The sequence below is a fragment of the Eumetopias jubatus genome, unplaced genomic scaffold, assembly GCF_037043125.1.
Source record: "Eumetopias jubatus isolate StellerSeaLion01/CBP00866 unplaced genomic scaffold, mEumJub1_p1.0 scaffold_1, whole genome shotgun sequence".
NCBI lineage: Eukaryota > Metazoa > Chordata > Mammalia > Carnivora > Otariidae > Eumetopias > Eumetopias jubatus.
Window position 1 is genome coordinate 139,865,955 of NW_028274807.1, and position 72,089 is coordinate 139,938,043.

General features: G+C 40.9%; 1 protein-coding gene and 1 pseudogene across 1 annotated transcript; both read left to right on the top strand.

Annotated features, from left to right (window-relative positions):
• Window positions 1–28,634: 28,634 nt before the first annotated feature.
• Window positions 28,635–28,760, top strand: LOC114205747 (U4 spliceosomal RNA; annotated as a pseudogene).
• Window positions 28,761–54,291: 25,531 nt separating this feature from the next.
• On the top strand, window positions 54,292–55,071 carry LRRC3B (leucine rich repeat containing 3B). The gene has a single exon (XM_028099044.2). It carries the CDS (start codon window positions 54,292–54,294, stop codon window positions 55,069–55,071), a length of 780 nt encoding a protein of 259 aa, XP_027954845.1.
• The last annotated feature ends 17,018 nt before the right edge of the window (window positions 55,072–72,089 follow it).

Consider the following 72,089-nt stretch of genomic DNA (forward strand, 5'->3'; position numbering starts at 1 on the left):
TCACCCCCATGTTTGAAATCCCCACCATTCAGGTATATAGTTGCCACCCAATTGTTGCCTATTGAATTACATTCAATTTTAAAATACATTTTCTGGCCAGAAACAGAGTGACCAGTGGGCTGGTACAATAACAGTGACTGGCTCCCCTGGGATATAACATGGGCTCTTACAATTCCCATTTCTCTCTTTGAGAGTAATTTATCCTGAGTGATCACATTCCAACTTTCTTAGTTGCTAAGTCATTTTTCTGAATTGATGGTATCAATTAAACAGACTCAGACTTCCTTTTCTGCATTGAGTATTGCCACAATTAGAGTGATTCATTAAGTTATTTTCCTTTTCCTCTTTTTTTTCTTTCCATGTTGGAATCTCTTGAAACTTCTTAATTCCGGCCAAGGAGTTCATGACGTTAGAGGTTGCTTTCTGAGCCGAGTTTCACTGATTGGCCTGGGCCTTTCATTCATTCCTGGGCTCACCCAGCTATGAATTGCCGAGCAGCGTGGCTCTTATAACCGTGGAAGTGGGATGACTCACTCTTTTATGGTTCTGAGTTGTGGCAGGTGAGGCCGCATCTGCTTTTTCAAGCTTTAATAAGTAAATAACAAGAGACAGTAGTGCAAATCAGGGAGAGATGGGCTGTCTTTAGTTCTAGAATGGTTGCTGATGTGGATCCTAGTACTGACTATCAAATTCAGTCTAACCTTGACTTTACCTGCAGAGTGTCCATTCCTTAAATGGCCCCTCCAGTAAAAGAGAAAATTGCAAATAAAGGTCCTGCAGAGAGGCCACCCTGGGCTTCTCAAACTTTCATGTGCCTGGGAATTGCCTGGGATCATTTTAAAATGCAGAGTCTGAGGCAGTGGAAATGCAGTGGGGTCTTTGGCATTTCTAACAAGCTCCCCAGGGCTGCTGCTGGTCCTACTACCACACTTTGAGGGGGATGGAGGAGTTGATGAGGCTGAGACTGTTCTTACCAGGCCTTTTTTGGGGGAAGGGGGGCAGGGCAACGAAGGGGAAGGAATAAACATTTATTGCGCCTTTTCACTGACTGGCTGTAAGCTAGGAGCATCACATAGCACCTCATTAATACTTAATGCATGCACAACTATTATTATCTGTATCTTAAACCTCTGTCAAATGAAGTTATGATAATTCCAAAAGCAAACTCTAAGCGTCAGCTTTTTCTAAGTATTTTGTTCATGTAGCACATTTCATTAGTTCATACAGTATGGCTATTTCCTCTGAATGTATTAAAATTTAAAGAGAATAATGGCCATTCATCAGAAATAGCTAGTGACAATGAGCTCTCCAAGGACATTTTTGTTTCCAACACTCAATTTCTGGGAGTTGAAATTCAGGGTGATTAAGTTGGCCAAACTGGTATGTGCTGCAAGGCCTCATTCTTTATACAAATATTTTCAGATGATGTGGTCTCTGCAATAAGGAGTAATAACCAGGTTGCACTTGTGACAGTAGATAAAAAATTGCAACCAGGAGAAAAGTGGGATCTTTTATGTTTTCTTTTAATCGACAGTATTTTACAAAGTGCCTCTTCTGGGTCCGAATGAGTTTGCATAATTCGGGCAGCTCCAGTTCTAAGACTGCGTCTATGCTTGCAGTGAACAGGAAGATAACGGATCCCATTCCGTCTGAGCAGTACTATGAGCGTGACTACAACCAATTCCCCAACAGAAGAGATGGTGAACAGGAGCAGGGCAATGTCAGGATCATAGAGAATTGAGGAGCTGGCTTGCGATCAGATGCTAACTTGCTAATGATGTTGCATAGTAAGTTGGGAGTTTGGAGATATCCAGATATAAATATTAGAGACATAATTTCATAAAAACATTTTTATGTTTAAAAGGGGAGGCGGAACCAAATATCTGTACATAGTTAATGATAGTAGCCACCAGTATGGTGCTTACTGGGCGTCAGGCACTTTGCATGTATTAACTCATTTTATCCTCCCGACAGCCCTGTCCTTGTCTCCACTTTATAGGTAAAGAAACTGAGTCACAGAGAGATTAAGTACCATCTCCAATTGAGCAGAGCTCAGATTTTGAATCTGAGCAGGCTGGCTGCCGAACGAACTCTCTCATCATGCTTGTCCTGGGCTCATATACGGCAAGGACATGGGGGTTCGAGTTCAGATTCTGCCATTTGCACTTGTTCTTTGATAAGTCCTCTGGTCTCTCTGTGTCAGTTCCATCATCTGTGAAATGGGCCTAATGAGGTTCTGCACCTCCCAGGATTGTTGGCAAGTTGAGATAAGATAATGCATCAAAATCGTACAGATCATATACACCTGTACAGGCAGTTCAAAGATTAGATGGACACATTCGAATTACCATTGGTATATTTTAAATACTATTGTGTGAAGACCCAACTTACGTTTCCTGAGTCTCTATTTTTATATTTTTGTTGCTTCCTCAGGAAGAACTAGTTTTGTCTGGGCACTTAAACAGAAAACAACAAAAAAGAAGTCTTTTTGGACCTGCTTTCTTTAGGTTTTCTGAAAACAGAATATTTTGCAGAGGCTAAAAACCAATAGAAACCCCATGAGCTGATTTCATTCATTTCTATTTTGTGAAATATTATTCCCTGTAGGTTCTTCTCTGAAGTGTCAGCCCATCTGGATTGCAGTGATTCTCCAAGGCCTCTAGAATTTAGCTCTTCATTTGGAAAGGTGTTTTGTGATGAAATCCATTTCACCATAGAATTTTGCACTCAGATTTAGTCCATGATTTTTCTTGCTGCCTTGTCTCATGCCAGCATATTTTCTCATTCTGCAAAAGCCGTTGCTTAGAGTTTTAATGCTCCAGCTGCACACATTTTTCTCTCTCTGAATTTTAGTAAGAGCTAATGTAGGGCCCCCCTCATAATTGTATTACTATGTCCTTCCTCCACCCAAGAATTCAGGGGACTTGAGAATCGAGGTCACAGGGTCTTTGCTTGTGTTGCTGGGGCCAGGATTTCCATGTCTCCGGTTCCTGGATGAGTGTGACAGAGGTGCCTCCTGATGATTAAATTATAAAAATTATAATTAGAGATTAATTTTCTTTTCTTTTCTTTTCTTTTCTTTTCCTTTCCTTTCCTTTCCTTTCCTTTTTCCTTTCCTTTCCTTTCTTTTCCTTTCTTTTCTTTTTTCTTTTCTTTTCTTTTCTTTTCTTTTCTTTTCTTTTCTTTTCTTTTCTTTTCTTTTTTCTTTTCTTTTCTTTTTTCTTTTTCTTTTAGGTCAGAAAGCCACAGAAGTCAAGCAAGTGAATTTTAAACCAGAACGTTATTCTGTTTCATTTAGTTTTGCCAGATCAGAATGTGTTTCCTTTTTGGCAGCAGGTCACGATAAGTCTTTCAGAGTAAACGTTAGAGTTAGATACAATTAGCTCTCTTAAATAAATTAGCAAATTCGAGACAGAACAAGGATGGAGTGAATTTTACGTGTGCAAGGAAGTAATATTTTAAAGCTGATTTAATCAAGGGAGAGCCATTACACAATGACATCATCATTTTCCTTTAACTGTAGCTTCTACGATAGGATTCATTTAGATTTCTGAAGTGACCAGTATAAGAAACTTCAGTAGATAACATGTGTCTGCATTCCCAAACATGGCTTGACTTCTCTGGTATTGTTCTGGAGCAAACATTGACAGAGAAAGATGGTCTGTGAGGACTACTGACTTATGCAGACAATATAAGATATGGTCAAAGATACAGATGTGAGAGAGCACTCAGTTCAGATCCTGCATTTTTTCATTTCTTAGCTGCATGGCCCTGAGTGAACTTATCTTATCTTGCCTAAGCCTCTGCCTCATCCTTACGGGGAGTGATAATAGTTTTCACCTCAGCAGTTATGGTGGCGACTATGCCAATGTGTTGTGTGGAATACCATATATATATATTTTTTTTTTTTAAAGATTTTATGTATTTGACAGAGAGAGACACAGCGAGAGAGGGAACACAAGCAGGGGGAGTGGGAGAGGGAGAAGCAGGCTTCACGCCGAGCAGGGAGCCAATGCAGGACTCAATCCCAGGACCCTGGGATCATGACCTGAGCCGAAGGCAGACCCTTAACGACTGAGCCACCCAGGCACCCCAGAATACCATATATTTCTTTAAAAAATAATAAAACTTGTCAAGGTAGAAGTTAATTTTGAGATAATTTTATCTTTGGCTTGCTGTTAATCCATGTGAGACCCTAATAGCTGCCATAATTTGTCTTAGACATTTGAGCAATTTCAAAAACACCCTGAATGAATTATGAGTCCCTTTCAAACCAGTCCATAGAAATGCCGCCCCAGAAATGTGTGCATCTTTAAGAGAAGTCCCCTCACTACACAACACACACACATGCACCACACACACTAACATTGGCCTTTGTTTAGGGGAAGGTCTCCCGAGAAGAGAATACGAAGTGTTAGAACTTCAGTTTGGAGCCAAAGGGTAATTCCTCGCAGAAGACCACATTTACTACCTATAGAATCTGTGTAGGTACGTACAATTCATCCAAAGCATATTATATTTGGGTTAATACATGCTTATTTAAAGTAAATTGGGAAAATACTAACAAATAGGAGGATGAAAAAATGCCACTCAAAACCTCAATCCCCACACCCAAATATTATTAATATTTTGGTGGTTTTTATGACTTTAAGTGTTTTGTTGTTGTTAGTTACTGTCATACTCTATAGGTAATTTTATATCCTCCCTTTTCATTGTGTTTATTAAAAAAACATTATTACAATGTCTTTACAAAGATTATTTTAATGGCTACATATCATCACACTGAATGGATGTGCTGTCGATTGTCCAGCCACCTTATGCTTTCCCAGTTCTTCGCTGTCATACTGACACTGCAGCATTTGTGACAATGGTCATGTGCGTCCTGCATATGCCAGATCTGTCAAGTCGCTAGAGTTGCGCCTCGGTTCATGCAGCTGCTGTCAACGTCCCACGCTGTATTTCCCGATGTTCTTAGATTCCTCCAGCTCAAGATCAAAGTCCAAAGTCAGTCTCTGATGTTTCTGTTTCTTTTAAGGCTAGATGGTCAGGAAAGTGCCGAAAGGTCTGGAATGGAGAGAGGTTACTCCTCTTGCTCAGACAACCGTGTTCTCAAGGTTACAGGTTGCGATCTCTGTGACCCCTCAGAAACTTTTAGTAATTATCTGAGGATCCTGACACTCTTCTGAGAAATGCTGCTATCCTTACCCTGTCACCTCAGCGTTTCGTTACCTGTCCCAGGAAACCAGTTATAGTAGCTTCATTTTTACAGGAATATGAATTTCAGGTCTTCTAGCCAAACCCCTTCTTTTTCCTTCTCTTGAGTTAGATAATTTAAGTAATTTCTTCTAATTAAAGCTAGCCTGCCTTATCTTTTTTCCCCCTTGATCGTTATAGTCAATTTAATTGATTACTGTCCTTAAATTCTCTGTCATGTGTACCTGTGCTCTACATTTTGGGATTTAGAGAGTTTAATACAAGAAAACTGTTCTTGTTTGCTAGGACTGATATTCATCTGATCCACGTGATACCAGCACACCAGTCATTGAAATATTGAATGCATTAGTACTGAGTAATAAATAGGTTCTACCGCTCTGTCCCCTGAAAGGGCCCCCTTTCACTCCTTAACTTTCTCTGACTCCCATTCTACCCTGGCAGCCCCAGCCCCTCCTCTGAAATCTCTGTGCCATGTAGCTTCCCAGCTCTGCTGTAGCTATGGCGTTGTTTCTGCTTATGTTTTCAGACAGACAGACAAACAGACAGATACCTTTGCTTTATTCAAATTAGGATTGGAGTCTTTAACTACGAATTTCCTGGAAAGAATACAGCTACTTTGGTGGTAGGGATAGCACTTGATTCCCACCACTGCCTCTCACTCTCACCGACCCAGACTGCTTCTTAAAGAAAGCCTTTTCTCAGGTTGATGGTAGGATGATGAAGCTGACTGACATCTCCGTATTTCTACGAAAGCCTGAAACTGGTCTTTCCTATTGCTATTTCTCTCATTTTGCATACCACGGAGTTGAAGTCAAAGGGAGCAGAAAGGAAGGACAGGTGTGAATCTATGCATCTGTGTTACCAAGGGGGCCTTTCTAAGAGCCCCAACACTTGGGCAGAAGGGGAGATGCATTCTTGTGCTGGCTTTGCTGTTCTGTCACTTTTGTTCCCAATGCATCATGTGCAAGAGTACTGGGTTACTCTGTAGGCCCTCCCAGGTACAATGGCATCGTAAAAATCTCTTCCAAGTCTATTCTACAAACAGCAAGTTCTGGCTTTGAGAAAAGGGGCACATGTAATGGTAATATTTATGTACCAGAGTTAGGTGTCATGTTTGCTTCTGTCCAAGTAGTAATTTGTGGAATTCATTTTGTACGTTGCCTTGATGACAGCTCACATTGATTATGTTTTTGCTCCCCACAGCCGAACACACACACATACATCTTCATTTTACTGTTGGTTCTCTAGTAAACTTTTGCTCTACGTCTAATTCTCTCCAGACTTAGAATTTTATTAATTACTTAGGAAATCCTGGGTAATTTCATAAACTTTCCATTTAAGTAATCATGCCTAAATTGCATTTAACTGAAAGGGCTTGTGTATTAATTGTGCCTGGTGTTTTTTGTTTTTGTTGATTAGGCAATTCTGTAGCTGTGCTAATCAGAGTTGCCTTGTGTCTGTCGACACTGATGAAGTCTTCCGTCAATTGTGTTGATTTAAAATATTAGTTGTATCTTGCTTTCCCAAGGTAGGGGAGCAGTTCTGAGCATGACTGTTTTAGTCCTCACTCTGAACTGACAAAATGGAAATGAGTATGACTTAAAGTTAATTGCATTACTTAAGCCAGAAACCTGGATTTGTCCTTGCCTAGTTCCTCCCCATCATTCGGTACAACATTTATGCAGTCAAAATCTTGCCAATTTCACTCCCTAAATATTTCTTGGGTTACATATTCTCCTCTAGCTCAGGCCCCTGGTATGTCTTGCTTGGACTATCTCTGCAGTCTTCGACTTGGTCTCCTGATGATGGAATAGCCCCTCTTAACTCAGCCAGAAGGATCTTTCTATGCACTTCTGAACAAATTACTCTCGTGCTTGAAAGCTATCAGCAGATACCCACCATTTACAGAAAAAGGCCATGCTACTTTGCGGGGTGTGGAAGTCTTTCTGTACTTTCCTGTTTTTTTCAGCTTCATCACCTGCCCCTTTCCAATTTGAACTTGACACCACACGAACACCAAATTACGTGCTTTTTTTCTCTGTTGCTCATTTTCATGTTTTGGTTTGGGCTGGAATATTTTGTTCACTTTCCATATCCTGACTCACAAGTCCTCATCCACACTTCAGCAGTGAGCTCGGCCTATTGCCTTTTTCAGGAATTTTGGGGGAAATGTTTTCCTAGCACTGTTGAATTTCAGTATTGATCTATTGACGATATCCATTCATGTGTCTGTTCCCCACTACTACTGCCACTAGGCCTAAGTTCTCTGATGGCAGAAAGGGCCCTACTCATCTTGTTATCCCCAGCCTCTAGGACAGCATCTAGAGTCTAGTAGTAATTGTCAGTGTCATGCTGGGCCACTAGATATAACCAATGAAGTGGAGGGTTTTTGTTTTGTTTTGTTTTGTTTTTCACTACAGGACATATTTTTGTATAGTTCCCTAGAATCAGACTCTGAGCTGAAGGCTCATGTGAAAATGATTTATTAGGAACTGGTCCTGGAAAAAACTAGTAAAGGAGTAGGGCAGTGAGGCAGGGAAGTGAAGGGAAGGAGCCCAAGGATGGGAGTGCTACCAAGACAGTCTCAGTTCTGCAGGGGATTTCTAGAGACAGTTTGGGTCCCACTTTCGATTTGTCCCCACCAGGGTGGGGTTGTTGAATATACTCACATCTATCAACATTGGCCAAAGATCGCCTCTCCCCCAAAATATAAACTCCCAGTCACTTGGCTTTCAATGTATATAGTTAGGTCAGTGGAGCTCAAAACTGCACGTGTCAGAATCACCTAGAAGGCTTATTAAAATACAAATTGTTGAGCGCTCCCCCCAGAGTTGCTGATTCAGTGGATCTGTGGTTGGGCTTAAAAACTTGCAGTTCCAGCACGTTACCAAGTGATGCTGATGCTCCTGATTTGCAGACCATACTTTGAGAAGCACTGATTTATGCAAAGTGAGTTACAGCAGCCTGAGACCTGAGGGTCATCCTACAATAAAGTCATGAGTACAGGCTGCCAGGAATGAAAACACACCAGAATCATCAAGGGATCCAAGGGAATAAGGATAGAACATCAACAGCATCTGCTTCCAAGGATTGGGTCCTGACTAATGCCCAAGACGATTTGAGTTGTCCAGAGCAGAGTGCTGCTGGTCCCATTTCTACTCCAAGGCCAGATCCCAATTTGAAGGACTGGTTAATGTGAGTATTCAACTTCTAAATCAAATTTCACTTTCCTGTAATTGAAGATCACACTTACTAAACTATTTCTTCATATCATCTTTGGTTCTCTTGTCCTCATTAAAATCTGCTAAAAGTACTTTCTGGAAGCACCATTGGACATTGTCTTGTTGACATGTCTTTCTTCCCGGCTGACTTCTTTGTGTGTTCTCTTTTATTATAATTTACCAAAACAAACTTCAAAATGTTATCTAATCAGAAAAAAAGTATAGTAATATAGAAAAGATTTGAGGCAACAAACTAAAAATACAGTGTAAGAAAAAGGTGTAGTGCAAGAAATGAATAACCAGACACTAAAATAGGCTAACTCAGCAAGAAATGACCTAGAATTAAGAAAAAAAAAATAGAAATTAGTTTGTTTGCTTGCAGATGCTCTTTAGAAATAAGTGGAATTTTGGCAATTGTGGGAATTTTGCTCAAACCTTAGGTGTGATTTTATTTTACTGAAAGAAGATTTCCTTCACTGTTTTTTATCCTGGTTGTTTGAAAGAGTTCATGGAGCTCCCAGAGGCATCTGATGTTCACAAGAGTAGCTCATGATGTTCTGGAAAATCTGTCTAACTTGGTGCTTTGAAATAAATATGAGAGAGCTAAACGTTTGGTTTTGTAGTTAAATCTGACATCATGCTGGAATCTTTGCAAGGGTAATAAATCACTCAGGAATCATGGAATGGTTCACTGTACTCTTTGTTTATTAATTTAAATCAATTTAACAGAAACATACTGAGAACCTACTCTGTGTAAAACCTGGGGAGGAAGGAGAGGGGGAGAACCATGGAGAAGGAGGGACTTTGCCCTTACAAAGCTTATTGTCAGATGCCTTTGTGAGAGGACTTAGTATGATTTGGATCCTAAATTTAGTCATATGTGTAAAACTTACAAAGACTACAAAGAAAAAAGACTTCAGGGAAGAAAGAAGTCTAAGAGGAAAAACCTACGACAAATAGGCGATTGCTGGTAAAGAAAATGATAGAAAAACATAGCCATCTTCAAATTTATTTAAGTTTATGATAACAGAATAATTTTTTCAGGTATGCCAAGACAGAAGAAGTGCTTATCAAAGAATTTGTCTGTAATGAAAAGGTTGATGGGATTTTAAGGGTTTCCTTGGAAGGAAAGATATTACTACTTATTGCATTCCTTCTACAACTCCATGGTTTTATACCAGTTATCACAACCAATCCACCACACTATTGAGCAATAGATATTGCCATTTTTTAAGTAAAAATTTTAAAATTTAGAATGATTTTAGATGAACAAAAAAAGTAAAGGTAGAACAGAGAGTTCCTGTATACATACCCTCACTCACTTTCCCCTATTGTTCACATCTTCTGTTACTCTGCTTTATTTGTCACAATGAAAATTCCAGTATTGGCACATCTCTATCAACCAAACTCTGGACTTGTGTTGGATGTCACCACAGTACTTTTCTTTTCCAGGATCCAATCCAAGATCCACACTACCCTTATCAACTCCTCTGGTCCATGACAGTTTCTCAATCCTTCCTTGTTTTTCATGATCCTGACAGTTTTGAAGAGTACTGGTGAGGTATTTTGTAAAATTGAAATTGCTATTTTTTAATAGAAGTTTATCAACTGTAACATTTTCATTAAAGATAGAGATTCAGGCTGAAAAGAAAGGTATCAGTAATAAGTTTTGCCAGCAACAACATTAAAAACTTAAGAATGAATTGTTTTGTAGCAATGCCTGGGCTCCTTGAATTCTAGGAATGCTCCCACTGTGATTTCTTCACTGTTACTAAAGGCCCCCTTTTGAGAAAAAGAAACACACCTTAGTTTAGACCAGTATACCCAATCCCAAGGCCTTTCAGCTCCTGGGAGATTTGATGACGATGCTAACCTTCTAAGTGAATTCTTAAGGATCACTAACACTCGATAATAACTAACTGAATCTAGTGCATTATTAAGTTTATTAAGAGTCTTAACTCTGCATTCTGGTAAAATGTCTGGTTGTCATACAAAGCTTCATATATCCTTTAAGATTAGGTTGGGCTGTAAGGACAGAGATTTGGGGGAAAAAAAAACGGCCAGTAAATATAGAGACTTAAAGAAGGCAAATATTTATTATTTTCTCACCTAGAAACAATTCAGAGTAGACAATCCAAAACTGGAATCAGAGCTATAGAAGTTATTCACTCAGGGACATAGGCCTCCTTCGGCTCACTGTTCTCTTATCCCTAGAGTGGGGTCCCATTCTTCTGGTCCAGAAGGGCTGGTAAAACTCTGTTCATCACATCCACATTGCATGCAATAGGATAGAGCAAGAAAAGAGTGTGCGTTCTCCCTTATAAGAAGATTTCTGGAAGTACCGCACAATGTTTCCTCTTTATAGCTCCTTGACCACATGAATACTCCTAATTACAAAGGAGGTCGGTTATATGATTTTTTATTGTAGGTGGTCATGTACCTAGCAAAAATTGAATATCTCTTCAAAGAAGAAGGTGACATTGGAAATTGGGAAATAAATAATGGCCAACACCACACTTGGCAATGTTGTACAATCCCTCCTGCGTTCGTAGACACAGATCTTGGGTTACTAACAATTTTCAGTATGCCATCAATGGTTGAGTTTTTAGACTCAACATTGGACCTATCATTAATTTTTGCATAAACTGTATTTTGGAACTGTATTTTTCAAATAACTAGATGGTGGGGACGTATCTGGATTGCAGTTAAATCCCAAAGAAAATGGATTTGCTTAATCTATTTTAGGAATGCATAGAATAGTGGAGCTGTCTTTTTCCCTCCATAAATGAATTGGAGCGCCTTCGTTCCAGAGGACGTGCCCTGGGAAATGACTAAACTCTTTCAAGAAGTAGCAAGCAAGATGACTCTGGAAGACCATGACCAAGCCAAAGTTGGTTACTTAACAGAGTGGTTAGGCATTAAGCTAGAGAGGTTAAGGAGGCAGGATCAGAAAGCTCTGAGGACTTTGAAATTTTCCTTCAGGTCAATGGGGCAGCCATTGAAGGATGGAAGCAGAAGCATGACAGGATTATTTTTGTGCTGAAGATGCAGTTGTTCTTGCCAGAAACTCATTTTTTGTGGGGTATGTCATGGTAGTAGAATACACATTTTTTTAAAAAGATTTTATTTGTTTATTTGACAGAGGGAGACACAGCAAGAGAAGGGACACGAGTAGGGGGAGTGGGAGAGGGAGAAGCAGGCTTCCCGCTGAGCAGGGAGCCCGACGGGGCTCTATCCCAGCACCCTGGGATCATGACCTGAACCGAAGGCAGACACTTGACAACTGAGCCACCCAGGCGCCCCAGAATGCACATTTTCATTCTCATAGTTTCCCACATTGCTTTGCATGACTGGGTCCCCAGGAGAAAGTAGGAGCAGCTATTAGGGACGTTTTCCAAGAATCTGGGCTTTTAGGTTTACAGAGGACAGCTAGGGCCTTCCTGATGTCATGGCATGGGGACCTTTTGTTAAGTTTTTTTGTTTTTGTTTTTACAACAAAAGGGATAAATAATTACTGTTGAAAATTTGGAAAATACAGAAAAGCAAATAAACCTCCCTAAACTATTGTAGCCAGCAATGAATACTGTTACCATTTTAGTGTATGATACTCTGGCTCTTTTTCAAAGCAGATAGGCTGCAAATTTTTGCAGGATTTAGAATGCCTTATAAAAGTCTATTTTTAGTCCATGGAGTCTTTAGTAGAAGAGAAAGGGTTTAGTAGTTCCCATCTGGCAGCTGAAGAATCCTGGGGAGCCACGAATTACTCATAAGGATCCTCAAATCTGCATGCTTATCAAACATTGACTGTAGATTGAACAAATTAATATGTCACACACGCACATGTTCAACCATTGGGTAAACATACGAAGATGCTATTCATTGAGATTAAAAAATGCAAATTCATTCAAAAGCACTACTGAATTTAGAGTAGCTTACTGCCATTAGTTATTTTTTCAGTCAATGAATATTAAATAAGTTCAACTATCTTATAGTAGGCCCGCAGATGTACAGAAGTTCCAAAGCGGTCCTTGGGCTCGTGTTGAGGGATGAGTGGTTTGTGGAGCTATGGCTGTTTCCACCATGTCATGCTTCAGTCCATGCCAGTCACATGCTTCCAGAACACTTCCTTTGCCTTTACTTTTCTTACTTTGCTCCTTTCATTAAGAAGAAACAAATTGCTCACATTGTTGGAAGCTCCTTCTTCCTTAGTTGCATTAACAAACCTGTACTGGCTTAGCTAAGCTAAAATTAAAGATTTGATTGTTGAAGCAAAAATACTGTTGAAATGTACCAACATTTGTAAAATAAGGAGACGATTTTTTCTCTTTTACCCCTGATGACCCCAAGAGTCATGAACGCCAACTTTCACTAATTGTTTGATTCTCATTCCTTAAGATTGACTCTCTTAGTGAAATCTGCCCTATTTGAAAAGAGTAAACCAATAATTTGGGAAATAAAGGAAGTTTCTTATTGGCCATTCTGAAGAAAAAACTATTTCACACTTCATTACTTTTCTCTCGCCAAAGTTGAATCTTACTTAAAGTCCTACGGTTGCTGGTGAAAGATGATTTCTTGGATTTTCCATAAGCAGGATGTGTTAACAGATGCCCTTTCCAAGCCAGTTATTTTAGTTTTGTTTTGTTTGTTTGGGTTCAGTTCTGTTCCTTGGGGGTGCACACTGGCTCCCAGGCAAAAGATCAAGTCCTCCTCACCCATTCCAGTGCACTCCAAATGTAATCACATTTCCCAGAGCTTAATAAAATGCTTTTACCCCTCTCCATCCCACTTAACCTTCTCTTGTTAGGTGGTTTAAATTAATGTTCCTGTCCTTTCTGCCCCTGATTGAGTTTGCCATCAGTTTAGCACTTCATTCTAATCATTTCTCTCCTTTGTCCTTTCATTTTTATCTGTAGATGCTGTTAATTGATCTATTTCTTTCATCACAGGAGAAGTGAGGGTGGTTTAGGAAAGGAGCTACATTTCCTGGTGGATGCTCAGCTCTGAAGAGAAATCATTTCATTACTTTGCCTTTCACAAGTGAGAGATGTGGAGCAGTCTTCTAGAATATGGAGAGACACATTAGTGCTGTGTTTCCCAAAACCACCAAAGGGATTTAGTGTGGGGTCTTGTCCCTTCCCTCCCACGCCACTGCTTGATAAAAGGGTCATGGTGGGCGATACATCGGAATGTTCATTGTAGTATTATTCCGGAGGCTTGAATTCTTGTTCAATATGCCACTCAGATCCTTGGGCAAATTATTTCTTCTTTCTGAGCTTTGGGCCTCTTAATCTATCAAATAAAGGTCCTGCTATTCCAGGGTTTTCTGGGAATCCCATGAAATACCACATGTGCTATAAAAATATCAGGAATCAAAGGTTTTATTAACAAGCTGAAGGCAAAAGTCATTTGTTTCTTATTTGTTTCTTTATTGCATCCAAAGAGGTAATAAGCCTGGGTATGAATTTCCAGGCCTACTTATGTGTCACCTTGAGCAAGTTACTTGACCGCTTTGTGTCTCAGTTTCCCCAAGCATAAAATAGAGTTAATCACAACTACTACCTCATTAGAGTAGGCAAGTGGAAAGCAATAATTCACAGAAAGATCTCAGTGTGGTACTGGGCACATCATAAACCTCAGTAACCATTAATGTCTTTATCAGCACATACAGAGAACTAGCAAGGAGAATTCTGATATTTTAGTTCTTTCATCCAGGGTGTGTTCATCACATCCTATGCCAGGGGCATCATAGTGACTCTGCATTGAGAGAGGTGAACAGAGGCCTTTTCTCATGTAACTTACAAAAAGAATATCTCTTTTTAAAGGACCAAAACTAGCTCCATTTTACTGACAAAGGAAACTGAAGCTCAGGGACTTGAAGCAGATTATTTTAACCAGGACCATTGTCTAGGTCTTCAGATTGTGTCCTAGAATTCTTTCTTCTGTATTTGCAAACTTGAGCTTGACATTCTTCCCTAACAGAAAACTCTCCCAGAAAGGCCAAGATAATAAACGTTGTGGATTTTATCTTTTTTTTACTCTAAATTTATTATTGTTATGTTAATCACCATACTTTACATCATTAGTTTTTTTTCATATTTTTTAAATAATTTTTTATTGTTATGTTAATCACCATACATTACATCATTAGTTTTTGATGTAGTGTTCCATGATTCATTGTTTGTGCATAACACCCAGTGCTCCACGCAGAACGTGCCCTCTTTAATACCCATCACCAGGCTAACCCATCCCCCCACCCCCCTCCCCTCTAGAACCCTCAGTTTGTTTCTCAGAGTCCATCGTCTCTCATGGTTCGTCTCCCTCTCCAATTTACTCCCCTTCATTCTTCCCCTCCTGCTATCTTCTTCTTCTTTTGTTTTCTTAACATATATTGCATTATTTGTTTCAGAGGTACAGATCTGTGATTCAACAGTCTTGCATATTTCACAGCGCTCACCATAGCACATACCCTCCCCACTGTCTATCACCCAGCCACCCCATCCCTCCCACCCCCCACCACTCCAGCAACCCTCAGTTTGTTTCCCGAGATTAAGAAGTTCTCATATCAGTGAGGTCATATGATACATGTCTTTCTCTGATTGACTTATTTCACTCAGCGTAACACCCTCCGGTTCCATCCACGTCATTGCAAATGGCAAGATTTCATTCCTTTCGATGGCTGCATGATATTCCATTGTGTATATATACCACATCTTCTAAACATAAGATCTGTTTTGTTGCTAGAAGATTGAAAAGACACTACAGTAACAATGATTCATTGTTAAACTCATTTTATAGACTTCTCAAACACATGGTGTTCTGTGCACACCCCCTCCCCCCCAGCTCTAAGCTTCAACCAGTTGAAAGGAATTGCTGTCCAGTAACTGGGGTGTTTATCCCCCGAAAAAAACCTTTGCTTTCTGGTTGCATAACTGTGTATATATATATTTTTTGGATTTACAGGAAAAATATTGAATATAAAAATATCCAATATATACATACACATTGATATGGCAATGTCAGTCTTTTTAAATGGAATCCTTAAATTTAAAATTGAGTAAGTTTTTTGGAAGACAAAATGCATTTTGAAGAGAGTATTCTTGATTTTTCAAAGGGCAAAGCTGAAGATATATCAAGGAAGAGGGGGCACAGCTTTTAATTGTATGATATCCCGGCAATCACAGTCAGTAATTTTGAGGGAGAAAGGTGGTGATGAGTCAGTTGCAACATGCCATGCAGTTGTCAGCCTGATTTCTTCTTTTCATTGTTCAGTCGCAAGGTGAGTTCTTAGCTTGTTCAATAAAAGTTGTGATACAGCAATGGAAATGTCTTCCCGTAATGTCCAGGTAACTGTAAAGAATCAAAAAAAAAAAGAAGACGTGGGTGACTCAGTTGGTTAAACATCTGCCTTCGGCTCAGGTCATGATCCTAGAGCCCTAGGTCAGGCTCCCTGCTCAGTGGAGAGTCTAATTCTCCCTCGGCCTCTCACCCCACTCGTGCTCTCTCTCTCTCTTGCTCTCTCAAATAAATAAATAAAATCTTAAAAAAGAAGAAGAAGAAGACCCTTCACTTGGGTAATTACATTGGGAAGATGACCTGCCTTTTGAAAAAGAACATTAGATTTACCATGCGTTTCCTGGATGGGCAGCTCATACTGAGTCTCTGCTCCCAGCCTCCAACCTGGTCAGCCTGGTATTAACATTTTTATTATTAGACATAAAATCTCAAATTGATTATCCATTATCTCAAAATCAGATTATCTGATGTATCAGAGGCTAAAACCTTAGCCTTCAAATTACAGTCATGGCACTAGTAGCTACTTAAGATTTTTGTATTCGACATATTTGATATTTTCTCCTTTTTCATGTCTTTGAAATCAATCCATTTTGAATAGAATATATCCAAATCTTTTTTGAACATCTTAATTCAGGAAAAAAACTTCATAGCATACTATTTTTAGGGGCCACTCTTTGGAAAGTTAACAATATTCTTTATCATTTTTCACCACAGTACCTCTACAAGATGACTGTGAGGAACAGCAAGGCTGCACATGAGATAAGAATACTGTGTGGCAGGCTAGGTTTACTCACTGTTCTAACGTTTCACTCCACTTGCCCAGCTTCATAGCATTTGGAATTCCAGTTCTAGCTTCAGCAAATGCAAACTTCGCCACATGAAATGAATCTTAGAGATCGCTCTTGAATAGCCCAAAAGAAGGTCTGTTGCAGTGGTGAGCAGTATTTTTTGTGCAAATGTCAAATCAAGAAAAATTAAAGTGTTCATAGATGGTTTTTTTAAAATAGAAATCATATCCTTAAAAAATCAGAACATGAAGTATCTAAAACTGAGTTTATGCAGTCTTTTATTTCTCTTATGCTAAGGTTTTCATTTCAAGCAGCAACTATAGTGCTGCTTTGTGTGAGATGAAAACCCAATGATATTGAAGGGGTAATTGCAAAATATGTAGGTAAGGAGAGAAAAATGGCACCAGAGTTGAGCTGCAGTACAATGAAAATGTACTTCTATTAAAGTTTTCTCAGCTATGTAGGGAGATTTTGAGGGAGAGTCTTAGAAAATGGGACAGTGCAGTGGGGATAGGGGTTGGATAGAGACACTTACTAGTGAGGGCTTGCCAGTTCCACACCTATTGCATGTAATCCAGACAGAAGAGAATTCCAGTGAAGCTAATCCCCTGGCACAGGATGGGGTAAAACCTATGCCTTCAATCTTGCTTCCTGGCTTGGGTCTCTCTGGCTGCTTTGCCTTCTACTGTGTCTATGACATAGGAGAAGATACCTGCATAGGTAGATAGATACCATACAGGTAGGAAGTTAAGCCATTTTATTAAAATAAAAGAGAAGCATTCAGCTATAGCACATTCCTGAAAATGAACCGTGGATTATGCACCACATTGGAGAGCTGGTAGGCTGCAGGAGACCCAATCTCATCTTCTGGCCTCGTGGAGATTATAAATAACAAGCAAAAATAAGTAACAAAGAAATAAATAGGTTTGCCACTGATGAGATTTTGGACTGAGTTAATCCCGTGACTTAGTAGAAGTCATTTAAACCTCCTGAATTTTTGAAACAGGTATAGTCTGCATTTTACAAGAGAGGTTTGTGTTGGTGTAGTTTGTGGATTCATGATGGAGCACTATTAGAAATGTGGCTATGGGGCGCCTGGGTGGCTCAGTGGGTTAAGCATCTGGCTCTTGATTTCAGCTCTGATCATGATCTCACCGTCACGGGATCGAGCCCTGTGGTGGGCTCCATGCTCAGCACAGAGTCTGTTTGAGATTCTCTCTCTTCCTCTCCCTCTGCCTCTCCCTCTGCTTGATCTCTCTCTAAATAAGTAAATAAATAAAATCCTTAAAAAAATAAATAATATGGCTGTGACTTTCACCATCTCCCAAAGTTAATTCATGGAGGGTATTTTTGAAGCCTGTGGGAGGTTGCACCATCCAATTCAACAGGTTAACTATGAATATTTGGTAAATATATTTTGTCATACTGTCATAGGACAAAAGCAAACACGTTTACTCATGAATGTGAAAAATATTAAGATGAAATTAAATGGACTGAAATAAAATGTAGGCTTTTGACTAATTTAGCCAGATCAAAATAACAAAAGTAAAATGTTGGAGTTATGCAAATGTGACAGTACTTGACTTCTATTCCTGTTTTCTTATTTTAAAAAAAAGAAGAAGATGGGGCACCTGGCTGGCTTAGCCGGTAGTGTATGACTCTTGATCTTGGGATTGTGAGTTCGAGTCCTGCACTGGGTGTAGAGATTACTTAAAAAAAAAAAAAAAGATACTCTTTAAAATTTCCAAGTGAAATATATATTTAAAAACAAGTTTTCTCAAATAGTAAAAGCATTTTATCAGTTACTCCAGAAATTGTTACTATTAAAATGTAGGTTCTCTGTGGAAGCAGAGCCCATGTTCTTGTTTTGGTCCCTAGAACCTAGGGCAGGGTTTGCCAGTCATTAATTGCACAGCTGACCCTTGAACAACATGGATTTGAACTGCACAGGTCCACTTATACGTGGATTTTTTTCGATAAATACCGTACGGTACTGTAAATGTACTTTTTCTTCCTTATGATTTTCTTAGCATTTTTTTCTCTAACTTACTTTATTATAAGAATTCAGTATATAATACATAGAACATACAAAATATGTGTTAATCAACTGTTTATATTCTCAGTGAAGATTTTGGTCAACATCAGGCTATTCGTAAAGTTTTTGAGGAGTCGAAACCTACACACAGATTTTCAACTGTGGGGAGGTTGGTACCCCTAAGCCCTGTGTTGTTCAAGGGTCACCTGTATATAACAAATAGTTTTAGATGATTAAATGGATTATAAGTACCTATGAGATCTCACAACTGAAAGTCCCACAGGTACATCAAACTGAGCATTCCTAGAAAGGAGTTCAAACTTGCCCCTTCCTTATCTGCTCCAACCTACAAACTACTCCTCTCATATTTTCTTTCTCAGTGAAGAGTCACCAGGTTTGACCTGTCAACATGTTTCACACCCTATTCGTCATCCCTCCTGGTTGTCTCTCAAATAGGATGTGCTTAAATATAATCTAAAATGGATTTAACATCATTTTATATTGGGCTATTGTGTTGACATTCCATGACTTGACTTGAAGTAATTGGAAACACCCTGGGGTATCACAAGCAGAAAGCTCAAGAAATCCTTCTCTTGATGTTTTCTAGTCTTTGACGAATGTTTTCTCTATACTCTCATAAAATGTCTTCCTTATGGAGTTTTCCCCCACCTAATTTCTATTGCATATAGGAAGATACCTGTGTAGGTAGATAGATACCATACAGGCAGGAATGTATGTCATTTTCTTAAAATAAAATGGAGACATTCAGGAATAGCATGTAAACACAACCGGTGATTTTTTTTTTAAATTAACATATAATGTATTATTAGTTTCAGGGGTACAGGTCTGTGATTCATCAGTCTTACACAATTCACAGTGCTCACCATAGCACATACTCAACCAGTGATTCTTAAAATCAGATCTGCAATGCAAGTGCCTGTGATACTCCAGTCAGATGATTTGCAACAGGCAGGGTTGTGAGTCAGGCCTTTGTCAGCTCTGGGTCTCAGGAGTGGCTCTAGGTGCCGCAGCCCCCTTCCTGCAGAGCTAGCTACCTTCAGCCAGATGAACGCCCTGCCAACTACCCACTGTCTTCCTGGAGTTCCAGGGGGAGAGAGAGTCAGAAAAGTGGCTAGTGGCATAGAAACAATTAATTCTCAACTTCTTTCAGTTTGCCCAGAATATTCCAAGCTGTGCGAAGAAGCCCTAGTGAGTGTCATTTCCATTTCTACCAAATAGTATGTGAAACTGGGGGTTTGATAACATTGATAGAAATGAAGCTAATTGAAATAACTGGTTTTCCTTGCAGTGTTGAATATATCTAGAAAGAGACATACTCGGATTGACAAACTGTGTCAATTAATCATTACACATAAAGTATAGTAAAAGGAAAATTGTTTTTATTTTTTCTGCATTTTAGATGTGAAAATATAATTAAATTTTTTAAAATAGAGTGGAGTGGTATAAAATGATTGGTATAAAATGATTTAATGGTTGTTTCTTAGGAAAGAATAGCTCTTACTCTAAAATATTTTCCTTTCTGTTTTGGTGGTGAACATGTCACTTCTTTTATGAAATAATGGTGGTAGCTGGCAAGATAAAATGTGGAGGCACTATATCAATCCTTGGTTTATATCATGTTTATATTTTGCACATCCATGAGCACTGGTCTAGAAGCATGGTTTTGGAAGGTGGGAATCTTGGCTTCATTGCAGGCACTGAGTGGTTGGGTGTATAGAATGGAGATGTTTGGGCTTCAGAATCCCAGCCTAAAGTAGAACTTGGGTGGGGTGTCAGGGTGGAATGAAAAGGGCACTAGTCTAGGGATCAGAGAGCAGGCTTCTCAGTCTAGCTCCATCACTGACTAGTCGTGAAAATGAGTCATTAATCTCATCTGCAAATGAAGATAAAAACTATGTCTACTCACAGGGATGTTGAACAATCAAAGAAAATAATGCGCATGAAGCACTTTGAAAATTGTGTAGGACTATGCAATAATAAGGCATCATACAAAGAAGCCATATTTTCCTCTGGGGAAGTGGGAATGTGTATAGGTTGATTTTGAGACTACTTAACCCCCAGTGCTCTGTTCTGCAGAGACTGCACTTCCCATAAGCTTCCACATGAAGGCAAATATGAGGGAGGTTTGGCCGGTGATGGGCAATGGTCACAATGGTGGGGGGTGGTTGGGGTTGATAATGGGCCTGTCATGGAACTAGCACTACTGCCCGGAGACAGGCTCCTCCACCATGGTCCTGGCCCACTCTGGAGGAGCTAGTGGGTTTGTACATGAAGAAGGGATGGTCTGTGTGAGTCAAAGCAGATTGGGTAGTGGGACAGTTGGTTGAGGAACACTGGAAGCATCCCTGTTTCAATGCCATAAAAATGTGGAGGTTATTTAGAGCATGTAAGGACAGTAATGCTATAATTCCAGAGAAACACAGGTACACATGTAACACATTGTTAGCCAAAATTGAGCTACCAAGGTGATAAATGGCCAGATGAGGTTTTTTTAAAAATGTTTTAGGGACATACAAAGGCACCAGAGAGGGCTTCTTGATGAAACTTGTGAAAGTCTGGCAGAAGTAGGGATTGTTGGTCAGTGTTGGTGTCTGAGGAATCAGATTTTGCACCTAAGAGCCAGGAGACCCTCAAAGCTACATGCCAATCATGATGCTGATTCTTGAAGCTTATTCTGGAAGAAAGGTTGGAAAAGCACCACAATCAGAGAACATAAAATCATAGAGTCACAGAACCAGAGATAAAAAAATGACTTTGAAGGTCATCTGATACCCAATTCACATTCTATTGAAGGTTACTATGAAAGTCTTTGAGATAAGGAGGGGAGACGACCTTTCTGGGAGGAATTTCTTTTGTCAGTTCTGCCTCTGGGAGAAATGTGTATTTTTCACGGTCTCCCCTTAGAAACAAAGGGAAATCTGGAATTCTCTAAAAAGCTCAGATCTTCCAGGAATATTTAGTTGGGCTTTCTGCTGACAATATGTCTGTTATCCTACAGCAAATCAAAATAGATATGGTGAGGAAAGATCTTTATGAATATGGCATAGCATAGGATTATTTGCTTCAGGGTAGCCCCAATTGGGGCAATCAGAACCTTTCACTCACTTATTCATTCAGTTTTTGACCCAGTCATCAAATACTTAAACAAGGAGGTACAAAACCCTTAGGGATGGACAGTCTGTGGCGTTGTAGGTGTTTCTGCAGGAGAGGTGATGGCCAGTGGCCTTGGGGTGATCACAACCAGCCGAGTAATCTCTTCAATGTATAAACCAGACAATCTTGCTTCTCTACTCACAATCCTCCAGTGGCTTCTCATCACACTTAAAATAAAATCTAACCCCCCCCCCCATTGTGGTCTTTGAAGATCTCCAGGGTCTGGCCCCTGCTGACCTCTCCAAACCTATTTCTATCACTGTGCCCCTATCCACTTTGCTTCAGCTAAACTAGACTTTTCACTCTTCCTCAAAGAAACTGAGGGTGTCTCAGGGTCTTGGCACATGCTGTTCCTTCTGCCTGGAACACTGTTCCCCCACTCTCTTCAGAGATCTGTTTCCTTACTTCAGTCAGTTCTCTGCTCCAAAGTTACCTCCTTGGAGAGGCTTCTCCCAACCCCTATCTAAAATAGCACCATCCCACCGCAACATGCTTCTCTTATCTTGCTTTATTATTACTCTTAGTCACTCCCTGACTTTGAGAAGAGAAGAGAATCTGCTTCTCATCCCAGGGCAGTTAAGGTTTATTTGTTTGCCTCCTGTCCATCTTACTCTCCTCCACCCTCACTGAAGCTTTATGAAGGCAGGGACCTGGTCAGCTGTGTTCACTGCTGTACCCTCAAGGCAGGCGGGCACAGTGCCTGGCACCTAAGAGGCTCCTAAGAAAATAGGAGCTTTGTTGCTTTGTTGAATGAGCACATGAACAAATGAAAGTCAGCGATGAAAGGCTGGAGGGGGCAAAAAAGCTGCATTCAGGAGAGAAGGGGGTCCCTGCACTTCATTTCTTCCATGGGTCACTACCCGCCCCTATGCAGTGCTCATGTGCTCTTCTCCATCAGCCTGCAGGCGAGGCTGAGGCAGGGCGAGTTACACCTTCAAGGGCAAGAAAATCACCTGGACCTTGTGAAGGGTAGATCCTTATGCAGGAAGTCTGCGGTGGGGTCCAAGATTCTGTGTTTCTAAGAATCTTGCAGGTGCTGCCAGGGCTGCTGGTCCACAGGCCAGGGGAAGCCAAGGGTCATCAAAGCTATCCCCCACACCAGGATGCAGGTCTTTCCCGGCCCTCCTGGCACCACCCACCCCCTTTCCCCACCTTTGGGTTTCCAGTGAGGTGGAGTCTTGCGCAGTAAAAGGCAAAAGGGAGAGCCTGAGGAAGGTGAGAATCTGCTTCTCATCCCAGGGCAGTTAAGGTAAATTCCCTCTGAGTTCTCCTGAGGATCTCATTCCATGCTCTTTTTGATTTTTAAGAAAGTTATTAAAGGTCAAGGAAACTATAAAATAAGAAAAAGGCAGACTAGCCGGAATTCGGGGATTTACATTTTCTTGACTCTATGTATTAAAAAAATAAATAAATAAACCGTGTTTTCCCAGGTATTGTTTTGCATTTCAAGGGGGAAAAAAGCTCTTTTGCTTGTCCTAAGTCCTTCTCCTCCTCCCTTACAAATTGCATAATTTCAATTTCCATGTGTCGCATCTTTGGTGAGGAGTCAAAATAACATAAGAGCTTTTTAGTTCTTTAATGCATTTTGATAACAATTTATAGAGTTATTTATCCTTTTCACTCTGTTTCTACTGCTCGTGGAAATGGTGCCCACTGTGACAGTCTGGTTGTACATTTGGTATTGTGCTAGTATGAGTAGATAATTTCTTGAACAGTTCAGAGTCCTGGGGTAGCCAGTGAAATGTGATGGTGGGTAATCTCCTCTAAGAAATGATGGCTGTGTGCTAGATAGTGTTAAGGATCCTATATCTATAGTGTTAAACATCCTATATTGACAGTCCTCCTGAAGATTTTCTTGCCAGAACAAGAAAGTAGCTTCTCTGTGCATTTCATTTATAATTAACAGGTAGAGACTAAAAAGACTATAATTAACAGGTAGAGACTACAAAAGATACAGTAGTGGCCATATGGTTTTGCTTTCATTTGAAAATAAATTCATGGATGTTAGGAAGGTTAAGTCATCTGCCCAAAATCACACTGCCGACCCTGGACTCAAACACTTTCTTCCTCCCCATGGCGCCTGTTGTCACTAAGACTGAGACATAGGAACTCATGGTTGAATAGGGAGGTGGTGTCCGTCTCACTCACGTGGAGTCTGCAGTCCTTCTTGTGAGGTCAGAGGCTCATTCTGTTGTCTTTATTTCTGCATCCGTGGCTCTTTAATCGGTGCCTGGGACATAGCAGACCCCAGTAAATGGCTGTTGAATGACTGAATGTCATTACCATTTGCTAAGGCAAGCAGTCCATTTTATGGAGACTTATCTGGACTCCCAGAATGCAGTGACATCTGTGCTAATGAGAAAGTGGATGTTTCCCTTGTCACCTTCTTTCCCTCCAGGACAGTTTTACAGCATCCTTGTCCTCTATGGGTTTATTCTCTTCTGCATCCCCAACTCAAGAGGCACAAAGTTGTGCCTGGCATCCTCATCCAGGACCCCTTACTTGAAATCTCCGGCCCTTCCTTGACCACTACCCTTCCCCAGCCAGCTACATGGAAGAGAAACAAGGCATACCTTATGAATGATTTAGAAACTGGAATTTGGAAACCAGACACCAGTCTATCACCTACCCATCACAATCCAGCAGGAAGGTCCATACTTAATAACTTTAAAGGATGTATTATTACACTAGTAAAGGTAATGACCATGTTATTATATTTGTCAGGCTGCAGAAGTGAATAGCTGCCTGAAGATCCATTTCATTGCAAGTTATTTTTTTTAAGATTTTATTTATTTATTTGAGAGAGAGCAAGCGAGAGAGCGCAAGCAGGGGGAGCGACAGAGGGAGAGGGAGAAGCAGGGCCCTGGGATCATGACCTGAGCTGAAGGCAGACGCTTAACTGACTGAGCCACCCAGGCGCCCCTCATTGCAAGTTATTTTTTTCCATTTTAGGAGAAGGGTGTTCTGAGCACTACCTTTGCCAGAGTATCAAAGGTTACTTGGTCAGCATGACATTTTCTTCCGTTTCACCTGCAGGCTTGGATCACTTGTCCTTATTATTCCACCTAAGAGTCCAGTGGAGAATAGTGGAATGAGACTGTGGAAGCAGATAAGCCAATCCTGAGGTAGGGACAGTCAATGTCCCCATTTTATAGATAAGGAAACTGAGTTACAGAGAGGGTAAAGTAATTTGCTGAAAATAACAGTTGATAACTAGCTTTGTTTTTATACAACTATGTATAAAACAACTTTTTAAACAACTTTGTTTTTATAGAAGAAATGTCAAATGTGCTTGATATTTAAACCTGTCTTGTTCTTTTTTTATTGAGAAATGAATGCACAGAGCTTTAGTATTAACTGAAATTGGTGGAAGATCCTTGGGCGAATTTCTATAAAAAGCTGAATCTCCTGCTTCTTGCCATATCAAAGATTTTCCTTCTTATGTTAATCCAAAGTTGTCAATAAATTGTGATGATTATCCCAAAGTTTCAAGAACTTTCCCAGTAAAAATATTCTCTGAGGGAGGAAAACAAATTATATGATAAACTCTCATGAAGTTTCTATGTTTAGGAATCCTGCTAAGTTGCACTTTTGAAATATAGGCCTTGTTAATGTACTTAGGAATCGACCATGTCTTTCTTTCACAAATGAAACAAAAGAAGATTTTGATAGGATTTCCCCTGGGTGAAGTCTAATGCCATGGGCAGAGACTACAAATTTCCCAATGCCTAGGAAATAGGATTTTCTATCTTATCCAGTTGCTGGAAGATTATTCCAGAAATGTCACACATGAGGCACTTCTGTAGTTCGCTGAAGCTTCTGTGTCATCCCAACTCAAAAACATGCAGTTCCCACCCTGCAGCCCAGAACTGCTCCAACAATTGACCTTCTCCCGCCTTCAAACAGAATGTACAGAGCCTGTGGGTAATATGCAAAATTTGTTTGGGCATTGGGATTGGTAGAGGAAACTAGAGCTGTCTTCTCCCTCTTGGGCTCAACATCTTTTGTTTCATTATGGTTAAAAGAATCAAAGTATAGTCCAGCCCAGAGAGGGGACGTAGCTTGGTATATCTTAGAACATAGATTTCTAAAATTTCAGACAAGTATCCTAATCCAGAAAGGGGGCTTTATCTTTCTTATTTCATTATTAATCATAGGATTTTCTTTTGGAAGCTAAAACCTGAAGGCAGCATTGGACAGAGAAAAGAAAAAACTGTTCTTTTTTGTTCCCAAATGTGTATTTTTGTCACCTACATACTACACAAGACAATTTAAATACTGTGGTCTAGGTCAGGCTTTAAAAAAAAAAAAAAGCCTTTGAGGGAGCAAGAAATCAGTAGGGAAAGGTTGGAAAGTGAAATAATTAATATATAGTTTCTGTTCTCATTGGCATTTACTTGTCCTTCTTTTGTTGTTGTTCTTTTGTGTTCATGGAAGTTCTTTTAGCCTTAGGTAATCTAACATCAATCCTTTGGAATCCTACTAAACTGTGTTAACAAACACAGTTATAGGTGTTGATTTTATGGTTAATAAAAGGGTAATATTGAATATGTAGTTGTAATGGGGAACTTACTTAAAAACTAAAGCTGAATTAAATATAAGTATGAGAACATATTGGTAGCACATGAAACTCTTCCTCACAGTGTATAGTAGGAAGGAATAGATATAAACCCCATCAGTTCTGCCCAGCAAGAGATGAGATCCCATAATGTTTATGAGTTCAGACTCTTGAATTGGCAGATCTGGGTCAAAATCCAGACTGTGCACCTGACTCAAGCACACTTCTCAGAGCCTTGATTTCCTCATCTGTAAAAGGGAACCATAGTGGCTCCCACACTTCCGGGTAGCTTTGCATGTGAAATAGGATGATATGATGTGTACAAAGCATATAGTCCAAAGTAAAGGCTAACTAAATGTCAGCTACTACAATTACAATCATCATTCTTATCAGCATATTTTCATTAACATCAATCACTGTCTGGCACTAGAGTAGCAACCAGATGGTTGATGAACTTGGTGTGAGTAAAAGTATTTCTGAAACGGACAAAGGCTCTTGAATTCAAAGCTTATCAACAAAATAATTCATTTAATAAATCACTATGTGCAGTGTGTTTACCAGATTTAGCCATTAACCAGATCCATTTTAGAGTACAGCCAATTCATGCAGTGAGCCCCAAGCTCTTCTCTCTCAAGACTCGCTGAGGGGGGTGTCACCAGCATCTCCACTTTTTCCAACCCATTTATTTCACACTTATCTTGTCCTTCTTGCACATTGCCTAGGATTGAGACCCCTCGACACATAATGTGTATTTCCTTATTGTCACCTTTCCCTTGCAGGCTCACAGTTCACGCTCTCTTTCTCCTCCTTGGCTCCAGACCCGCCAAGCACACACACATTGTCCCCTAAAGAAGAGAACTTATTTGGTTGCTCTCTTGTCATCTGGTTTACTCCTTTTCCATATTTCTTTTGCTTTTGTTCCTGGTGGGCAGAGCTATTTCTTCACCCCCAGGAAGTCCTGTCATTGAGACAGGAAAACATGTTTCTTGGCCGAGTGCCACTGGGCTGTCCCCAGCCTAGAGAAAAATCAAACACTCCTTTTGGTGGTGACATTGTTCACTTCAAAACACCACTGGACCTCTGTGCAGTCACCGCATCGGGGCTCTCACACCAGGGGCATTATTACCCCAGTGGGATGGTGTTTACCCTTCCCCTTGCACAGTGCATGTGACATTCGCCCACAGAACATTAGCATCAAAAGACTGCTGTTTTTCCTTCTTATACATCAATTAGCTCTGTATTTCCTATTTCACGTTTCCATTGTGTTTACCCAAAACAATGCAATATCTGAGATTTCCTAATTTACACCCTGTATTTCTCTGCACAGGCATTCCGCAGCATGTATTAAGAATGACACACAAAAACAATTCTGTCTGCATTCTTTTATGTCAGTAAAACCCAAGCAACTCCATTCTGAGGTCTTTTATATTCTAGTCATGCTTAGTTCCCAGGCCTGCGGGGATTTCAGGAGCACCTTGTGGATATGGGAAGAGGTGAGGAAAGGTTGGGATCCAGGAAAGCGAAGCTAATGCAGCTAAGGGGCTTCCCTCACCCCATCTGGGAAGGGGATAGCAGTGCAAATCACACTTCTAGGGGCATGGTAAAAACTGGCTTGGTATAGGCTGCATCAGCACCCAGCTGGTATCTCCAAACCAGATTCGAGCAGTTGCAGTATTAGAGTTCCTGGGACCCCATTGGTTTGGACTAAGCAGAAGCTCTAGCAAGGTCTAGAGAAATGAAGAAGGGCTTGGCAAGGGTATGCATGGAGTTGGATCCCCCAGGAGCAGAGAGGTTCACGGCAGGGCCCCACCAGGGCTTGTAAAATGCAGATCAGGAATGAAAGCTCAGCAGTTTTCAAAGGCCTCACCCAACGTGGAAGGGCAGTGACAATGTGGGCCCAAAAGTGACTAAGACTCAGCAGTGAAGCTAATCTCAGATTCCATCCCCAAGATACTGCCTCCTGAAAACAGGACAACTTCCACTAGTCTGTCAAGCCCAAAAGTTATCTGTTCTTCTGGCTCAGGAGAGCAGCCTCTCCACATTCCCATGTTGTATCCCTCTGCTTCTTTGTGCAGAGCTGGGTTGCTCACTTTTCCTGAGACGCCTGTAACGGAATTTCTTGTGAACAAACCTCTTCCGAATTCACAGCACTTGGCCAGGCAAACCATGGCGCCAGCTCTTGGGACTCTTTCCTGAGTGTAAGGCATGCTGATGTCTGACAGAGGCTGACCCTTAGTCCTCAGGGCTTGTTCCTCTCAATATTTTCCTCAAGATCCTTCTGGCTGAATTGTCCACTGTGGCCTTTTCCCCTTTCTGCTGGTGAATCAGCCAATTTAGATGGTTTGCTCATTAGCTTTGCGCAGTGGCAGTATCGTAGCCAATGAGGTTTATCCGAGGCGCGATTATTGCTAATAGATGGTTTGCTCATTATTCAGTCAGGATCATGGCTGGATGAACAATTCCCTCGAAAGCTTACGCCCCTTTTCTTAAAAACAAAGTCAGGGAAGTTCCAACCTTCTCTGTGAAGGCTTTGCATTTTCTGATGGCCTTAGAGGAACCAAAGGTGAAAGCCAATTGCATGGAACTGGTCGGTCCAGCTGGTTCCCAGGAAATCAAGTCAGAATCTCAGTCTACGTGGCATTGGAAGGACCATGCAGTGTCAGGAACTGGACAGGTGTAGGAAGATCTTGATTATGTCCTGGTCTGGATAATAGTATTAACTGCATCTGTGCTCACACTTTTCTGTCTCTCCTCTGATAGTTTCCAGTCCTTTGCTTCAGGTCCCTTGCTGACTTCCTGTAAACATGTCTAATAAGTTCAGAATGAACTCATTATTCACGTGATAATTGGAACTCTGATTTTTACTTTTCCTCCAGTCAGAAGCTCTCTCCATTCAAAAATTTAAAAAAATGGAATACTTGCAATTGTTCAAATATACATTTTTACCTTCTTGACTTTGCTAAAGTTGGTCTTCCTTTCTGAAATAATAGTGCCTCTGACTCTCTGATTGTCAAAGCCCTTCCCAACTTACTAGTATATGACTGTGCACAAGGTGTGAGACTTCTCTGAACCTTAGTTTCTTTATCTGTGGAAGGAGGATAAGCAACTGTAATGAACCTGTATCTCAATGGGGTAAAAAGACAGAAGTTGATTTCTCGCTCACACCACGTGTCTAGCATAGGTCAGGGAGGGTGTCTGCTTTGACGCCAGAATGTGGAAGTGGGAGGCAGGGAGGCCTGAAAACTCACCTACATTCTGCTCAGAATTCACTAGTCAAAGGGATCACAGGGCCACAGCTAACCTCAGACAGGGTGGAGAAGTGCATTGCTACCACTTTCCAGAAGAAGGAGCCCTGAAAATTTTGTGAAGCCCTGAAATGGCAGCCACATCCCCACAAAACACATGATAAACCCATATAGATGCTATCGCTATAATTCCTCTTGGCAAGGTCCAGCTTCAGTTTGATGAGAGAGAGAGAGATTTTTCTTTTTAATTAACCCCTATATGCTCTTTCTTTATGCAGGCATGATAAATGAAAGAAAGCCCAACATAGTGGTTAACATAGATTTTGGTTCAAATTCTGGTTTTATCCTTTCCTCACTCTGTGACCTTGGGCAAATTAATTAACTTCACTGTTCTTCAACTTCTTCGCCTGGCAAATGGGGACAATAATTGTACATTCCTCAAAAAGTGTTGTGCATGTTAAGTGAGCTAGTAATTGTGAAATTATCAGATGTATTACCTGATGCCATAGAAGGATTTGCTGATTCAAAGGGAATTATACTACCACACACACTGTTCTATAGTTGACTTTTTTTAATGTTAAGATTTATAGACTTTATGTGTGTGCATGTGTATGTATGTGTGTATCCATCTTGTTTTAAAAGAATAGTTACATGTCATTCTATTTTTTGGCTGTATCTTAATTTTCTCAGGCAGTTCAAGTGACGAAAAATTCCTATAAGACAATTCAGGAAGACCTTGGTTTCATGAATCTCCACTCACTGAGCTATTTCCTGCTTTATTCCTCTCAGATGGAGGGTCCAAAGACTGTGTCTAATGCCATTCAGTGGGGAAGTGTGTTCAGATCTATCAGTCACTTCGTCCAGACTCTCTGTTATAATCTTATCTGGTGGCAAGCATTCTCTGAGACTGTATTGCCAATAATTCTCCCAAATAAAAGGTACCATGTTCTTAGGCTTAGCAAAAAAAAAAAAAAAAAAAAGTTACTTTCCCATCAATGGACTCAGCTATGGTATATGACTCACACAGACTCTGCCTCTTGCCTTGCTCAGGTAAACTCATGCTGTCCCCTTCCCTGTTCTCTTCCCAGGGCTTGGACCTGTCATGGGAGCCATACACATTTCTTAAATTATGTCATTGTGACTTCCTGGTGCCCAATATTTTGTGTGGTTATTTCAAAACTTCTTCTTGAAACATTGACTTTGAAGGCCAGTCTCTTTATTCTACTCCCATTTGGCTCATTCATAGTCTTGTTCTCTCCGACGTCCCCTACCTCTCCAACCTGGGTCTCTTCTTTGATGTGTTTCATAACTTCTCTTCCTGTATATGCCAACCTCATATATAAAAGTAACCCTTTAGCTCAGAGAAACTGGTCAGCTCTAAGTGCCAGGCAGGCTGAAGAAAAAGTAGTGACCATTACATGTTGAGCTTCCAGGGCAGAAGTCTCTGGAAGTAGGATTCTGTATGGGAGAGGTTCCTTAAGAAGTACCCTGAAGATCCACATTTGTGCGTGGGATGGGGTGGGACTAGAGAGAGAGAGAAATTGAACTATAACGCACACCCAACAGCAACCTCAGCCCGCCCCTCAGGCAGCTCTGAGTCTAGAATGGCCCTTTGGAGCTGCCCCAGATAGAGCTGAGAAGGCCAGGCCTTTGTCCTCCTACATTGCTCGGTCATTGGATGTGGGCTGTCCCTGAAGGGCAAAGCGAACCTCTGCCACCGAGACAAGCCCCAAAGGGTCTGACAACGGGGAGTTCTCTATCACCAGCACTGCCAGGAGCTGGGACAAGCCCTTCATTAGAGGGCATCTGGGTGGCACCTCCCAGTGCCCACCACAGAGCAGGACAGGACATTGGTGACCACAGTTCTGCTCCTTCCTCTTCCCAAAGCTTGGAGAGAAGGGCATTGCCTTCTGCAACACAGTTCCTTCCTCTTCCTGCCATCCTGTTGATGCTGGGGATAGTGGGTTTAAAGGTCTTACTGTGGTTTTCTTCCCTTTCAGTATCCATTAAGGTTTTGATACAGTCCTTGCTTGTTTCTGCCTTCGCTGTCCTTGGCATCATCTTTCAAGAATACTTTCTCATTTTCTTTTTGCTGCTATGACAATCAGTGCATCCTCTGCATTATAATTGCTCTAAATATGATCTCAGCATCCCTTTTCCTCTAGTTCTGAGGGGATAAGATGCTTCCAAACATGAGTTTGTTTAATAAAATTTGGGCTACTCTGTGTGGCATGCTGCCACTGAGCACATAATTCCTTTTCCTCTTATTCGAAGAAGCTACCGTTGGAGGCAGTTCCCCCCTCCTTCTTTCATCCCACAGATCATTTCCATACAGCCCACTCGATATTGCCTGGCAGCACGAGGGACCAGAATAGCACAGAGAATTGAAACCCACAGAAGAGCTGCAGCCTCCTCCCCGTTGTATACTTGTGAGCTAAGCTATTAACAAGTGGCAGAATCAATTCATTTGAATTTATCTCCCTTCATTTCTTCTGCCTTCCCTCTGGTGCTCAAGATAATGAGCAGTGAAAATGACCCAGGACCTAGGAGGCAGATGGAAGTGGGGGAGAATCCAGGGGTTGAAATAATCCATAGCTTGAAGACTCAAGAATTAGCTTTGGTTCCTTCTCCTCCCACGGCTTTATCTCATGTGGCCACTGAACAGAGCCACTGAACCGCTCCACAAGCGGCCTCTGGAAAGATTTCTGTCTGATCCTTGTTTTTGTTGACACCACAAAGGCCCCTCATCGAAGCTTTCATCTCGGTCATCTCAGAAAGAGGCTCAGGTACCACAAGTGCACTTGGGAAGACATAACGTGGAAGTTTTAGGACCACAGGTTAATAAAAAAGGGATGACCCTTCAAAAATTTGTCCACAGCCCTTTCCAGACTCCCGGGCATCTGTCCTTCTTTGGTCAGCAGGTAAGGAATAATGCACTCGCCTGCAGAGAATAGGGAGAAAAAATAGTACTCGCTGCTTCTTTGTGGGGAAGTGTGTGTGGGGGGGTGGGGGGGAGTTCAGCTTAGCCGGGGAGTATTTGTCAGCACCGGAAGAGAATAATGACTGTTCCCATGTTCCCATCCCTACCCCACAATCACTTCCTGGATTTTATTTATTTGAGAGAGAGAGAACATGAGAGGGGTAAAGGTCAGAGGGAGAAGCAGACTCCCTGCAGAGCAGGGAGCCCAATGCGGGACTCGATCCGGGACTCGATCCCGGACTCCAGGATCATGTCCTGAGTGGAAGGCAGTCGCTTAACCAACTGAGGCACTCAGGTGCCCCCTGGAGTACACTTTTCAAGGACTCCCTCTTAGTTCTGGCTATGGCAGGGCTATGGCAGGGCAAGCATGGCATTCCTCTGTGATATTGCAGGGTCAATTCCAGACCAGGGCAATAAAGCGAGGCGAATAAATTTTTTGGTGTCCCAGTGCATATAAAAGTTATGTTTACACTGTATTTTAGTCTATTAAGTGTGCAGGAGCCTTATGTCTACAAAACAATGTCCATAAATTAATTAAAAAAGACTTTATTCCTAAAAAAAAATGCTAACCATCATGGGAGCTTTCAGCGAGTTGCAGTCACCGATCACAGTTCACCGTAACAAATATAATGATAATGAAAACGTTTGAAATACGGAGAATTCCCAAAATGTGACACAGTAGCATGAGGTGAGCAAATGCCGTAGGAAAAATGGTACTGATAGATTTTCTTGATTCAGGGTGGCAGCAATTTGTAAAAAAGAAAAAAAAAAAGCAGTATCTGTGAAGTAGGGCAAAATGAACTACGATAAAATAAGGCATGCCAGTATAATTTTGGTTCTCTGGATCCCCCAAATGACGAGAATCTGAAGTGTGGATAGCAGAAGAATCAGCATGTCATGTGACCAAGGCCTCAGTTTCCCCAGCATCGGAGGAGGACCAGCTGTTTCTGCAGCTGTGCAGAGCTCTGTGTCCACAGCTCTACCCTGTTTTCCTGGACTCCAGAGAGTTCTCAGCAGCAGCGCACAAGCAGGCCTTGTAGATGCTCAGATGCTCCATCTCCCTAAGGCTTGATGATGATGGCTTACCTTCCAGAGCTGAGACAAAGTAGAGGCAAAGAGGGAAATGCTGCACATTTCAAATGAAACATTCAGTTAGTACAGAGTAGTCAGTCTCCTTCTGCCACTCACACCCCATAAATATTTTACCTTCCTGTTTTGACTACGTGTTTCTGAAAATCATGGGCCAGGCCAGTGTCACAGGCCCGAAGACAGTGCACCTGGGACACCAGGATCCATCCCTACATGGTCAACAGTGGCGAGCCCTCCCAGGCCCTCGCCTCCTGTGACTGTGGTCATCTCTGGGTGGCTTGTGGGGAGCACATGTGTCACTCACCCTCCTTCGTCTTGTTAGATGTCAGATTTTATGAACTGGATGCTGCCTTCTCCATGTCCCCAGTGTGAGAAGCTCTTTTTTTTATTCTGAACCTGATTGCATAAGAAGCAGCTCATAATTAGTGGCTCTTTCTCTCCCCCTTCCATTTCCAACCTGGACTGCCATGCAGATAAGTGGAAATGTCTGCACTGGTAGGAGGAAGGTGACTCATCCCCGGGACTCCAGTCTCCCCCCCGCCCAACCCAACCCCCTGCGTCAGGGGCTTAGGTTCTTGAGAAGCTTCTGTGTGCTTTCAACCATCCGGCCCTTCATTGAGCAAACATGTCCCGAGCACCTCATCTGTCGTTGGCCCTAAGGCAGCTCTGGAGATGCCCATAGCTGAGACACTCAGAAGGTCCAGAGGCCTGCCACAGAGGGGAGTTTGGCTCTGCTCTACCCAGCCCTTCCATCTGTGACTTGAGGAATTGCTAAAGTGGAAAGAGAGAAAAGGAAAAGAATGCCAGGGGCGGGGGTGAAGGGGCTGTGTGCTCGTGCCTAGACCAAGTGTTACTAAATCAGGGGATCAGGGAGACCAGTCCAGCCTCACCCTCACCGCCCCTCCTGTTATCACATCCTGAGACTCCGTGCAAAGCAAAAAGCAACAGGTTGGGTAAAAATAATACATTCTTTCCTGACCAAACATTTTTTGAGCCGAGCATGTATAAGAATTGGTTAATACAATTGCAATTTAGTCTTGCCTGAAACCATGCTGCAGGCAAGGAAATTTGTGACTGCATGTCACTATTATGATGGCCTATTTTTTTTTTTTTTGATTGTGCAAGCATTTAGAAGAGACAGGATGGGATTTTATATTATCTTTTTCCTGAGAAGGGCTGTCTCTTTTCTGTTTGACTTTCTTAGCTTCTCCTGGACTGATTCTTACCTCTTTTTACTTATCTAAACCTGGCTGGTTGGTTCACCGAGATGGAGTAAATGCTAGGATGGAAAATACCAATTCAGTTTTATTTGAACTGGCATATGATGTCTGAGCAAGGAGATAAGGGAAGCCTTACTGCATCCTGCAGACAATTAAATGAGTTTGGAAAGTTTTATTTGGTTTGTTGTTGACAAGAGCTCAGTCCCTGGGTAGCTGTTAATTTTTCCGGGTCATTCCCAAAAGAAAATCAAGCCAAGTAAGGGCTACACATTTCCCTGTGGAATTTCAGTGAACTACACAGTATGGAAAAGAGAAAACCAGAGATCTCAGTTCTGATTTCCTTTTTTGTTTGTTTTGTTTTGTTTTGTGGAGTTTTTGTTTGTTTGTTTACGTTTGAGAGAAGCCTATATTTAACTAGAAAGATAAAGGGCTCAGGTGGAGAACAGGAAGAAGCAAGAACATTTCTAGACTAGATACAACCCATTGATCTGTAAAGGGCTGCCTCTTTCATCCGTTGGCATAATTAGGTAAATCGGAGGCAGCTTGTCTGAAGATCTTCCTGTTAGAATTATTGCCATATCGACAGTATCCAGGCAAGTTCTTTGTACGACTTTATTGTTCTACAAATACTGGTTTGTTTTTCCATTCTGTCTTCTTCTTTAGGGAGGACTTAAGTTTTTTGTTTGTTTGTTTTTTGAAAAAATACATATCACAAGATAAAATAAATGAGGACATTTGTATCTTCCACTATCCCCAAGTGGTCACTGAGAAAATGAAATTTGCGACTGTACATTAGAGAGCTTCACGGAATGAAGAATCTAAATCTGAAATCAGGGGCAAATTACATGAAGATTGAGATGATTTATGCACCACTTAGTTTCTGCTAACAGATTGGAGGGGCAGCAATTCTACTTGCTTTGATAAAACAGCAGTTCTGGAATGGAAAACCTGAGGTTCTAGAGGGAGGGATAATCTGAGTGTAAATAAATTGTCTATTCACCTTTAATTGGAATCAGGGTCCAGTGTCAGCCTCAGGTCATCAGCCCAGATTATTTGGTGAGAATGTCTATGAGGTCCCCGGTCTGAGCAGGCTCGTTAACGGGTTAATGGCCAAAATGAAATCAGGGGAAGTGGAGCCTCAGGGTTCTGCCCTTCAGGACTGCGTATGGGAGAGGGGGTTCCATTCCATGGGAACCTTTTGCAGACCAAAACAACAGATGAGCACCTCAGAGTGTCTACATGCTGGCTATAGCTCCTGAATTAATAAAATGTTACTTATTTCAATTCTGTTTCATCACAATTGCTAAGACATGACATTTCAATTCTTCACTGAACTAGAAACTTTGCTTTCTTTGTAGTTGTCTCTTTGATGTTTGCCTTTGTGTTTGCAGGATAGATAGCTTCTGAGAGCCTGAGAGATCCAGCAAACACTAGGATGGCTACTCACTAAACGCCCAGAACTGCCACACAGGCTCTGTATCCAGGAATATGTTTAAAACAAAAATCTCAACAAAGAGATATAACTAACATTCATTGTGTACTATGTGCCATGTAGGTACTTCACCTAAATAATATCACTTCTTCCTTCCTGCAAATAGAAGCAGTAAATACTTCTGTTATCCTCATTTGCAGATGGGGAAACGGAGGCAAGGCAGAGTTATTGAAGGAAGGAACTGGGATTCAGACTGAGCCCTGGCTCCCAACCACTGGGCTGCGCTGATAGAGCACTGAGTCTATGCTAGTCGCTGTGCCAGGTACTAGCAACATGTGAGCCAACAATATGAAGATGTCTTATTCACATTTGACCTAAGAATCGGATGTATATCTTCCATCTATGTATCAGTTTTTCTGGGCTACTTGGAGGTTACCATCACAATTTGGAATATGATTGACTATCATAGCCAGCAAATATAATTACATAATTTGGTTTCTATTGATAATGTAACTGCTGATGTTCTTCAGCTTAGAGCAATTATAACATTCTTGAATGATATCCCTAGGATACTTTTATTAAGAAGCATACTCTTCTATTAGTTGTTAGAATATATACATTAAACAAACACCAATCAGTTGTCATGATAAGAAACATAAATATATTAACTTTCTTAATTGTTAAAATAGTCATATGTAGCAGCTGACTTTTAGCTAACAAGCACTCCCAAACTCAGTGTCATTTATGTTGCTCACAAATTCATGGGTAGCTGGATGGTTTTTCTGGTCTTGGCTGGGCTCACTTAGGAGTCTGTGGTCAGCTGCCGGTCAGAAGTTGCCTCTGATGGTCTAGGCGACTTTCTCGCATGCTGGAAGTGTGGCCCGCAGTAGGCTGGAGGGACCCAGCTAGGACGACTGCCCCGCCCCTCCTTTATCTGATTGCTTATCATCCAGCAGGCTAGGCAGGGATTGTTCACAAGGTGACTTGAGGTGGGGGAGGGTTCCAAGAGCAAAAGCAAGAGCATGTGTGGCCTTTTGGAGAGGCATAGGCATGGGATTGGCATAATGTCACTTCTGCCACATCTGTGGTCAAAGGAAACTCCAAGGCCAGCCTAGAAATTATTTTATTTTATCTTATGTTGTCTTATCTTATCCTTAAAGATAGATAGAGGGAGTGTGTGTGAGTCAGGGGAAGGCCAGAGGGAGAGAGAATCTCAAACAGACTCCGCAGACGTGGGGCTTGATCTCACAACCCTGAGATCATGACTTGAGCCAAAATCAAGAGTTGGACGCTTAACCAACTGAGCCACCCAGCTGCTGCTAAACTTCACTTCTTGATGGGAGGAATTTAAGGTTACCTTTCAAAAGGACATGGATAATACAGGATGGGAAATAATAGAAACCGTTTTTGAAAACAATCTACCACAGCACATGAAATTAAGTATTATCATGCTCATTTTATAGATGAAAACAATTGAGGTCCAGTGTTATGTAACCTAAAAAAAACAAAGTGGTAAGTAGTAAGTTACTAGTTCTAATTCGTAACTAGTAAGTGGTTGAATGACAAGATTAGGCAAACTTAGGCCTGTCTAACTCCAAAGCCCTTTCTTTGACCACTCTATAAGGTTTTCAAGGTCTTTAAGGATCATGTTATTCAATGATCTTATCAAAAATGAAGGTGGTGCCTGAGGATAAGGAAATAGAGTATATAATTCAAAGATAATAATAACCCATTCATTTTCATTTACTTAAAGGCAGGAATAGTTTTAAGAAGGGCTACTTCTTTAATTAAATAAAACCATCCTAGTGATAGTTATGGATTATTCATTTTTTCATCTCTGCCTATACTACATTAGCTGTCATTGACTCTTTCCCTATAGTAATATTATACAGCATGAGAGGGATTGAGAGCAAATGGAATTCTCATTTGCAAAACTTGTCACTATATACCCCTCCAAATATTCGGGTAAAGTGATAGTGTATTAGTAGTAGCAATTGAGGTAGAATTAAATATTGTTTAATTAGATCTGAATTTAGCCAATAAATTCTGTGGGTGTTTAACGCTATAAAAATAATGGGGTGTGGGGAGGCCTTTGGCAGGGGGACCAAGTATGTTGGGAAATTCTGAGCTAACAGATTACCTTGCTGTAACTTCTCAAAACCTTTCACAGGCTGATGCCCATTGTGACTCTCGGAGAGGGTATTTCTCAGACTCAGGTGACTGCAGAATACTCATTTGCTGGAACGCTCAGATACCTGGTATTCCACAGAACCCGTGGGAAATCTGAACTTGGATTCTCATCCCTTTGGAAGTGTCTTCAGAATCAATAGTATTTGTCAAGCATCTGCTATGAGATGCGTACTATCAGAACCAGGCATTATTCAGAAACCCATGAAATAGGTGGGTCTTTTCATTTATAGTTGAGGAAACTGAGCAGTTAGTCTGCTTGCCCAAGATTCCCTAGCTGGTATCATAACTGGGAGTTAAACCTGATTTTATCTAACTTCAGGCCTATAAGTTTTCCGGTACACTCTGCTGAGATTCAGAAGGTTTAAATGATTGCCCATGGTAACTAACTGGTCAGAAGAGACACCATGTCTCACATACTTTTGTACTCCCTGTAGCTCCTGACAGAGAAGAGGTTATCTGTTAATGCCTACTGGCCACTCCCTTTATTACCTAGTTATCATTATGATCATGCTCATGGCAAAAAATGGCAATAGTAGAGAAAAGTATAAGATAAAAAGTGAAAATTCTTCTCCATTTTTTCAGCTCTATAACCATTCCCTAGAGGATAAGACTATCATTTTTTATTGTTGTCCTGTAACTTCTTAATTATACATGTTTGTGTGTGCATGTGTAAATCTATCTATTTTGTTTTACACAGATGAGATCATACACGTACCCTTTTCACCTAATATATCTTTGACATCTTTTTTTAATCAGGAAATGTAGATTGCTTCTTTCTTTTGTATTGATATACTATTTCTAATCAATTTTTTTCTGGTGGATTTTTAAAGTATTTCTGGTTACTTTTTTAATTCCTTCTTTTTAAAAAATTTTCTGCTATAGCAAACAGTGCCCCAGTGAAGAAACAGTCTTATCCATACATCTTTGCACAGTTATGTCTTTAATGGGAAACAAAACCCAAAAACCATGCAGGGCATTGTTTCCCCCAGTGACTTCTCTTAGGAAAAACTGGGCTATTGCCAAGAAAATGTTATATGGGCTGTAAATAAATGGTTCTTTAAAATACAAATTTTGGACCAAATATAGTATTCTACTTCTTTGGTTTGCTCTGTTCTCACCAGGGAGCAAATGGCCTGAGCCAGTGGTCCTATCAGATGCCACTATGACTAAGATCCACAGTGACTAAAACCAGGAGAGGGTGACTCAGACTCCTCAAGCTGCTACTTGCCCCGTGGAACAACTCTACATATTTTGGCGTTGATGCTATGTACACATATTCAATACAAAGTGAACAGATGCGACCAACTCTTAGCCATTTAAAGACTTACCCATCATTATGCAATTAGCCCTTTCAGTGATGTAGACAATAAACAGAATTCAGATGAGAAGCTTGACTCTAGCAATTCCACCTCTAGGAATTTATCTTAAGGAAATGATCCAAAAGGGAAAAATGTATCAACTCGAAACATTTATTTCAATTCCACATTATTTATGAGAAATTATTAGCAAAAATGGGAGAGAATCAAAATATCTAGCAATAGAATAATGTTTGGGTAGATCTAATATATAACTCCATTCACTGGGGCATGGAGCTGGTATTTAAATAATGAGGATCACAATTTAGAATCTTAAAAAAGGAACAAAATTGTCACCTATGCTAAAATGGCAATTATAAAATTACCTAGAAGAATAAAATATTTGACTTGTTAGATGTTTGAATTCTAGGCAGTCTTTTTCACTTATAAAACTTACCTATTTTATAATATTATTTGTAAATGTAATAAGTTAATAGTTCACAGAAGATAATTTATGTCGATGTCTAGGAAGAATGTGAAGTTTGAACAAAAAGTCTGTTTTCATCTCAGTCAAGGATTGACATATTCTTTTAAAAAAGGCATACTGTAGATTTGACTAGGGTCTCTCCTAACTTTTAAGGATGTTGCCTATAAGCAAGATAACCGCGTGTCTTATTTGTCTGGGACGGTTCCTGTTTGAGCATTTGTCCCAGGACAAGTGTTATCAGCACTGCTTGTCACGGCCAGAGGTGACTTTGCATGATACACCCTGTGGACCCCCACACTGTAAAGGACATGCTAATCATCCCCATCTTATTATGTATTTCTAGTAAACATCATTCCGATATGGTAATTTAGCCTTCTATGGCTTAGGAAGTCTTTCACAGAGCAATGACTTACATGATGCCTAAAGCCAAAGCAGAATATACATACATCATCAGTGAGTTGTTAAAGATCTTGCCCACTATATCACGTGGTAGCCCTTCCACAGGCTCTTTTAAAAATTCTGAAATTTGAAAAAGTTTCTCTCTGCTTACTAATCATCTTTCACTGTATTAGTTAGTAATCATTTTGGTAATTCGACATTTTTGTCTTCTTTCTTTGCCAGGAAACTCAGAGCTAAACCAGGTCTTTAGCTGAAGCAAAAACCCTTAATCCAGTGTAATGGAGAGTCAGCTAGAACTGACTCTGTGTTCTAGTTTCCACGTATGCTACGGTGTTAGTTTCCTATGGCTACTATAAGAAATTACCACAAACTTTGTGGCTTGAAACAACACACACCTGTTCTATAGTTCTGGAAGCCAGAAGTTTGAAGTCATTTTGCTGGACCCAAATCACTTTATCAGCTGGGCTGATTTCCTCCAGAGGCTCTAAGGGAGCATCTGTCCCTTGCTGTTTCCAGCTTCTGGGGGCTGCCCACATTTCTTGTAGCCACATCCCTCCGATCTCTACCTCGGTAGTCATATTGCCTTCTCTCCCATATCAACTCCACCTCTGGCTCCTTCTGATAAAGACATTTGTAATTACATTTGGCGTTCACCCAGATAATCCAGGATGATCCCTCCATCTCAAGATCCCTAACTTAATCACATCTGCAAACGCTCTTTTTCCATAAAAGGTAATATCCATGGATACCAGGGGTTAGGACCTAGATACTTGCGGGGGGGGCGCGGGGTGGGGCGGGATAGTGGGGAGCATTTTTCAACCTACTACAATCTACCTTCTGGTCCAGAAGATTCACATCCATCCCCCATGCAAAATATATTAATTCATAGCCCAACATCCCCCAAACTCTCAACCCATTATGACATCAAGTCAAAATCCAAAATTTCATCTAAATAGCATCAGCTCAAAAGTCCCAAATCTCATCATCTAGATCATCCAAAGTAGATATGAGGAAACACTGAGCATGATCCATCCTGGGACAAAATTTCTCTCCATCTTCAAAGTACAGTGTTTGGTCCAGTGCTTTGCACACAGTAGATGTCCAAGAAATGTTAGCCACCATCATAGTTATTCCCTTTATTGCATTAAGGATAGGGTCACACTCTGGCCCTATACTCTCCTAGCAGAGAGAAGACAAGGTGTAAGATGATGATGGTGAGGATAGTAACAATAATAGTAGTGGTAGAGGGGAAAGTAATAATAAACTTGCATAGAGACTTTATCGTGTAACAGAAGCTTTTCTAGGTGTTTTATAGCTGCTATCTCAATTCATCCTCATGAAAACCCTTTGAGAGAGAAATTATTACCCCCATGTTTAACTGAAAAGACTATGGGGTAGAGAGGTTATATAATTTGCAAGTGGCTAAGCCATGATCTCCATGCTGCCTAATTAAAACCAGGCCCACGCTACACATGTGTTTCTGTCAGTGTGCTAGTCCTTTCGTAGTCCTGGCATACATGAAATACAATTTCAAAGAATTGCTTCTCATTTCACCTTGGTTTTCTATTCTGTGTCAATATGAGAAGATAAGCCATACTCTAATGAGTATTCCTAAAACTTTCTTGCTTTATCAAGAAGGGATTTTTCTCTTGAAGTCCTTTTGTTGTTGTTTATTTTTTAAGCATAGAATCTCCCATTCAGATTTTCATTTGAGAAACTTGAAACTTTCCATCAAGTTGGAAAATTTGTACAATGAATACTTTTATATTCATCACTTTCCATTTGCCAATTGTTAATCTTTTGCCACTTTTATCTCCCTCTTTCCACATAAAAATATAGTTTTGTTTTTCTATGGTATTTTGAAAGTTGCAGTTGTCATGACATTTTATCCCAAAATACTTCAATATGTATCTCTTAAGAACAAGGAGTCTCGCTGGGTGATAGACATTGGGGAGGGTATGCGCTATGGTGAGTGCTGTGAATTGTGTAAGACTGTTGAATCACAGACCTGTACCTCTGAAACAATTAATACATTATATGTTAAAAGAAGAAGAAGAAGAAGAAGAAGAAGAAGAAGAAGAAGAAGAAGAAGAAGAAGAAGAAGAAGATGATGATAGCAGGAAGGGAAAAATGAAGGGGGGTTAATCGGAGGGGGAGACGAACCATGAGAGACTTTGGACTCTGAGAAACAAACTGAGGGTTCTCGGGCAGGGGGAGGGGTTAGCCTGGTGAGGGGTATTAAAGAGGGCACGTACTGCATGGAGCACTGGGTGTTATATGCAAACAATGAATCATGGAACACTACATCAAAAACTAATGATGTAATGTATTAGTCTCTGCATTTCTGAGTTGGATGATTAACATAACATAATTTTAAAAAATAAAAAAATAAAAAAAAGAACAAGGAGTCTCTACTTCCTACTCAAATCATGAAAAGCCCAAGAAATTTATATTTGATACAATAGTATCTAATATAGAATTTGTATTTAAAATTTTCCCTAAGTGTTCCAAAAATGCTCTTTTCTAGCATTTCTTTTTTTTACATCCAGAAGTCAGTCTTTTGCATTCCTTTAGTTGTCACATGTCTTTTTCCTTTAATCGATGATAGTTCTGCAGGCTGTTTTTGTTTTGTGTGTGTTTTTAGTTGTTGTTCTGTTTTGTTTCCTTTCAGTGACCCTTTGAAGCGTCTTGATCAGTCACCTTGCAGTGTCTCAAGTTCCGGATTGGTCAAATCCTTTCCTCTTGATTAGATTCAGGTTAAATATATTTTGGCATGAATACTATTATAGGTTATGTTAGAATCATATCCTAGTCGGTTATGCTTAAGAAAAAGACATGTTCAGGGCGCCTGGGGTGGTTCAGTCGTTAAGCGTCTGCCTTCGGCTCAGGTCATGATCCCAGGGTCCTGGGACTGAGTCCCACATCGGGCTCCCTGCTGGGCGGGGAAGTCTGCTTCTCCCTCTCCCACTCCCCCTGCTTGTATTCCCTCTCTCACTGTGTGTCTCTCTCTGTCAAATAAATAAATAAAATCTTAAAAAAAAAAAAGAAACAAAGAAAAAGACATGTATGTCTCTGGAAAAGGAATGATCTGATATTTTAGGAAAACAGCCAAATACTGAAACCCACAATAGAGCATAATCTTTAAATGTCCATTGTTGGTTTCTGAAGCACATTTCACATATATTTATTTTATTTTGTCCTCATAACTGTGAGACCAATGAAGTGGATATTATTGATTATAGTGCTAGGACAACAAAGGCTTAGAAGTATGAGTGGTTTGCTAAATTCCTGGAATTCATTCTTAAGAAGCTGGGGTTTGAACTCAGTTTCTAGACCTTGGTTTGGATCTCAATCCTGTACTTTTCCCACCAAGTCAAGGGATAGGGTTAGTCAAAACAAAGGTTTTTTGTTTTTAAATGGTAACAGTCATTCATCCTACTCAGAAATGCAACTGAATTCAACATAAGTTAGTGTTTTCTAAAAGCAGCTTTCAGGTTGCTTCAGGACCGTGGTGAGTTTTAGGGAACGTACATTTATGTGGATTATGTGTTAAGAGCTTGTAAAGATCTCACTGTTAAATGTCATAGGCACTTGCTGAGAAATAATAATAGAGAAGCGGAAAGAAAGGGAGATGGATGTGTTCCCACTCAGTCTCCCTATAAACTTGCAGCATGTTGAATAATAAATACAGATGTTCACAAAGACAGTCTTATCTTTATTCTTTGTTTAGTCCCACAGAGATATAGATACTAGGTCCAAAAAAAAAAAAAAAGTGTTTTTTGTTTGTGTATTTCTTTGCTTTTCTCTGTTTTTCCAGTGGGTTTATGGGTGGGAAGAACGTTTAAATCCACCCTGGAGACCTATGGACATTAGATCATGTAGAAAGGAGGCAATGTGTTCATAAGTGTTTTTTTTTTCCCCAATAAATTAAGGGTTTGCTTAAAGAATTATTTTGTGAAATAGGTTCAAAATAGGAAAAGCAGTACCTGAACTGACTGAGATCTGGGACAGATGGATATCATGTCATTTTGATAAAAGTTTTGTATGAGTAGCCTTTAAGAGATTCTTACAGGGAAAGGAGTTTCTCTTCTTGTTACTGACTTCCTCAAAGTTTGTAGGAAGCGGTCAACAGAGGACTGGTTTGGCATTTAAAACTCAGTACTTGTGTTTACAGACTCTCCATATCAAAAAGTGGCCAGTAGAAGAGATACATAAACTAATGAGTGTTGAATGGAATCTACTCTGTAGGACATTTGCATCCAGGTTCTGTCCTTCTGCTAACCAGCTGTGACTTTAAGCAGTCTCCATTCAGTGAGTTCCTCAACTATACTACAGTAGGACCAATGATGTTTACCATGTTTCACTAAAAGGGCTGTTTAGAGATAATTACATGAGAGCATATCCATGGACTTGCCCCACAAGCATCTAATGTAATAGTAGTTCACATATCTAAGACAAATGTAATTTTAGAGCTTTTGGTTTAGAAGAATAGGGGAGGAAATTTTTTCTCTACATTTGTAGGTTCATTTGGCTGGTCTGTTAATTAAATTGACATAAGACAGATTAATAGGAGAAAACCAAATTTAATTACATACAGGGAGTCCCACAAAGACAATGAGAGGCTCCCTGACAGGCAATTGAGGCGTGCATGCCATTCTGAGTTAAAATAAAGGGGTTAGGGGTCTGAGGCTTCAAAGGGAAGGAAGACCACAGAAAGATGGGAAGAGCAAATGTTTAGTAAACATATGTTTCTGGGGCCATGCAGAGACAATGGGACACAGAAAGGAAGTTGAACAGACAGGCTCTGCTGACCTCCACTCATTTCACCACACTTAGTCCATACCCTTTGTAGTTACCTGCGGTGGTAGCTCTCTTCCTAAACCAGGCCCTCTATCTGAATTCTTAGAGACAATTAAGAGGGAGGTATAAAGCTCTTCCTGAGTCTTTTAGGACTTGATTGTCTTTAGCTCAAAATAATCATCATGCCAGAGTGGTGCTCCCTGGGGACACTTGTTCTGAATCCCTTCAGAAGTATATGTCAGCTGTTCTCCCTCCCTCTTCCTATCCTGCTAGTCTTCCTTTTTAGCAATACTTCCCCCAGTGTAAAATCCATCATGCTCCTTGCTCCTCATCTTAGTGGAATCAGTTGAGAAGGAGGGAAAAAATTATGATAGTTTCTCTGTAAAGAGGTGTGTGTGCCATGTTTGACCACATGAGCTCTGGAAGCCAAAGGACTTGAGTTCAGATTGTGCCTCTTTAACTCAGCATCTATGACAAGTGGACAAGTTACATCACCTTTCTATGCTTCAGTTTGCTCATCTGTGTGAGGGTCATAATTGCTACCTTTCATGTGGTACTGAGGATTATACGAGGTGATAGATGTATATCCAGAATACAATGCAACTCACTTTCTGCTTCCACCATTCCTTTCATCTCTGTTCTGTGCAGGTGATCATCTTCCTCTAGTCCCTGAATGAAAACATCAGTCAGCCCCATGATTTTGTGCCAGTCTCAGGTAATAGATTGTCCTGCCATTACTTTAAGTCACAAACTCAATTAACTTAAACCAAAGTAAAAATTCAATATGGTAATGTAAATGTCTAGTTCAAGAGATTAGCCAATACTCTGAATTTCATCTAATATTCAGCTATTCTCCCCTCTTCTTTGTTTCAGGCATAAAGGAAAGGGAAAGAAGGTATGGTGGGTAGCTCAGTTTCTCCTCTCTGCCCCTCAACCCCCCTCCCAGGCCTTCAGCATCACTGGATTTCAGCTGCTCTGCTCAGAGGCTCCCTGGAAGGTAGAATGAGATGGGCCTGGTGCTTCTCTCCCAGGGCTCCTTTATGCCCCTTACCCACCCATATGGCTCCCCTGGCCCCTGTGGTGTATATATTCCAGAATGTCACTTCCCCCAAATCTAAGCATCTGCCCTTCAGTTTCTTGCTGCTCATGCCCCTCTGCCCTAACAAGGAATCCTATGGGACCATGAGAAAGGACCTGAGATACTTTTCACTGGGGATCTCCTTCCCTCAGGTGGCCATATCTGACCCACAGGAAATAGTTTTCTACCCCTTTTCTGACAAACTCTGGAAGTGCAGGCTCACCCCAACATCAAAACATTACCCAACTCTACCGCCAAACCTTGTTCTTCTTCTAGGACATTCTTCACCTCCACCACAGCTCCAGGAATCCTGTAATACCTCTTTCTCCTTGGGGAGATGACAGGATAGGTACCTCTTGATGCCTTTTACCCTCAAAGTGGGGCAAGGACATACATGTTAGATTCAAAGAACATTGTCAGCTAACATTCACATGGCAACCTGACCCCTCACTTTGGAATTCTATATCCATTTAACCAGGGACCTAGTCAGAACTTAAATTTTATCATCCATTACTCATGTTAGATGAGTTCTTCCTTAATAAATACCTGGCATGTAATAAATACCGAGTAAACAATAGCTATTTTAATGAGGAAATGAGAATAGATCCTAATGATTTCAATAAATATTTATTAAATTCTTACCATGGGCAATAAGAGAATATAAAAATGAGTAAGACATTGATCCTACCCTCTGAAAACTCATGGTCTGGTAGCAAAGATAAGCAGATAGCTTTAATTACAAAAGCAAGAATTTCAAGATTTCAGGAGCTCCTGACTTTAAAAATTATGGGTCTGCAAGCAGATTAAATGCCTTCTAAATATAAGGATCCTCAGTTCCTTCTGTATCCGTCAGCCTTATCATTTCATATCCTTAACTAAGTGATGATAGCTGCCGTTATAAAACAGCCACCTAGATGCCTCCTGGGCCTGATCGTCCTCGGCAGGAAAACGATTCCAAGCTGGAGAGGTCTTTGGTTGGGATGACTTCCGATAAATCTCATATTTGTGGAACAAAGTGCTGTTCATCCTCAGCTTTGTAATTGCTGGTCTCTTTACTGAGCTCAGGTTTCTGTGTCTGTGTGAGGAAGCGTAGTGGGACGTAGGATTGGAAAAGGAGGACTGTTATAAACAACAGGGGGTTGTGAAAGCTTTTCAACCCAGTGGAAATACATGGTCAGAGGGTTATTTTAACCCCGTGTTAGAAGAAGAATGGAAGCTGCACACGGGCAGTCCAGGAAGGATGCTTTTGCTTCCTTCCAGAGCAAAAGGATGGAGGTTTAAACAAGAAAGAGGCAGTGGGGACCCAAAGCACAAGAGAGGGGGTGCAAGGAGGATGAAAATGGAAACTGTTCTCAAAAAATCAGGAGGGAAGAATAGGTAGTGTATGGTAGAGGAGGAAGGTAGTTGGGTGGGGATAAAGGGTGAAAATGATTTTACTTTTAGGGACACCCAGTTTGAAACCCAGGCTGAATCTTGTGGTAATAGGTGGTTGTGAATGGAAAGGTAGAACTGAAGTTCCTGACTGAGCTCAGTGCTAAAGACATGAATGAACGTGTTGTCTCCATGAACGTGATCTCAAAGAGGAGCAGTAGAGAAAATTATCTATACAGTTCATTCCCCTGAATCATTCAGTTCCCAATGGTCCCCAAGTTTTTGGTCAGGAATTATATACGTTGATGTCTTATGCAACCCATACTTAGTCTATAGAAAACCTGGGCATATAAAGACATCCTTATATCATTTCTATAATAGGTTATAAAGCTAATTTTGGAAATATTACATTGAAAATATCACATACTTAAACTTCAGTCTTTGTGGAAGTAAATGAAAACTACCCAAATGAGAACCAGCAAAGGCCATTTTTCTCAAGCTTTCTATAGCAAGGAAACCAGCCCCCATCCCCTGCATTTGGTAGAGACTCACAGGCAGGCAGGGGAGTGGAAAAGTTTGATAGTGGGAAAAAATCTGAAAGGCTTCAGAAGTGCCCTGATTGGTGGCTCTTGGCATAGGGAAGCTGGAGGCAGTCTAGCTAGAACCAGAGCATCCTATGCGATTGGTGAGGGGAGCCAATTTGTCTTTCCCTTGTTAGTCCTAAATTGGAAGTAGGAATGAAAATTAGGGAAGTTGGCAGTTAATGATCTCACTGGGGTGGGATAATGGCTACAGAGGTTGTAGTTTGATTTCCCGAGCTGGTTGCAGCAGGTTGGGAGTTCAAGATCTATTTTTATATATGGTCTCACCGTGGTCCCTTTGCATCTTCAGTCCCTCATGTTGAAACATGTTCAGCTTTTTAAAATTTAATGTCTTATTATTTGCCCAACCTTCTTGGCCACCATTGTCCAACTGTTTCATGTGCTCAAAATTTGCCTTCGGAGACATTATGTTCAGATTGGTTTTTCAGTTAATCCCTGGTCCTTTTGTATTAATTTTTTAAATTTTTATGTAAACAAAAACAAACAAAACACCTTTATACCACAGAAAGTTAATTCCATCAGAAGGGTATAAAATTAAAAAACAAAAACGGCTCCTTTTCTCACCCTGTCGACCCCCAAAGTTCTACTCCTCAGTTAAGCACTATTAATAGTTTCTTATACATTTCCTTCCATACATATCCTTTCAGAAATGATCTATGCATATGTAAACATATAAATTCTATACGTATGTTGCACATTTACTTCCTCTTTTTAAAAATTTTGCAGAAATAAGATGACGCTACCAGAACCCCTTTTTCCAAGCTGCTTTCTGAGGTCATCTTTGGAGATCTTTACATCAGTACAATTCAGTCTAACTTGTTCTTGTATTTTAAGATTTGAATAGATATTCCTAAATTGCTCATACAAAAAGAGTACCCCAAGTATCTGCATGTCAAGTTTTGAGAGTGCTTTGTTCTTTACACCTTAACTGACAGTAGATATTCTTCCTCATTTTAACCAAGATGTTAGGTACTTTAACTTCAATTTATTTTACTGTCAGTGAGATCAAGGATCTATTCATATGATTTATTGGTCATCTGTATATATTGTTTTCCCATCCATTCTTCTGTTGGATCAGGTTCTTATCCCTTTGTAAGAACTTCTTGTATACTAAAGAAATCAACCCTTTATTTTATCATCTGTCCTTTCATTTTGTGTATTGTCTTACTTTTTGCCATATGGAAGTTTTAATTTCAAGTACTTTAATTTATGAGGTTTTTTTTTCCATTGATTTGAATTTTACCTCCCAAATCGAAAGGCCTTCCTGTGTTGCTGTGTTGTGCTTTTTAATCAAATCCTTGTGGGCAGCAGAGTTTCATGGAATGTAATTGGGAGAAATCAGTGTGTCTGGTATTTCTTCATGAATTGGTACACTCACTTATCTCAGAAGAGTTAATGAAAGCTTTGTGTTAGAAGCCCTGAGTGTCCCTGAGTGTCCCCTAATGATGAGAAGAAAGGAACAGGAAGCAAGATAGAGTTGTTAATCAACCTCTGAAAGATCTGTCTTCTCAGGCAGTCTGCTAAATGCACTTTTTTTTTTTTTCCTTCTGGAAACAGCACTTGATGGTTGCCACCCAATCCAGGCATTAATTGTGGTAGCTCGGAAACCTGTGTGACAGGGAAATGTGAACAAGGCATGGGTATGTGGATAAAATGGCCCCCTTTGGGAGTACAGCTCATACCTAAATACCACATCCAAAAATACCGAAGCTTCCTGCCTCAGACATATTTGAAGGGAATGAGGGAATGAGGATAGGGTAGTGTAATGAGTTGAGAAGCGGAGAGGGAGAGTCAAGAGGTAGAAAAGATGCTGTTTAATTTGCTCTGCCCCTTTTGCGGGTCTTGTTCCTTATCAGGAGGACAGGCAGTAGTGCTGCTTCTGTTCTTGCATTCACCAGTGTGACCCCAGCCCTTCTCTGTGCTCTATATCCTCATTCTGAAGTTAAAAAGGAGGCACTCTCTTTTCCCAACAGGATGGTTTGTTTGCTGCTTCGCATTTTTTTAGTAGACCTGACTGAAACAAAACAGGAGGGAGTTTGGGGTTTAGAATGTTCGTTTCCGAGTTATCTGCTCTTTAGCTTTGTACAGTGCTGGGTGGTAACCGATGTCAGAAGAATACCCGTGTTTTTACTATGTGAGGCACGTCTGCCATGTCTTTCTTTTCCAAGAACCCCTCTTGACCTATCCAGCAATTTAAGACAATGTCAAGCTGCTAATCCCTTTGGAAAACAGTAGTTCAGCATAATAGAGTGGAGAGGCAGTTCTTCCATCCTCCCTGCTGAAGATGACCTTGACTCGATAACTTTGGCCCTTGTTGTCTGCCTCCTAGACATCGAAGGGCTCAGTTCTCCTCTCACTTTGTCCTGGCTGAGTGTGGAGGTTCTAAAGGCTGGGTCAGAGCAGCCTAGTCATCTAGCCAATCCCAGAGCTTTTATTTCCCTCTTGTAAAACATCATAGAAAGAAAATGAAATACTTAGTTTGAGTCCAACATCTCTGAATGCAAGAGATACTCTGTATTTACAGTGTTCCTAATATGCTTTCTATTCAGTGTATAGGTGGATCATTTGGACATGAAGAGGTATTGCACTCTGATGCTGAGAACTCACAATGTATACTAATCATTTCTTGGCTATTACCATGACCAATGGACTGATCATTCTGGAGAAACCAAGAATAAGTCTCAAGGAGCCTACCGAAAAGAAGCTCCATTATTCCTTCCATCAACTAGGAGCCTGCACTTGTGATTTTTTTTTCAAAGACTACCATGTCAATATGTAAAACCAATAGACATTGGATGAGCCAATGTTTATATTAAAAATAAAAATGGTCGGGCGCCTGGGTGGCTCAGTCGTTAAGCGTCTGCCTTCCGCTCAGGTCATGATCCCAGGGTCCTGGGATCAAGCCCCGCATCAGGCTCCCTGCTCCACGGGAGGCCTGCTTCTCCCTCTCCCACTGCCCCTGCTTGTGTTCCTGCTCTCGCTCTCTCTCTCTCAGTCAAATAAATAAATAAAATCTTAAAAAAATAAAATAAAAATAGTCATCATAGGGAAGAAAAAGCACAGCTAGATTCTTCGATATTTTATTGGATCATTCATACAATAGATATTTATCTAACCCTTACAACATGCCAAGCATCGTGGTAGCATTTGAGAATGTATCTGGGATAATAATAGTAACTGTAGCCAACAAGTCTTGAACTCTTACTGCTTTTTAGGCATTGGGTTAAATGTTTTATGTGGATTATCTCACAGAATTCCCAAATCAACTCTGTAATTGGGTCCTTTTATAATTTCTATACAAAGATAAGGAAAATGAGGTTTAGTGAGGTTAAATAACTTGCCCAGGAGCACACTGCTAACAAGGATTACAGCTGGTATACAAACTAGTGTACTTTTCACTTTTTAATTGTCTGCTGTTGTTTCTACATGAGGTGGACACAAGAGCCTGCCCTCATGGAACTGTTAGTCTCAACTGGTGAACGTTTTTCTTCAGACAGACTCTGAATCAGTCTCTGGAGAGATGTGGAGTATCCTCCAGAGAAGCTTTCCCACTTTGCAGCAGGACCTAGGCTGGTGGTACCTACTCAACTGATGGGAGCTGGTTGATTACACAGACTCTCTTTATTTTCTCTATTCAAGTTCATGCCTCCCATTTCCTGTGTCCTTGTCATGTCCTCATCGTAGCATCCTTTGCCTTATCCTTCTGCCACCCTCTTTCCTCTCTGAGTGCCCTCCCCTCCACACCTGTTTATTTTTTCTCTCTCCCATCTTGGCAATCACTAGAGTTCTGAAATGTCATGCAACACAGTGTTGAAGGAAAACATGGAAGGGAGGGAGACTCGCCTCAAATGAAATGAGCTATTGATGGATGGCTACCTAAGCCTAGGTGTCCTTCTTTAGCATTCTCTGGCATTTAAGGGACTCAGGATTCCAAAAGCACATCCACTCCATTCTGCTGGTGCTAATCTCATTTTTTCCATGATTAACAACCCCGTTCATTATGTTTTCAGCTCACATTAATCTTCTCTTCTGTGAGTTTGGTAACATTTGGAGTCATTTCCCTCTGTATTTATCCATCTGGGATCTTTAGAAAAGATAAGTTTGCAGAAAGTCATTTGTTGCTCACTGCAGTGAGAGGAAGGAACATTCTCCTTGTTTCTCACATCCTGAAAATGATGCTCTGAAATCAGACATGGAGCTCTCTCGTACTCCATAGAGTACTCAGTTTGGGATTGAGCTGCAACATAACAGTATCAGAAATCACAACAAGCAATGCTCCCTGGATTCTGACTGTCCTCATAGAGCAGATGAGATTGGGAGGGGGGTAGTGGAAAGAGTTAGGCGATTATAAATCCGAACAAAGCCTTTGGCCTGAGTCCTCTCTCTTCCACCTACAAACCATTTGATCTTGGGTGAATCACATAATCTCTCCAAAATCTACTCACTTCCTCCATGAACTGGTCTCAAAGATGCCTGTCTTCTCTATATGAAAAAGTAGTTTTGAGGGTTCACTTATAGTCTCATCTCTGTTTTTGAGTAAGCTTAGATCCTTTCATATATCACTTAATTTTTGCCATTTAGAAGCCCCTTCCAACAATATTATATATATATATATATACACATATATGTATATATATATATATATATATACACACACACACACACATAGGAAAGAAAATAGGCTATTAGGAAAGTCTTAGAGGCTAATATATTTAAATTTTATCTTATATTTTAAAAAGTCTTGAAGGGGCGCCTGGGTGGCTCAGTCAGTTAAGTGTCGGACTATTCCTTTTGGCTCAGGTCATGGTCTCAGGGTTGTGAGATCAAGCCCCGTGTCGGGCTCCATGCTCAGTGTAGAGTCTGCTTGGGATTTTCTCCCTTTCTCTCCCCGTCTGCCCCTCTCCCCACTTACTCTCTGTCTCTCAAATAAATAAATAAAATCTTTAAAATAAATAAATAAATGGATAAAAATAAAAAGTCTTGGAGGTGTATGTCATATTTGAAAATCTACTGGGGAGAGGATAGGTTATTTAGAAAACAGAGAAAAACAGGGAGACAGCTCTTTTGGAGATCCTGGTCTATCAGTCCCTAGCAACATTCTGTTGTGAAAGTTGGAATACATTTATTCATTTCTTAATTCAAGTAAGATGTTTCTTTAGAGAAAATACTCCAATTGGACATCCATTCAAAAGCCATGACAATTATTGCTATCTATGGTCATTAACCATGAAATATCGGTGTTATTTTTCATTGCTGCTCAAGAGCAGGTCTAAATTGCACTAATGCATCTGTTACTGTAGAAGGGGGGGGAAGGTCTAATTAAATTTTATTGCTGTCTAATTTAGAAGGGGCTCAGGATGTGAGAGAACCAGTAGAGATGAGAGAAATCTGGACTGTTTGCTGTAATTCTGCACAACTAAAACCAAGGCAACATGACTCGGAAATGTTGTCGTTTATTGACAGCCCTGTAGCCCAACACCTGTGATTTGAGCAGGAGACTTCCATTATGCAGATAATTCCCAGCGCTGTCAATGAAAATTAACTACATAACCGACTCTCCTGCCCACATAGAATGCCAGACACCTGAGAGCACTTTTAATTGCAATGTACCTCCCTCTGCAAAAAAGCTAATTGCATCTGCTTCCCTTTCCTTTAGGTACCCAAGCAAGGACAGAAATAATGAAGAGACACGTGTGTTAGTTGCAACCTTTTGAACCAAGCAAGAAAGATATCAACAGTGTGGACAGGGCTGGAACGGTTGCCACGCTTGCTTGTTGGAGTGAATGAGGAATGGGCTTGTGATTATGCTGACATTCCAGCATGAATCTGGTAGACCTGTGGTTAACCCGTTCCCTCTCCATGTGTCTCCTCCTACAAAGTTTTGTTCTTATGATACTGTGCTTTCATTCTGCCAGTATGTGTCCCAAGGGCTGTCTCTGTTCTTCCTCTGGGGGTTTAAATGTCACCTGTAGCAATGCAAATCTCAAGGAAATACCTAGAGATCTTCCTCCTGAAACAGTCTTATTGTACCTGGACTCCAATCAGATCACATCTATCCCCAACGAGATTTTTAAGGACCTCCATCAACTGAGAGTTCTCAACTTGTCCAAAAATGGCATTGAGTTTATCGATGAGCATGCCTTCAAAGGAGTAGCTGAAACTTTGCAGACTCTGGACTTGTCTGACAACCGGATTCAAAGCGTGCACAAAAATGCCTTCAATAACCTGAAGGCCAGGGCCAGAATTGCCAACAATCCTTGGCACTGTGACTGTACTCTACAGCAAGTTCTGAGGAGCATGGCATCTAACCATGAGACAGCCCACAATGTGATCTGTAAGACTTCTGTGTTGGATGAACACGCCGGGAGACCATTCCTCAATGCTGCCAATGATGCTGACCTTTGTAACCTCCCTAAAAAGACTACTGATTATGCCATGCTGGTCACCATGTTTGGCTGGTTCACCATGGTGATCTCCTATGTGGTGTATTACGTGAGGCAAAATCAGGAGGATGCCCGAAGACACCTTGAATACTTGAAATCCCTGCCAAGCAGGCAGAAGAAAGCAGATGAGCCCGATGACATTAGCACTGTGGTATAGAGTCCAAGCAGCCTGGCACTGAGAAAGAAATTCGTTGGCAATTGCAATAGATTAAGTGGTTTACTTCTTCCATCCATTGTAAACATTTAAAACTTTGTATCTCCGTTTCTTTTGAATTATGCCACTGTTGAACTTTTAACAAACATGATGACATAACAAATCATTCTAGTTTAGGTGACCCACCCCTTACTTGTACCCCCAGTGGTATATTCCTGAGTAAGCTACTATCTGAACATAACTTAGATCCATCTCACTATTTAATAACGAAATTTATTTTTTTAATTTAAAACCAAATAAAAGCTTAACTTTGAACCATGGAAAACAGAGTGACTTATTGGTCCAGAAAACAGTACGGCCATTCCGTTGCTTTCAAGAGAATTAGACAACCCTTATGAACCTAAAGAACTATCATAATTAAAGTTGTGTTATTAAGCCCTACTGTACACCGGGGAGCTGTAGCTGAATTATTGACCAAGGAAGGTATCTGTCAGACTTTAAAATACTGAGCCTTAGCAAACCCAAGTGATAATACACAGTGTGGCATCCTGCAGAGGCTTCAGTTGGGATGCTGCTAGGTGTTTGCTATCCAAAAGTTGGATATATATATTATATAAATATATACATATTTATATATAAATCGCTAAACACACTACTTTTTCTCTATGCTAGAAACATGGAAAAGAAAAGAATAGCACATATTCTGTCCTTAAGATCACCTTTTGGTGGGCAGGGGTATGTGAGTAACATAGAACGAGTGATGCTGAAAAAGGAAGGTCTAACAGTAGTGTAGCATCAACTGTGTGCGAGGCATTTTGTATTATTGTGTCTCTCAACCCTCACTACAAAAGGAGGACGTGACAACTGCCCCATTTAGAGAAAACTACAGGTGGAAGGAGTTCAAAGGCCTAACAGGTAGAAAGTACTAGAACTTGAATTTGAAGTACGGCTTTCTCTCTCCAAAGGCTGAGACCTTCTTATAATGTTCCTACTGGGTTGGTTTGTAGAGGTATGATTTGCATGCTAAAAAAATGTGGCCACGTTAAGTGTATAGTTCCGTAAGTTTTGACAAATGTATATACCTGTATATCAAGATATCGCATCTCTGCTACTGTTCAGAGATAGGAGAAAGCTCGTTCAGTTCTTGAGTAGGGAATTGTGGGGGGGGGTTGGTTTTGAGGTGCCATTACAGATAGCCCTTGAAACTTGGGCAGGATCTCATCAGATAGTGATATAAGTGAGGAAGATAGATGAACCAGGGGGAGCAAAGAGGTGAAAAGTATAGGGTGATATTTGGGATGAAGAAGTCTATGTAGGGGAGTAATGAGAGACAAAGCTGGAGCCGTATCAGGAGGATCTCAATTCTTTGGGAATAAGAATGACTAATAGAATTTATGGAGCACTTAGGATGCACCACTGCTTTCTTTGGGTTGTATTAATTAATCCTTCCAGTTACCCTATGAGATAGTCTGTTGTGAATGAGGGATCAGAGACACAGGAGTTTCAGCAATTAATTCAAGATCCTAGCCTTATAAGAAGTATAGCAGATATTGAAATCCTGTCAGTCAATTATAGAACCTAGAAACCTCTTACTCTCTGTATTGTATTGCTTTACAATCATACACTTTACTACTGAAGTTGCTGGTTTCCCAGACGAAGAGGTTTGCAGATTTCCTAAGTGATGTTCTCATTAACAAAGTAACAACAAAAATAACCCTTTGTGGGGCTTATGTAGGAAGGATGGGTCCTTTGCAATTTTGACCCACAGAGCCTTCTCCAACCCACACCAGGTTGTCTTTGGGGCCTCCAGGAATCACATTCCTGCCCTTGGAAAGCACAGCAGTTCCCATCCATATCAATAGTCTCTTAAAATTTTACTGACATGGACCATGAGAGTCGACCAATCCAAGACACGCAGTAGAGTGTTCAGAGCAACATGTCTAGGCTATACTGTCATATACCCCAGGGCCAGGAGATTGGCAGACCCACCCTAGCTTTACTAAAAAATGTAAGGCCTTGTCTGCAAGTCTGAGATGTGAAGTTCAGAATATGGGCCCTAGCACTTCTGCATCCCAATGAGAAAGAAGCCAGACTGTCTGCTTTTGCTAACTGGGTTTGAACGCCTTCCAGAGAAATTGGAGCTTTGCTAAAGATTTAACGCCCCCTGCAGGACAACATTATAATATATTTCTGTAAGTACTACAACAGAGAGATGCCTAACTGAATGCAAATTTTTATTCCCCTAAAGAATAGGAAAGTCCAGCCATTGCTAAGATAGCCCTTTAAAAAATCAACTGCGTTTATTTGAGTGTGTGAGTCACATTCGTTTTAGGAAAGCGTTCACAAATCACATAATCCATTTCAGGCGGCTGCTTCCAAAATAACCTTTATATTCATACTAATAAGAGTTTATTTTCCTAATGGCCAATTACATTAGTCAGGTGAAAGTACCTATAAAAAAAAAAAATCTCTGAAGAGTGTTGTAAGATAGTCACCTGCTGGTTCAGAGGTGGCAATGTGAAATTCCCACTTTTGGGTTGGTAACTCTGTGCATACGTGGAGGTAAGAGGTGCATCCTAGGTTAATAATCATTCACCTGCCTGGATTCTGTGTGTAGATTTTCAGTTAACAGTGCTGTAAGTACGAGTGTTTCAAAAAAAAAAAAAACAACAACAACAACAACTTCAAGTTAGGTTGCCATGAATCGGAGTGGTTAAGCCACTGGAGGAGAAAATTAATTCTTTAAAAAAACAAACAAACAAACCAATAACAGGCTATAAGTCCCCTTCATGACCAGAACTGGAAGGAAACACACTTCCCATCAGCTTGTAGGGATGTTCCAACCTACTGGACCAATAGCACATGATGCTAAGGAGTGGCTTCCTAAGGCCCACAGCTGGCTGAACAGAAAAAGCCCCAAAATGCCTGCTTTGGTTTCGATCCCAGTATGCTCCTTAAGTTTCTGAACCCTTGTACATATTTATATACATGGAAAGCTACCTATTTTAGGACTGTAAGGTTTTTGAAATTCACTAACATCTTATTATCTGAGGCGCATACATACCATCTTGCCTTTTAAATATTTTAAATACCAGCTTCTCTGCTCAACCCCCTCCTTTGGCGTCCCTCTGCCAACCTCAACCTTTTCAGTTCAAAAATACCTGGGAAGTTTCGTCTAATCATTGACAATGTGCTTATCTCTGAAGCAAGGCAAATCATAAAACATGCCAGCCCAACTGGAACATTTTTTAAGAAAGTGATAAAAAGTTATGTAATAGAAGATGTAACTTCAAGAACACTTTGGCAAATTGCAACGCACTGATATACAAATTCTGCCAGGTACACGTTGTTCTTTTTTACGTCCTTCAGTGATTACCCACAATAATTCTTGTTCTGACATCAACAAGCAGAAGGCAGTCTGAGATGTGGGTAGGTTTTCTTCACTGGCTCGGGACTTCCGATTCATTCAGTAAGTTCCTCCTCTATCTGGCACAGCTAGAGAATGGAAAATTCTGCCTAATGAAATGTTCAGGTTACTAGAAATAGGCGAAATCCTAGAATCTCGGGTCTGGAAGAGTCCTAGAGAGGCTCTCACCCGCTAAAATGGAAACCCTTCAGCCGTGGGCACTAGCACACATGTGCCCATATTCCCCATCCAGTGTCCTTCACAGGACACCAGCTGCCTCTCCCAATGCCCTGTCCCCCAGTCTTCAAAGAAACAGAACAAAGAATATAGATACCATGAAAATGTCCCGGCTCTCAGCAGCAGTTTCTCTGAGGATTCAGAAGGCACTTAAGGTTCCTACATTGTCAGAGAGTTGTCATGAAGAATATCTGTGATTCTAAAAAGCTGCTTGCTCCCTCAAGATAGGATGAGATCATCTGTTTTCCTTTCACAAACAGCCCCCAGATAACATGCTCAACACTAGGCAAGATCTGGCTTCTCCGGGGAGAGATGGAGAAAATGATCTGGGGCAGCTTCCTGGGGAGGGTGGGTTGATTAGCATGTATTTCCTTGAGGAGCCGCATAAACCCCTAGTGGTCAAGTGCAGCCCTGCCGGCAGGAGGGGAGCCTCTGCCTCTGTCTGATCTTCTCTCTCTTCCCAAAGTGATGTCACTGATTCTTCAGGTTGGCTTGTCTGACCCAGACAAAGCAGACCAAAGGCAAACTCATTGGCCACACATTTGTAAATGCCCTCCCCAACCCTTTTCCAAATCCAAACAGGTGAATCAGGATTTAGGGAAGAGGAAGACCTGAATTCTTCATCCCACATCTGCCCACACTCGTATGGATGGCCCCAGATGCACCAAATGAATTAGTGGGTCACGTGGATCTGGCAGGGGCACTCCTTAAGGTCTAACACTTTTTCCTGCCAACTCAGAGAAATTACAATCTTGAGGCCACAAAATGCACATAGGGTCCAACCGTATCATAGGTTGGAGATAGTAAAAGAAAACCCATCCCTATTTTATGGCTCTAATTTATTTAACATTAAAAAAACCAGAAGCTAGTTTGAATTGTTTAAGAAGTGTGTGTGTGTGTGTGTGTGCGCGCGCGTGTGTGTGCATGTCCATGTGTACATTGGAGTAACATGGTGGGGAATTGGGTCCTGAAAGCATCAGGAAAAGAGGTAGTGAGATCACTGAAAACAAAATCTTTACATAATCTAATCTAGAGATGGCCAAGCTTTGGGATTTCCAGGTAAATTACTAGATGTATTTTCAAGGCTGTCCCCAAGTTCAGAGAAAACATGTATGCTTGTCACTAATGGCAAGGTTTGATTTGATCATGCTTAAGTTGATCATGTTTGAGAGTTATGCTCTTTTTTTGGCTGACAAATGTTCTGCATTGTGCTCACTATTTTCAAAAAAGAATCAATGCATTTACTTTCTTTGCCTATAGATATATGAGCATCCAACTGACAAAAACTTGCTGAAGCTGCCCTTAAAAGCTAGGTCTGAAATGAATACATTGTGGGTCTCCCTGGGGTTGGGCTGAAATTCTTTTTTTTTTTCTTTTATATTTCATTTACTTTTTCCTTCTGAGAAGAGTTTGCAAAATGGAAGGCAATTTAAAATCTGGCTCTTGGTCTAAAGATTAACAAGCCATCTGTTGAGCTAATGGCATTGATTGTCGAATAGATTTTAAAATAAAATGGCCTACAGGGCGTGGGATGGGGCTAATTGACACAAATCCAGCTTCCCTAGGCGTGTCCGCATTCCTTCTGGAAGAGAGATCTACGTGAAAGATGCTGGTCTGCTCGCAAAGACTGTCATCCTCACAGACTCTCTTGCCAATTCCCTGGCTCTCCACGGAGCAAGCTGCAGTGACAAGAGGAGAATGTGAAATGAAGAACTGAGGAGAAAAACCAGGGAGAGCACTCCCTGGAAGAAGGCTCTGGGGAAACAAACAGCACTGACCCAAACTGACATCTTCAGCTCTGTACCATTCACAAGACCTTCTATCTTCACATTTAAACAGGAACTGAGGAATCCCTGTGTGTGAGTCACAGATAAAGAACCTTTTACCAAATAAAAGAACCTTTTGTCAAAGAAGTCCCTCTTCCCTAACAACAGTTTTCATTTACCTGGCACAGTGCCAGGCTCCGTTTCTACCTTCCCTAGTTCTGACAACAGCCCTGCCAAGTAGATATTATCACTGTTCCCATTTTATGGATGAAGAAACTAAGACCCAGAGTGTATCCCACCCAAGTCCCCACAGCTAACGTGCAATGCTGGAGCAGGTCTAGCTATCTGAAAAGTTCTTTGTTCCACCTAAGCCCCACTGCCTCGTTATGCTTCATCCTTTAGTTTTATGAAGTCTTGTCTTAAGTCCCGTGATAATAAATGAAGAAAGACAGGGCAAGTCATTTTTCTTAATTTGCACAGGGGAGAAAGGAGGTGCAAAAGAGAAAGCAAGCCTTAGCTCACTCAGCCGGGTCACAGTGCTGGTGTTTGGGGACTGCAGTGGTTCATTGCCATTTTCCACCCATCCCTCTGTGCCCAGCTCTGAAATTCCATGTATACATGAAGTAAACCACCGTCCTGGGCAGGGCAGATGTGACTATAGCTCTGGGTCATGGGGATGAGGACCACAGTTCCACAGTTGCTCCCAGGAGGGTAGTGAAGTGGGTGTCGACGGTTTTGTGGCCGCCATATTTGTCCACAACCCTACCGTTTTCATGGCCACCCACCAAATTTCAACTGGCACTTCCTGCATGCATTTACCTAAGGGTTTACCCTGGCTAGCACTCATGCAGAAGGTTGGGGATACCAGGGAGCCGCCACCCTCTGGGAGTAGCCCTCAGCCCCTGACTGCTGGGCACTTGGTACATCAATGCCCAGCTCCCTTGCTCTCAGAAGCATGTGTCCCACTCTGTGTTACTGTTTCCCTAGAAGGATGAAGCTCCACTGGCCCACTGTGCTAATGGGCTTCATGACGCACTGCCTTCACTGTCTTTCCTCTCTTGTCTTATTTCTCCACTACCCTATCTGTGTTTCCTTCACCTCCCAAATAAACACTTTGCACTCAAATCCTTGTCTCACTGTCTGCTCACTGGAAGTACCTAAACTAAGATCCCTGAGTATACCCTACATCAATGCTTTCCAAACCTGGCTAATGATCAGCAGATTGACACAGCTTTTGAACAGTATAAATACCTCTGCCTAACTCAGATCTGCTGAACCGGAATCCTTGAAGGTAGGGCTCTGACCACTGAAATTTTTTGGTGGCTCCTCTCTTCCCAAGAGATCTAGAGTGACCAGTCAGGGTAGTAACTCCGACCTAGAGGGCCTTCTGTGCTGGAAGTATCTTCTCAGACATTGTGCCTGGTGAAACTTTGCTGCCATACAAAAGTAAACAGGGGTCCCCTCATGGAGAATGAGTGTCATGTGAACCCTTAATGTAAGTTTCTGTTTTTTTGCCTCACATGCCAGAAAATTAAAAGAAAAAAAAAGTCTGCACTTCTAATTTAGTAACCACATCTGATGTCCTGGTCTGTCCAGCTATAGTTTAATTGCCTCTTGCTTTTAACCTGCTGTCACATGTAAGTAGTCGGTGATTCTGATTGTTTTAAATGTATTATTTGCATGTTTCTATTTTATTCTAAGTATTTCTTCAAGACCCTTCAAACCGTTCATTTAGTGACACAGGGAAAACATTTATGTTTATTTGGGGCCTTTTACACTGCCCTCAAATTTAGAGATTGTTTCCAACTCATTTCCTATTTGGTACTGCTTAAGTTCTGATTTTTTTTTAATAATGTGTTCCCCCTGACTTTTATGTGCTCAAAATGTTTGATACCTAATCATCCTTTGCTATGAAACTATGTCTTAATCAATGAGATTCAGGCTCAAACACAAGTTCAAGCCTCAGAATTCCACAGCCCCCCAGTGGCCTCTGCTGATGCGATCCCCTCCCCCACAGTGGCAAGAAGGAGTTGATCGCGTCATTTTCCAAATGTGGGGACTAAGACCCAGAAATGCTAAGTGACCCGCCCAACATGTCTCTGGGTAATAAGTGAAAGCGCTCAGACTTGCAAAAAGCTCTCTTGACACCAAAGCTCATGCTCTATCCACTTCTCCTTTATGAGGCATGAACACTTTTGGAGAGATCTCAGATAATTATAAGGAGAAGAACAATGATCTGGTTCCAGAGGACACTTGGTTTTGGGGGATTAAAAAAAATCCCATATTCATCTCTACTCAAAGGTGGCAGATAATATTGTCACTGTGGCTGACATTATAAAACCACAAGCAATATTTTAGTGCTTTATTGGTGTGTTTCTTTTTTTCTTTCTCCATTTACTCTTTCAACTGATGCCACATGCTATTAGCCAAATTGAGTCCTCCTCAAAAGTTGGATGTTGAAGTCCTAATCCGGTATCTCAGAAGGTGACTATCCTTGGAGGCAGGGACTTTAAAGAAATAATAAAGTTAAAATGAGGCCTTTAGGGTGGGTCCTAATCCAGCGTGACTGGTGCACTCGTAAGAAGAGATTAGGACACCCAGAGAGACACCAGAGATGCTTGTGTTCAGAGGAAGGCCATGTGAGGACACAGCAACGAGGCGGCTGTCCACAGGCCAAGGGGAGAAGCCTGAGAAAAACCCAAACCTGCCGACACCTTGACCTTAGACTTCTAGAACTGAGAGAAAATACATTTCTGTTGTTTAAGGTACCCAGTGTGGTATTTTGTTATGGCACCCTTAGAGGACTACTACATTATATTAGCCCTTAATTTCTAGAGAGTATTTTGGAAGGTTTCCTTACGAGGCAATGTAAGGAAATTTTAGAAAATGCAATTAATTAATGTCATCCCATATCTGGATCTCTCTGTGTTGCCCTTAGTTCTTGGAGACACTTTTGCTTTGGAAGGGATCTACCTCTTTGCTCTGGAAATGCCCCGTACTAAAAAGTAAGTATAACAACTCTGGGAAATGAGGACTTTCATGTAGATATATGAGAACAAAAGAGACAAAATGAATAAATGATCAGATGGTGCTTCATTTCCAGCTAACTAAGACTATTTTAAAGGGGAACAAATGGCCATAGGTAATAAAACATCTTAATCGGGAAAATGATATCATTATTAGTGTGCCCTATATTTAATTTCAGCCCAATTCTTACTCCATCCCCTGCCCCAGCTTCCTTAGGAATTTTCCTCAGAGCAAAAAAAAAAAAAAAAAAAAAAAAATCTCCACTACTCCATTACAGTAGTTGTCCTTAAGAGCCGCGGCTTAAAACTCGGAAGCTTTATCAATTCCTTTCCAGCAATTTCACAGTAGATGGGCTCAGTTTGCAATCCAATGATCACTTCTCTGATTAGGGGCTCTGAAAACTCAGACCAGCATGGTAAATGAGGACTCTTGCCTCTCACCTTTCAAAGAGCAATAAAAACACTGTAATTAGAGTCGGCTTGCTCCCCTCAGCTAGCAGCCACTGTGGTTCAGCCAGTAAGAGACTCAAAAGACTTTTGTAGGCAAGAAACTTCGAAGCCAGAGACTGTGGGAAGCCTATTAGAACACAGTTCGTGGTGCCACAGATTGAGCTACTGTGAAAGCCTACCGGGGTAGAGAGGCCCAATTCACCCAGGGTTTTAATTGGCCTTGTGATGTGGTTAAGAAAAACAACAACAAAAAACAGAATGTGCTTTGTTTTGCCTGCAAGATGAAAATAACCTCAAAGTTTAAAAACCTGAGAATACAGGATCATGTAGAAAATGAGAGTAATTTAAAGGACACGAAGAAGAAGTATATAAATAAATTCCTCCAAATCTCACCGCTCAGAAGTAACGGCTCAACATTTTGAACTTTCTTCTGGACCTCTCTCTCTCTACATACACATACAAAATTCTACATAAATGGGACATCCTATGCACTTGTTCAGACACACTTAATGACTCCCTGTTTTCCCCTCTGTAATGCCCAGGCCAAACCCCTTAATGCCAACATAGCTCTTCTTGACCAGTCCTGTCCAGTTTTCCAGAATGTTCTCTTGCCTCCACCCCCAAACCCCAACTCCACGAGGTTCCTGCCTCTTCTATCATGAATTCCTGAAAACTCCCCCTGCCTCTTAATGAGACTCGGAAGAGTTCAAAGCTGGTAGGAGAGTGTAATCAGCCTTGCATTTCTGGCAGATGTGGTCAGGAGGAATTGCAGAGGGACCAAGCGATGATCAAAGATGAGGAATGCAGGTATTTGTTGCACTAAAGTCAGGTGGAAAAAGCTAGTGGCCTGGGCAGGGACTGTGACAGTGGAGCCAGACAGCAGGTGGATTTAAGAGGTGTTTGGGAGATGAGCTCAGGTATGTTGTAGATGCTGACCTCCTCCTCCTCATCTTCCTCCTCATCATTCTCACCATCCTCAAGGTAGCTGTTATGGCTAATAGCTGTGCCCCATCTCTAATGTTTAATGATTATACATGAAAATAATGGACTCAGTGAAAATACAGGGATTTAATGAAACTTCAAAAAACTAGCCTAATTGTTCTAGCCAGGACACATGGTTTCACTGTCAGGCTCAACCTGATGTAGCTAAAAATAGGTTTGATTTCAACTGCATTGCAGATGAAATGATCTCATATCTTTTCTTTTGTGTGTCAGAAAAGGATAAAGTTCATCTTATTTGAAGACGTCTTTTAATGAAGGCTTTAAATAAAAAAAATGCAACCACTGATCACCTTGCAGGGAAATGACTCTGCTCCCCTTAATGCAGTTTATTAAATATCTTGTCTAATCCTTGACCTGAGAATAGTAATCAGCTGGAATGTCTGTCCTTCCAGCTCCTCCCACATCTCCACATATGTGGTGAACTGTTTTTTGGGAGGCCCGGGCAATCTCTGCACTTTCATTCAGGGGATTAGGCTGTGAGATGCTTGTACCTTGAGCTCACAAAAGGAGATGTTCTTTGAGGGTGGATGGAAACAACTGGAATATTCTTTCCTATGCCACTCAAATGTCACATCATGGGGCCCAAAAGGCCAATCAAAAATGTTATATTATAAAAGGATTATTGTCTAGTTGTCAAAAATAAGATGAAGTATATTGATTTTAAGACTCAGTATAACAAAATATTCTCCGGGACCCTTTGGTGTTGCAGAAATTTAACACGTAATTCCACAAAATAATGAAAACAACATTTGGCTGATAACATATTGAGCAATCACTATGTGCCAGTATCATGCTTAGCACTTTTCATGACTTTCTTGGCTACTCTTCAGAGCAGCCTTCTGAAGTAGATACTATTACGATTCACACTGCACAGATGAGTAAACTGAAGCACACAGGGACGATGAACTCACGTGAGGTCACACCTTCTCCAAAGTACAGTAAGGATGGCAGTGTAAGCAATCCCACACGGGTGGCCACATAGCCAAGTGCTAGCTTCACAATGCTGCTCTGGGTCAGGCGGACACGGTCTGTGTGTTTTCGTCATCATGATGGGCTAATACTTGGGTTACTTCATTTAAGCCTGAGAACATGATGCACATTATTGTCTTCATTCCCTAAGTAAGAATGTATACCAAAAGAACCTTCAGTGAGTGACCAGGGTCCCCGAGTTGGTAAGTCTTCTGATACATGGAGTCCTGCTGCAGGTGCATCTCTGAGCATTAACATCACATATCCTGTTCCAAGCTGTCAGTGCTGTTGTGCTGGATGTTAGCTACCCCCTGCCATGGGGAGGTGAAGCTGGAAGTTCTTCAAATTAAGGGACATTGGACTCATCAAAGTTAATCATTTGTATGTCCTAGCCAAGCTGCCATGATTTAATAACTCTTGTTCATCATAAGAATAGACTATGTAATTTAATAGCTACAGGAATGTCTGATTTTCACCTAGATTACAGTACTGTGCCAGTACTGAGAAGGGGCGCCTGGGTAGCTCAGTCGGTTAAACGTCCGCCTTAGGCTCAGGTCAAGCCCTGCGTAGGGCTCCCTGCTCAGCGGGGGGCCTCCTTCTCCCTTTCCCTCTGCCCCCTCCCCCTGCTTGTGCTCTCTCTCTCTCTCTCTCTCTCTCTCTGCCTCAAATAAATAAATCAATAAAATCTTTTTTTAAAAAAAGAGTTAATAGCTACAGTCAAGGTAAAGGGTCTTCCTTAAGACAATAAATTATAATGTATCACATTATGGGTAGATGCTGAATCCAATTCATAAGTGTTCCAGTTTCATTCTTCTCTATGACAGGTTGGGTGCTTTAGCCATAACATACACTCTTCTCTTTGAGAAAGTATGCAGTAAATTTTTCTTAAACATGAGATTTTTTATTTTTCCTAAACATGAGAGATGTCTCCAAAACACAATTTTGTGATTCATCAAAAAAAAAAAAAAAAAATCAAAAGTAAGAAAAATAGCAGCTTTGGGAATGAAGTAATCCTGTATGATTTTATCCTATTTTCCCCCCCCAGAGATTTAGCCTTGCCTAAATTAAATGACATTTTGAAGTACCTTTCATATACATACATATGAATTAGAAAGTACAATTTCAAAGCAAATAGGAGGAAAACAAGTACTCATGTAATAGATTGGACCATGCTCCTATCACTTCTTATCTAGTGCCAAGTGACTTACAGTACCTCTTTTTGGACAGAAGTAGCAGAGTCCAGGCCTCAAAGGGGCATCCAATGCTTGCCCTCACTCTCCTGTGCTTCTGCTACTTGTCATGAGAAAAGCGTATCTCAGCCAGGGGGCTAAGGAGCATGATAGACCCATGAAATGGATTTCTTGAACTTCCCAAAACAGATTATCTGGTAGCTTGAAGCAGAGTCACCTCTGCTGACTTTCAGAACTGTGAGCAGGAAAAATAAAAATGTTCCCTCCTTGTCTCAGTCTGTTTGGGCTGCTATAACAAAAATACCTTAGACTGGCTGGCTTAAACAACAAACATTTCTTTTTCACAGTCCTGGAGTCTGGGAAGTCCAAGATCAAGGGGCCAACAGATTGGGTGTCTGGTAAAAGCCCGCTTCCTGGTTCATAGATGGCCATTTTCTGGTTGTGTCCTCCCAGCAGGAAGAAACACATTCACTCAGGATTCTCATAACAGCACCAATCCCATGAGGACTTTCCCTCATGACCTCGTCTCTTCTTAATTAGCTCCCTTAAAGCCCTACTTCCCCAAACCGTCACAGTGGGGGGAGAGGAGCTAGAATCTCAACACATGGATTTTAAGGGGACACAATTCAGTCTATAACACTTTTAAGCCACTGAGATGTTTAGTTTGTTTGGTATACAGTTTGATGGCAGTAATAGCTGACTATTACAATCCATAAGAAATAACCTCAAAGTACACCTACAGGTAAAGGGAAGAGCAAAAAAGTGCCCCCAAGGATTCTCCTACTGCTATAAGTGAATGACCCCCAATTCCCCAATTTTGATGGGGAGAAATAGATCAGGGTTACTGCTTTCTAAGCCTGGAGTGGACACTTTATTTTAAGAGGAAATGCACTGTATATGTGATGTGCATAGAAACAATCCACACTCTTCCTTTGTAAAAATTCTTTGGGCAAACCCTTCATCAATACCAAAATGCCACCTTCATGTGTCAATCTGATTCTCTTATAAAAGTAAATGACTATAGGCATGAATATCAGAAAATGTTTTGCTTATATCCAAAAATCACCATACATAAGATTGATTAGAACCATGCCAAATCATGTGTCCACATTTTATTGTAAAGTATCTTCCTGAGACTGGCTTGAACAATTCATAAAACTCAAAGGACACATAATCCATAGGGAATGAAATGTGTTGAGGTTTTGCAAGATAATTAGCACTTTGCTTAAGAACTAAGGTATTCACTGTACCCAAGGGCTTCCCATCGGTGGAGCTACAGCTCATTGAGAAGATAAGTATGTGGCAGGAGAATCAAGAATTTCCATTTCACGTTCTTATTCACATCCTGGTGTCAAAATTCATTGTTAATTGGAAGCATAGCCTGTTATGATTTGCAAAGTGTCCCTCACAAGCTGAGTCACTTTGTATGTCACAGCAATAGAGTAAGATAGAAGCAGCTTTGAATCCTGAATTTTCCATTTCCTGGGAATCACCTGGGGTGACTTAAATACCATGAACTTCAGGTTACTTTGAATATAAAGTGAGAAATAATAATAACTATCTCCTGGGCTTATTATGAGAGTGAAATGAGATAGACTGTGTCAAGTGCAAGGTAAGATACCTAAATAGAAAACCCAGATTAAGGTTCATTATTGTGTGCTTTGAGATCTGGTGAAATGGGGAAGGACACAAATGGCCTAAGTGCTACTTCCCCTCTCCACCATTCCACTCCCATGGGAAAGATCACCTAGACAAACAACATTTCTTATCATGGGGACTGGGCACAGTCCTTGCTTACCTGAATAGTGAGCTACAACTGTTTCCTGCCGGCTCTCAGAATTATTCAAACAAGCCATCACTTCCTCCCATGGGAATGAAGGGCACCTCACCCTCTTGATACTTCAAAACCTGCCTCCCACAGCCCTGATGTTTTATTCCATCCCTAAGCACAACCCTGTGTAACCCTACATGGTGTGCAGTGTTCTCCTCCCCTGGGTGTGCAGATATGCAATGAATATGCAGCTGTTGACCTTATCTCTTCAGTGTTGGCTGTCTTGTGTTTTGCCATCCCTAGAGTGTAGGAATGGCTCTCTCAACAACGTGGTGAAGAGACCATCAAAACAAATACATAACCCATTGCAAATAACAAATGGTAAATGATGGCCTAAGTTTCAAGAAAAATAAACCTTAACATTGTTCTCCAGCCTCTTAGAAACCCCTTGAAGTTATTTTCCCTCCAAGGAGAGAGGCGACCGTCCTCTGTCTTCTGCTACCCAGAGCTGACATTTGGATGCTGAGACTAAGGGAGAGGAGTGAGTACCACGGCTGGAAAAAACCAAGGAGCCTTTGGCCGGTATGATTCTTGCTCAGTGTGGCCCATAAAATGAAAACAGGAATGAAAAGTCAGGATCCACAGTCACTATAATTCTCTCAAAATTTCTAGGGTGTCTCACCCCGCTCTGAACTCATGGGATGACCCACGGACACATCCCAGTTGTTGGTTGTGTCTCAGCACCCTGGGAGCTTCCCAGGCAGCCTGGTGGGTGAGGAGAAGCTTGAGTGCCAGAGAAGACCTCTGAGAGCTCTTAGGAAGCCAGAAATGAAGACCTCACATCCTCAGTTGCCGGCTGCCACTGCTTCCTAAGAAACATTTCACTGTGAGCATTCAACAATTACACTAAATAAGATGGAGTGACTGGATTGTTCTCTGTTGCCTTCATAGCACTTGGTGTGTTACTTCACATTTAGAGGGCTCCCAACAAACATGGTTGAATGAATTATTGACTGAATGAACGAATGCAAAAGTCAAATGAATTTACTATGCACCTAGCACATAGTAAGAGTTGCAAGGATTATAAAATATGGTCCCTAAGCTTAAGGAAACTACAGTGTGTTTGAGGAGACAAAAACCAGAATCAAGGAGCAAGAAGGAACACAATGTGGGAAGAAAGAGTTTGTGATGGCTCCGTGAAGGAAGTGGAAAGGGGGGGTAAGGAGTCTGAAAAGAGAAGAGGGTGAAAATGAGGAGTCAGCTGGGAGTGGAACAGGGTGAACAGATGGCTATGCTTTCTCTTTGCAGAATACCTTCCATGTTTCTTGCAACTTATTTTCAGAAGAAACAAGCAAAAATGTAGATGCACAGGCATATGATGTCCTGCAGGAAATGCTTGTGAGCTTTGAAAACAAATGGTCATACTCCCAGTATGCAAATTAAATCAAAGGATTTCTTGTGAAAAGAGAGAACAATTTTATCCCATTTAGCTCTCTTTGGAAGGGCAACATTATCAGTTTTGCACGTTCTTGTCTGTGAAATTTAGTGTAATCAGTGTGATACTAAAATATCGTTGATGCAATGGAAATGAAGCCCTACCTCAGGATAAACTCATGAAAAGTGTCAGTTTTCCCTTGACATTCCTTTTCATTATGTGCAGAATAAAAAGGGAGCCATGGTGTAATGAAGACTTGACAAAGCAAAGTTGAGGTGACAAATATCTGAGGCACAGAAGTTGAAATGTGACATAAAATACGATCACTAAAATAAAATAATGGTACCTTTCAAACTGGCCAAAAAAAAAAAAAAAATCCCATTACAGAAATAGGAAACCAGGAGTCATGCTTTTAGGAAAAGGCTTGAAGCTAACTTCTTTCTCTGCTACTCTGGGGGTGTGGTTCTATGTCAAAATATTGGAATCAGAAGTTGAAATATAGTCTGAGAAGGCTGGATTAATGGACAAGATCACATTAGCAACCTAAAAAGAGTTGCTAACCTTCAGAATGAAATACATTTTTTATATTTTGAGAAATTGCCCCAACTCCATTGTAGATAGCAAAGGCACAAGCCACTTACTGATATTTTTAAAATGTTTTATGGCTGATGTAAATAGCTTCCGAGTACCCATTTTTAACCTATGCGCGTGTGCGCGCGCACGCGCGCGCACACACACACACACACACACACACACACACACACACACTGTTCCCTAGTTTATTTTGAAATAGAGGCTTCACTTTTAAATCAAACTGACAATACCTGTTGATGTATGATGAATTTGCCTCAGTATCTCACAATTTCTAAATAATCTGAAGTGTATAATTCCTTTCTTCAGATAGAAAGCCAAGATGACTAACATTGTGTGGTGTTGACTTGAGCCTTTTTGGGGTTTAGGGATTTGTGATTTGAGTTTAGAAAGTCTCATTGTTATGGTAATGTGAGTTTTTTTAAAAATATAACTCAGGGAAAGTGCTGAGTGCTTTGTTAGTCATTATAAGACCAAGTTGTTAGTTTATAAGAAAGAAAGTCAAAATGAAATTAATACGAGAAATAGTTTTTTTTTCAAGTTGTCCAAAATTGAAAATCCAAGAAGGAAATTCAACTTTGCAGTATTGTGATGGGTTTAGATTTTAGATATTCCTGAAGAGAACCAACCATTTCTTGGAGTAAAACATTCTCTCATCCTTTCCCTCCCAACTTCCCTGATTCCTCATCCTGAGTGCCTGGGAGCCAAGCTCAACCCCCTCACTGTAGGAGACTTGGACACCAAAACCAGAGGATAAAAAACATTATCAAATAATGCCCAAGACTATAAATTGTAGGGGACATTAGGAGAGACAGATGGAGACTAAGATTTGATCAGATTCTTGGTAAATCTGGCAGTTCCCAAAAGAAAAAAAATGGACAATGGAGACACTTGAATGAAAAAGTGTTAATGGGAAAAACTTTAGGAAGTGGGAAAAAATAAAAACAAGTAACAAGGAGGGCCATCATTGGCATCTCCTTTCAGAGGCTTACAGAGTATTTATTGCCTTATTCATGTATATTACCAACAACTGGGTGCAGGGCGGGCTGCCATGCACCCATCCCCCTACCTCTGCTCTCTATTCCTTTGGTGTTATCCCTCAAACCCCTTTGGTGAAGGACTATTTAAGCCCTCTTTGGGATCCACTGAGTGGAGAAGGTATTCCCTTCCTTCCTGAT

Coding starts and splice junctions, on each gene's coding strand:
- LRRC3B (XM_028099044.2), top strand. CDS start 54,292: ATGAATCTGGTAGACCTGTGGTTAACCCGTTCCCTCTCCATGTGTCTC.